A 72,089-nucleotide genomic window follows, 5' to 3' on the forward strand; every position below is an offset into this window, starting at 1 on the left:
CGAAAATCTATATTCCATCGTATATGTCTTTGAAGTAGTCTATAACAAATGCGGCCCCTTTATAGCTCGACAAAATCTTCTTGTCTATACGGTTTGTGCCATTACATTCTTATAACTTGTACTCGTGGAATTCTGTTCAGTACACTGTAAAAATAGTGCTTAGAATTTAAACGTGTTGCAAGACTTATGTGCTTAGGAAAGTGTTTAATTTCTAAGCATTAAAAACTAAACATGTTTTGGCTCTCAGCACTTCGCACTAAACATGTTTTGGCTCTCAGCACTTTGCAATAAACATGTTGTTGTGCTAAACATGTTTAGCTACATCGTCAAGTATATGAAGCTAAACGTGTTTAAATTCTAAGCACTTTCAATATTTAGACACTTTCCTAAACACGTTTAGAATAACAACACATTTAGGCCGAAGACGGCATGCATACCACGTGCTAATTTTTGAGCGGGAAGAAGAAACAAAGAGCCCGAAGTCAAAGGCCACGCTGTTTACTTCTGACCATAACTGACCGTAACTTAACTATTTCAAAAAGGTAAGGAGTTATAATTATACTGATTTTTATGTTGTACTGCCAATTTTAAATGATCATTGACAGTTATAAGTATTATTTACAAGTACACTAGTGTATAGTCAATGCAGGAGAAAAAAAAGGGGGAACCATCCCACTAAACAAGTGCTTGCAAGAGCTTTTAGTGTTCAAACTATCTTGTGTAAAGATAAGAGATGTTTAATGTTCTATTATGCAAGCTAGCACTTATTATTTAATATATATATAGATATGTTCTTGGAAAGGAGTTTGTGAGGACAATTTTCATTTGGTACTCCTCGGCAGATTATAATGGAACATGAAGGGAAGCGGAACCTGCCGAGTGCATCATTCGCAAAACCAGTGTCATATCGAGTTCATTGTTTTAGTAAGCACTTCCTAAATGCACAATCAACTGCCATTTAACATTTGCTCAAAATAAATAAAAAGATGCTTGTTTTTCTTCAATAGTTATAAGCGGTTGTGCTTTTTTATATTTTTATTGATATATATTGTTTTATTCTAGATGAGAGAAGTGCAGAGGAAATCATTTGTCTTGACATGCTAAAAGAGGTGATAATGCACAGTAGCAACTATATTGCTAGGTAAGAATCCGAAGTGTATTTGATTTTTAAAATGTCAATATATATATTTGATCAAATGAATAATATTTAGCATGAAAAGAAGTTTTATATTAAAGATATCAATTGACTCATCAGTACATATATGCTTTTATACCACCGTTCTAATGTTGTTATCTTGATCTTAAATCATGCATTTACTTTTTGGTGTTGTAGTTCGTATACTTATATTTTTAGATTAATTCTACTTAGTTGCTTATCAATATTTTTCTATCTTTCAGACCAGTGACCAGCAGTTGGGTACTAAGAAAGGAGAAGCTCTTATTGACTTGTAAAATGAAAACAGGACATTTTCAAAGTGTTTTGATTGGTCAATATTATGTATATGTACGTTGATATGAATTTATGATTTTATGAGTTTATATTTAATTGTGTTCAATGATTAACTGGAAATAAACAATTACATAAATTCCTTTGTTTCATATGTTGAAATTTTGTTTTTAATCCTAGAATTAGTATAATAATAATTTCGTTTTAAAAGTTCTAGACTGTTTAGTGAATATTTGAAATGAAGAAAAAATGCAATAGTCGAATGTCGACAATTGAATTAAAGAAAATACTCATTCAGATTGAAAAGGTATTAGTTACAATCAATTTGATTTGGAAATTCCAGTTTCTTAGTTTGATGCGTTTGGTTCCGTTTGTGATGGAATGAAAACATGTAGTATTGAGAGCTATCATACGTTTTACAGTCTAGCCTTCCGGAATATTAGTTTATTTGGGGTCTAATGAAGTAACGGCTTATCGCACTAAAACGATAAACATGTTTTTTCACGACCCTTTATGGTCTAAACATGTTTACATTCAAAACACTTCACAGCTAAACGTGTTTCCAGACAAAACACTTCAGAGCTAAACATGTTTCCAGATACAACACTTTGCAACTAAACATGTTTACAGTCTAAGCACTGTTTAGCAAAACATGTTTCTAGTCTAAACACTTTACATCTAAACATGTTTATAGCCTAAGCACGTTATAGCTTGACACGTTTAGGCTGTTAGCACATTAAATATTAAACATGTTTAGATTTAAAACATGTCAAAAATCGGTTTCACAAATGTGTTTAGGAAAGTGTTTAGGCTCTAAACACAATTTTTAGAGTGTAATCAATTGATAGATTGGCGTTAAATGCCACTTTCTGCACTATTGTGCTATTTCGTGGCGGTCTGTTTTAATTGATGTTTTTTTTTTAGCCATGGTGTTGTCGGTAATTTTTTTTCGATCTACGAGTTTGATAAAGTCGGGGGAGGGGTGACAAACAATCTTTGCTTTTTATTTACACTAATTATATTACTATTTTCTATTAAATGCAATGAAATATTTAACAGTTTTACATTAAACAATTCTTTCCTTTAGTATAGTATAGAATAGAATAGAATAGAATATTTTTATTTCCCAAATTACAGGGTCCATAAAGGGCATAAAATCAGATACAATTGATTTACATAATTGGTAACAACAACAATAATAGAGGCATATACATATATATTTGGAATATAAGCATTGGTCAGAATCAAGCTAAAAACCACATATATATTGTGAATAAAAGAATAATAAAATTACATTATACATGTTATATGTATTTATTCTCAAATTATTTACTTGACTTAGTGTCAGTGTTCATACCTGATCTCCTTAATTCAAAACAGTTACAAATACAACATCCCAGTTTTTCCATAAGAGTAACATTTTCTTGGGTCAAGAGCCATAAAAATTTTGAAGATTTATTTAAATTTATAAAATTTTAACAATTGTTGGAGATGTCTTGAAAAAAATCGTCCCTTTGATATATGTACAAAAGGGCACGTCACTTTTATTCTGTATTTTAACTGTTTTGATATTGTAGCACTTTCAATATTTCGTAATATGGTCACCGGCCTACAGAAGGGGCAATAAACCTCAAATACATGTGTTCAACTTCAAACATACACAGTGTTGAATGATCAACTATGACAGTATTAAGAGAAAATTGAAATCCAATACAAATAGATATAAGAAGATGTGGTATGAGTGCCAATGAGACAACTCTCCGTCAAAGTTACAATTTGTAAAATAAAAACCATTATAAAGGTCTTTCTGTCTTCAACACGGAGCCTTGGCTCACACAGAACAGTAAGCCTAAAAGGGTCCCAAAAATAACAAGTGTAAAACACTTCAAACGGGAAAACCAACAGTATAATTTATATTTTAAAAAAACCAAAGAAACGAGAAACAGTTATGAGCCACATCAATAACCGACAACTACTGAACATCAGGTTCCTGACTTAGGACAGGTGCAAACAAATGCAGTGGGTTTCAACGTTTTAATAAGTACCAACCTTCGCCCTTATCCGAAACAATAGTGTTACATCACAACATAAAACGACACACAATGTAATAGCAATTGAAATGGCTTAACTCAATCAAAAGACATAAAAAAGACATGGAAAAAAAGTAAAACATGATGTATTGTACAATACCGTATGACTACTCCACACTTTTAAGGGGTTCTATTTATTAATTGGAAACGGGCATATACTTTGGAAAAAGGAAAAAGTATGCAAAGGAAGATAACTCAAATCTCCATACATAATAATTTTGTTTAATACAGACGAGTTTGCATATGCACTGTATGAATTCGCCCATGTACAACACATTTGTGATCGCAAATATATACATAAAAGCCTACTTAAAGAAATGACAAATGGTAATAATCATAAGTACCAGAATCAAGACCGATATGTAGAGATGTCCTTATTCCTGAAAATATATATCCTTTATTCCAATAAGAATTAAATCCCTTATGAACTGAGTTGTCTGTTAGTTTCATGCAGAGATTGTAAAGAGTTATAAACGAGGAAATGTGTCCATAGTATACCAAGCATGTGCATGTGTTTCAAAGTTATTATTAGGCATATTATATGATAATTTTAAAATCCCCCTCCCCCGACAAATTAAATATTAGCATAGTTAGTATAATAGTTTTAGTTTTGATTTTGTAAATCCACTCAGGCTATAGTAACACATATATATATACATAGTTTACCTTTCTTAACTGCCGTTTGAAACTCAAATTGGTCCTCACTGTGGTCTTTTTATCGAAAGACTAGCTCCTGTCACTGAAAGAAGTTAGTTAAGGAATGACTGTAATATTTTTTCTGTCTATGAAGAAATAACATAAAAAATTTGGTGCACACTGAATAAAGCGCGTAGCGTGTTATTTAACAGTGTGCTTAACATGTTGTGATGTTATTTAGATTAGACAGAAAAAATATTTCAGTCATTTCTTATAATTTAATTCTTAATTCAATTTTAAACCTTAGAAAAACCATGAAAAAACGTTGATGACGTCACGGTTACATGACTAATTTATGTCTATGGGCTGATAACAAAATAACTTCTGCCAATCAGAAGCACGTTACATCCAAAATTAAATTATTTCTAAATAAAGGTTGAGTCCTAAAATACACAGCAAGTGAAGTAACTCAAGTTGTAATACTTCTGGAAATTTTCTTTTCTTTTTTATCTTTATAGTTTGATACTAATGTTCCTACAAAATCATACAAAATGATATAAGTTTTAAAATCAGTCTCTAATACGAATACGAAAGTTTTATTTTGATTCGATTCAACGTATATAACAATACACAAATAAGTTCTTAAGAGCTTTTTACCGAATATCTTCATAAATAACTCGAACATTTCAATTCAAACACGTTTGTGAATTTATATCATCAGAAAAAAAAATTGTAATACGCTTTCACAAAACAATACAGCCGATAAATGGGCACCGATATCTCCTATATCCCGTTTTTGTACGTTGTGGTGTTTTGTTATACATAATTAATTAGTGTATATAGTCGTTTTTCTGATGATTCTATGTATGAACCATCTGATCTGATATATTTCCTTTTTACGTCACTTCCTGTTAAAAGTGGTCCGACTTGGATATCGCGAGTCAGGTATTTCAGCAATTACTCTTTAAATATGCCTTTTTTGACATAAAGTGTTTATACTGAACAACTTAAACTTATCTCTGCAGATATTTAAAATTATAATTTTGTATAAATAAGTTATACATTTTAACATAAATAAAATATACAGGTGTCCAAACAACCTATATTTTGACACTCCTGATTCATCATAACAAATAGACAAATACCATGAATGACTGTGTTTACACCTCAAAAACTATTCTCAGTACATACTTACCTGTGCAGCTTGGTAAGTTCTATGGCCTGGCATCCACTAGATACATGTATACAAAAGTTGTATATCATTTATGTTTCAGAAAGATGAAATCTGTTTTTTAATTTTGATGGGCATCACATTCTGTTCCCTGCAGGGGTAAAAATAACCTAAGTTGGGTTAATCTTTGTCATGGTCCTTCTCTGGTAACAATTGAAATTCTATTGTTTTGATAATCATTGATTGGCATGGACAATAGATATCCACACAACAACCATGACAGTTTGTGATTTAAAGGGGTACAAATGTATCAGGTCCGTTTGCGCCAATTAAGGGGGTTCGCGTGTCTAAATCATTTATATAGGATTTCTCTATATTTTTCTATAAATAAACTTTATCTTATAGTTAATAGAAAAATAAAATAAAAAAATGGGGTCACCGTTCATTTGCGCTCACAATCTGCCTTCGAAAGAAGCATAAAAGTGTTTTTTTTCTGTTGAACTAATAGGAGAAATAAAGGTAATATCGAAATAAAAAAAGAAATTTATTACAGAAATCGCTCAAATTTTACAATAATTTAGTTTAGGTACAGCATATATCGAAATTATATTAAAAAATATAGGTCACCGATGAGTGAAAAGAGATATTTCATTTTTAAAGCCAAAAAATGGCATTTTTTCCAGCAAAGGGAGATAATTTGGAACTTTTTCAATGATGTTTACATTTTAAAAGTCATCGGGGGCCAACACGAATTAATTGTTTTGAATGTTTTTGTACCATATGATAAAGTAACAACTACAAAAGGTAATAAATAAAATTTGTAATGAAAAACAAATGTTTAATTTTTTTCTGAAATTTTTATACCCTCGAGCCTCCTTAACTTTCGCACCCCACATGTTCACCCCTAGTCCAAATAATTATGACGTCTGGCAAGGCTATTTTTAATTTTTTTCTTGGACGCCTTCCTACGACGTCATAACGCCGAAGCCATTTTTTTCGTCTGGAGTTTGAGAGCAAATTTTGGGGGGAACTTTGACACCTAATTTTAACAAGAAATTTGTATTGTCGGTTAGAAATTTTTACGTAGTTACAAAGTCCTACCTTTTTTTGTGCTTATTGATGTAAAATATTTCCAGAAATATCCAAAAGAAAGGATAAAACAAGATACGATTCCATTTGAAGTGGGGGAATATTTATTTTGTTTGGAAATGATTTCCCACAATTACCAACGACACATGACATCCGGTGAATATAAAATTTAAAATCAGGTAAATTTTAATGGATCCGAATTTCCGGAACGTTCGATTTACATTATCCGGAAATGCGGGTCTGTCAAATTTTACCAGATTTTAAATTTTATATTCACCGGAGGTCACGTGTCGTTGGTACTTGTGGGAAATCATTTCCAAACAAAATAAATATTCCCCCACTTCAAATGGAATCGTATCTTGTTTTATCCTTTCTTTTGGATATTTCTGGAAATATTTTACATCAATAAGCACAAAAAAGGTAGGACTTTGTAACTACGTAAAAATTTCTAACCGGCAATACAAATTTCTTGTTAAAATTAGGTGTCAAAGTTCCCCCCAAAATTTGCTCTCAAACTCCAGACGTAAAAAATGGCTTCGGCGTTATGAAGTCGTAGGAAGGCGTCCCAGAAAAAAATTAAAATAGCCTTGCCAGACGTCATAATTATTTGGACTAGTTCACCCCCAACATGCCCAATGTCCGTTGGAAACCTGCACATTTGCGCCCAATTTGTATGCGAATTTCAGTTGAATTATTAGATATTCATTATATGTTGATACCAAATAATTCTATTTTCTTGAACAATGTGAAAGGTGCGAACGGACTTTGGGTGCGTACAAGTAGGGTGCGAAAGTGAAAGGGAGCGCACGTGAATGGGCAGGAACGGACCCGGATTAATTTAAAGGGTGAAACTGAGATTGGACAGTATCAAATGTAATTTAAATTTAGGTGTTTGTTTCTTTTTACACCAACAGAAGAAATGAAAAAAAGCCCATCAAAATCCTTCTATATTTTTTTTTAACTTTCTTCAACACAAAATCCATTCAACTTTTATTTATTTAGTGGATAACAGGCTTGAAACATTTCAAACTGCACAGGTTAGTCTATACTCCAAGTGGTTTTTGAGGTGTAATATAAATACAGCCATTTTTGTCCATTTGTTACAATGAACCTTATCAAACAAAATGGTTCACTTGAGTTTATATTACACTGTTGCACATTGACGTCATTGTGTGTACAGTACATTTTTATCATTTTAGAACCTGATCAATGGAGTCTTCAGTTCCTTCCATACCAGAGTTTTACCGGGATAAAGGTGTTTTTATCACTGGTGCCACAGGGTTCATGGGTAAAGTTTTAGTGGAAAAGATATTGCGATCTTGTCCAGATGTGAAGACTTTGTACCTTCTTGTAAGACCTAAGAAAGGGAAGGAACCTGTACAGAGAATTGAAGAAATCGTCAGCAGTAAGGTATAACTAAATAACAGTTGTAACAGGTGTAACAATATGCTGCTTTAACAAAGAATACATATTTATTTGCAATATTTTGGTATTAAAATCATAATTGAATTGTAGATTATTTTTGCTTGTTGATAGTAAATGTTATTAAATTGGCACTTCAAGTGGTGGTAACTCTGAAATAGTGCATTTTCTGAAGGAATCTATATGAAATTTTCCTATTTTGAATTTCAGCCGCATAAAATATACAGTGACCCTATCTTTTCTTTTGATATTCTCATAGCATATTTAAAAGCTATCTTCTTGTATTTTATTTTAAATTCTATCATTTAGTTTAGTTTCTAATCACATGATGATGTTTTTCCTGGATAATCCATACAAAATGTGTCATTTTGTCACTACCTGTAGGCTGTACATTTAGCTTGAGAAAATGTGCGGTGACCTGTCATTTTCTAATTATATTTTTTAGACTCCCATACCACTGTCATTATAAATAAAGAGTTATAATAATATATAATGTAGTTAAATTGAAAACAGACTGTTATTTACATAGAAAATTAAAACAAAATTAATAACTGTTGGAGAGTGATATTGACACAATATGTATGGAAATTGTCTTGATTCTTCCCTGTGTTTCAAATACTCAGCTTTAACCATTCAGAATGTGAAGGTAAATCCATAAAAGCACCCCAGACACATGAAATTTACAAAGAGTTGTATCCATTTTTTATAAGTGATTGATATTATTTATAAATATATATATCCTTACAGCTGTTTAACACACTGAGAGAAGAGTATCCTGAATTCCATAAAAAGTTAATACCTGTATGTGGAGATATATTACATGACAACTTAGGGGTGTGTCAGACAGATGAACAGAAAATGATTGACAATGTACAGATTGTCTTCCACTCAGCTGCTACTGTCAGATTTGATGAAGAAATGAAGTGAGTTTACAAATTTTTATGTATTTCAATATCATCAATTTTTCTACATTTATGAGTAACCATGGTAGCATGTACTGGTTGAAGATATTTTGGCAACACAGCTGATATTTACAATACTGTGAAAGTACTTTAATTGGTTGTTATCAATTTTCATGGTTTGAGCATCATCTACATGTTCATTGGTTTTTAAATTTGTGGATTTTAGTTTTCTAAAAAAAAAAATGAAAAATTTAAGTACATTTAGAAACAAAGGTTACAAATTTTCTGGATTGTAGGAAATTGCAAAGTAAACATTGACCGGTGTAGTGTAAATTGTAGTGACCACACTAATAAACCTGGGATAGAGTGATCATTAGATTAAAGACCATCAATGGTGTTACTTAAGCCATAAACATGTCACCTAAAGAAAACAGTAGCCTAAACAAATGCTATAACGTCGGCCCATTAACATATCTTGAATTGTAAAGTAATCCTTATCAAAAGCAGGCCCAGCATGAAACTCTTAATTATTTCCCATATGTACTATGAGGATATTAAATGAACACTTTATCATGCTAGCATATCAATACTGAAAATCTGACTTTCATCCATCAAAAATATTTTTTTATGAGAATTTAAAGATTAAACATGTTAAAAGTTGTACAGTTTATGTTATTAAAGATTAAATGGATATACTCCTGTATGCAGTTGTAGTTCATGGTGCATTTGCCCTGCGATGACTATTATAGTACATACATGTGTATTCTCAGATTTGGCGACAGTTATTATATTCTCTAGATCATATCAGTAGTCAAACCTACATTGACATCTTTCCATGTCTTGATTTGAACAATGGTTGTTTCATTTCGTTGGACACTTAAATTCGTGGATAAATTCATCCATGAAAAAAAATGAAAATTGGTACCCCACAAATAAAAGTACTTTGACAGTATCTAGATTATTAAATTATTTATGTACTGCCCACAAAAGTATATGGCATTATTGTTTTTGTTGTGTCTGTCCATTTTGTACAAGATTCTTGGTGAAGGAATATTTAACCATAAACTTGAGTTCTTATCAACTTACAAAAATGTACAACTTTGTACACACGTTAATTATTATGAAATCTTTTTAAAATATCTACCAAATTATGGGTTGTGACTCGTAATTCATGGTTCAATGAAAACGGTCTTTTAGATATGTGATAGTGTGAATTGAGCATCAATTTATATATGGACACAGAAATGATTTTTTAAAAAGACGTCTGAAACTCAATATTGAACCAAACAAACACTTTTCTTGAATATTTTGGGTATATAGTTTGGAAACTTAAAACAGAAATCAAGCATCTGTAATACATTAGCTACAACACACCTTATTCTTCATTACAGATTGTCAGTTGAAATGAATGTCCATGGTACTAATAGAGTCCTACAGTTCTGTAAAAAACTAGTCCACATTGAGGTAATTACATGTACATACAAAATATAGATAAAGAGGACTATACTATAAATTATATGTATAAAATTAATTTGTACAAAGTTAAGAAACTGATACAAAATCAAGACTCATAAGGCATTGTTATATTCAGTATTTGTACATTGTAGGAAAATATAGAATCTATTTCTATGAGGTTTAAAAGTTGAGAGAAAAGCAAGGCTCTTCATGTATTCTCCTGTTTCATAGATGTTTTTCTATACTGGACATATATCATTTTTAACCTGCAAAAGATAAATTTGTATCAAAGGAACATTCAAACTAATCTGTCGAAAATAAACTGACAATGCCATGGCTAAAAAAGGAAAAGACCAACAGATAAACAATCCTACACAAAACACAACATAGAAAACTAATGACTAAGCAACATGAACCAAACCTTAAACTGAGGGTGATATCTGGTGCTCTGGAAGTATAAGCACATCCTGCTTAACATTTGGCACCTTTTGTGCTGCTCCAGTGCATGCTCACATTTTGGGAAAAGGGGACAGGAGTGTGAACCACAATGTGAAATGCAATGTGAACTGTGACCTAAACGGTAATTTGAATACTACTGTTCATTCACAACAGAGGCAGGATACCAGGAGATCCTACATTTGAATGTATACTACATGTATGTGTTTATCACTTCGTGTTATTTGTACACATATATTTGTATAGTACCAAGTGCGAGTTTTTATTATTGCAAACTTGATACAGTTGAATTTTTCTAATTAATTTAAATATTGTAATAGTTTCTGAATGTACAGTATAGATTCAGTTTATTACAAGAGTAGGACAGAGTTTGGAGCTACTGTAACTGTTACATGTAGGCTTGTATATTCAGCCATTAGTTGACAAACTTTTTCTTTTTTTTTTAGTCTTTCCTACATGTTTCCACTGCCTACGCCAACTGTAATGTAAAGAAGATAGAAGAGAAAGTGTATGAACCACCTCTTCATCCTAGTAAAATATTGGATGCTACTGGGTATGTGAAAAAGTTTCTTTTAGTATGCAGACTAAAGAACAAAGTGTTCTTTCCATTTACATTTTTGTTACTCTTTCTGTAAAAAATAAAATAACAAAAATTCCTAACTCTGAGAAAATTATAAACAGAAAGTTCCTATTAGAGCAAATAGCAAAATCAAAAGATAAAACGCATCAAACTAATGAATAACAACTGTCAAACTCATTCATGACTTGGTACAGGCATTTTTGTATGCAGAAAACGAATTCTGGTTTTATAGCTAGCTTATCCTCTCACTTGTATGACAGTCACATAAAATTCCATTATATTGACAAACATGTGCGAACAAAAATAGGGGTACATCAGTTAACATCTTAATCACTATAAAAACAGTATATAATTCATGCTCGTAACCACTGAAGGAGATTTGAAAAGCTCTTATCGGTAGATCTACCTCAAAATATAGAAGAATGAAATATGTTAATGATATTTTTGTCCCTCAGAAAAAGAAATATCCTCAATTGAAAACTATACTCAGATCTATGGATAATTGAAATAAAGATGCATAGCTATATCGACTATGTTTTCTTAAAATAACCACTTTTCATAAAGGGTAAATATTAAACATGTACAAGGCCACCCTTTCCTGTATTTTTCAAAACTTTGTATATTTATTAAAAGATGGATGGGAACTGAGATATTAAATATGCTGACACCAAAGATGATCAAGGACCGACCAAATACATACACATATACAAAGTCTATAGCAGAGTACTTAGTGCATGAAGCTAGAGGGGAATTACCTGTTGCTATATTTAGACCATCCATTGTTGGTGCATCATGGGAAGAACCAGTACCTGTATGTATCTCAAACCATGTAGAATATATGTCCTGTTTGATTGGTTTTACACTAGTTATTTTAAAGGTCCTTTACAGCTTGCTGTTTGATGTGAGCCAAGGCTCTGTGTTGAAGACTACTTTGAACTACATGTATAATAATGATAATGGTTTACTTTTATAAATTGTGACTTGGATGGATAGTTGTCTCATTGGCACTCATAATACATCTTGTTATATCTACTTATATTGTATTTTTTTTAAATATGGAATTATACATTAACTCTGGTCAAAACCCTCTTATGCAAAGTTTTCACTATTCTATTTTGGTCTTTATTGCTTTTGATAATTTGATTTTTTTTTCTCGATATTTTACTTTTTAACTTTTGAACTCCAGCATACCAAATTGAAAGTTATTTCAAGAATGTGTTGTGCTCTTTCAATTTATATAAATACAGAAATGTATATAACAATACTGTTATGAAAGTTATGAAGCTTTATTTTAAGTGAAACTAACGCACATTGTAATCTCATATAAATACACATATTTTGAAAATAACCCTTACCATCAATAATTGAATGAAACATCTAGTAAAATGGACATGGAGAAAGGTACTTATAAGCTATTCTCCCTTATTTCATACATATTTAGCTTTTCAACTATAAATCAATTAATAATGGATAATTTCTGCAATTTGGCTGTTATGGGATTAAGAGCCTAAGACTTGAACTGCAATTGGAAAAAATACTTCAAGTAAAAGAGGAAATTTTGCATTTGCAATAGGGTGAACATTGATACTGAAAATAAGGCCCTTTTCCAACATATGACATCAGATTTGTACTACAGGCATATGACCATGATTAAATATGCATAACCTCAAAAGATAATTTATTCTTTAAAGGAACTGTAATGAAACAAATACAATAGTTATTGTGGTGTTTGAAAAAAATCTTTTGAAACTTTCATTTAAAAAAAAAAAGAGTTATCTCCCTTACACCACCAAAATAAAAATAAAAACTGAAAAAAAACTCAAATAAACAATTTACTGAACAATCAAACACTAGGACAAATGTTCCTGAAAATTTAATAGCTATACATGTAAACACCTTAAACTTATATGAAATTTAAATAGTGTTTAAATGGTTGTAAATTGGAAATGTTCATTTCTTATTGCTTTCAGGGTTGGGTTGACAACTTCAATGGACCAACAGGACTCTTGGCAGCAGTAAGTTATAATTTACAAATTATCTTTGCTATAGATATACATGTATCAGATAATATCTTCATCAAAGTTATGATTAGAAATCATACACTGAATGGTGTAAAATTGGCATACCGTGGATTCATTTATTTTGCATGGGAATCAGTTTTGGTGGATTGAGGAAAACTTGCATTTTCATGGATATTCGATTTTGTGGTTTTACTAATCTTTGCATACAAAACTATGAAAAAATTGTTAATTCATTGAACATTTAAATTTGTAGTTCACTTGTACCTACAAAACACACAAAAATTGGTATCCAACGAAAACAATGAATCTACAGTACTTGAAACAGAAGCAACTGAAATATTTTGTAAATAAATAAAATGTACAAGTACCTGGGGTTGAAGTCATAAAACTTTGCTCAGTGCTTGGAGCACAAAAATCATGCTCTAAACATGAAATCCAGCATTTTGATTGGTTGATTTTCGAGTACGAGTACAAAAAACTGACTCCAAAGTTTTATGACCACAAGTACCAGATGTAACCAAAAACTTTCTGGAGAATCATTGTTTAAATGTTGTTGTGAACAGTGTACACTTACATTGTTTCTGAATTCCAAAGTTTAAGTTTTAATGAATTTAATAATGTGTATCACTGATCATTAATACTTTATTTGAGTTAAATGTTGGGAATTTGTACAATACTGTTAATTCAGAAATTATTGCGAGGTTTTTATTATTGCGAAAAATGTGAGAAACTTGTGAACGCAATAATTTAAACTCGCATTTTGAAATATTTCATATGAACTAAACAGGACTTTTCTGAAAATTGTAAAAATTAAAATCACATTCAGTCTAAATTCACAAAATTGCAATAATAAATGCACACCATAATTTCTGAATCTACAGTATGCAAAGGGTAAACATGGCCAAGATGGTGTGTTTTGACTTCAGGATTTTCACTTAAAAATAATAGTACTATTAAATCATATCTATAACACCTGCTAATTTGAAAATAAGTTACGCAAGCAGAATACCAACAAAAATTGTATTGAATATTAGTGTTTTTACTGTATCTATAATTTTCAACAGAAAAATGCATTTGACTTTGACATTTTGACCTTGAAGAAAAAAGGGAAGGTAGACACTATAATTATATTTGTATTACCATTACGTACATTATAACTATCTCAAAAGTAGGATAATATGCTAAAATAAAATACATTTATAAACAATCTTGTGTTTTATATCTTATTATAATTATTTAGATAGGAAATGGTTTGTTACGTAACATGATTGGTGACCCCAGTAAAACAGCTGACATTATACCTGTAGATACTGCCTCTAACATGATGATAGCGTGTTCATGGATCACAGCTGTAAATAGGTATGTTCATTTCTTTAAATTCTAAGATGATCCATGTTGTCCTGTTAGATTGCAAATATTGCCATTCCAAAGGTTGCCAGACATTGGTCAAAAACCAGTAAAAATTGGCTTGGTCCAGTTAAGTGATATGCATTTCTGGAGCAAATGACCAGTTACATTTTTAATTGTGTCTAAATTGAATGTGTTAAGGTCCTGTAAAGAAGAGTCTGGTCCAGTTAAGAAGAATGTTTTACTGGACCAAATGTCCAGTTGATTTCTCAAAGCCTTGAGAACCATGTGCACTGTGAAGATATTGCCATTCCCAATTTGCAGTTTAACAGCACTGAAGAGCACGAACAGATTGTGCTTCCCATTTCACTCCTGACTTCATTCTAGAATACTGATGCTATATTCTTATCAAAATGTCAAAAGTCTTACATTCTAAACATCAGTCCCACTGGACATTAGTCCCACTGGACATTAATCAACCAACAATCAATCAATTACACAAATTAAAAACTGATTTTTGTTTTTGTCTAATTTCAGATCAGCCATAGGGAATGTTTATCATTGTACTACAGGCCAGTTAAATAAATTAACCTGGGGAATGGTTGGTAAGTTATTTAAAGCAATGATGAATTTATGAACAATAACTTTATCCTGCTATTTCTTTAGACTGAATGTGAACTTTTGCCAAAAAAACATTATTCAATGTAACAAACCTTAGTATTAAACAAATTTAAACATTGTATACTGTTTATTCTGAAATTATTATGAGTTTTTTATTAATGCGACTGGGTGATGATCGCAATGATAAGAACGCTCATTCTGATATCTGATGCATATATCTGTGTGCAGCTTTTCCTGAAATCACAATAATTAATGCACACAATGATTTCTGAATTTACAGTATAAAGAATGCAACATACCAAATCACAGAACAATAAAATAAAAATCAGATTAAGTGGACTAGAGTCTTATAGATTGTGTTGTTGTTATAGACACATCTTTTGGAAAAAAAGACCCATCTACCGGTATTTAAAATAGTAGTTGATGTGAAAAATTTTCATTTATTTTAAGCAAAAATATTTTATTACGGTACATTCAGATTGCTTAGTTGCATTTGAAATTAACTGCATATTGTTCCTGAGTTTTGTTGCATAGTGTGTTTCTCAATAATATTCTGTATGAATTCCAGAATATATGCTTCTTTATGAATTATAGTGAACAGGATTCTCAGACAAAAAAACAAACTATAAAACCATTTACCTTGTATAAGTTAAAATTTTTGCTGCAATCCAGCTTTTTAAGTGTTTAATTTGAATTGATTTCTAGTTTTAATATGTTAATCAGATACTGATTCATTATCATTTATGGGATACCACTTTTCCTGGATTTCATGGTAAAAGCTGAACAAAGAATTTTTAAATGTTCAATGAAAAACACATTTTCTGCAGGCTTGTAAGCAGAGTTTTGAGAAACCATGAACATTGACATCCAGGAAAAATGAATGAATTCACAGTACATGTATTTCATTTCCTTTTCAGTACTGGTTTGAGGCATAAAAATAATTTCCTTCTACTCTATTTTTTAAGGATAGATGAAAAATTGTTAGGGGTCAATTTAAGTTTGCAGTTATGTCAAATTTGGATTGATTTTGTATAAAGAATTTATTCAACATATCTCTTCTTTTCTATAAAATGATGTTTTCTAATAGAAAATGTTTTTAGCTCACCTGGTCTCATAAGCTGTGCGAGCTTTTGTTATCATGTGCATCCAGTGTTTGGCATCAGTACATCGTTGTAAACTTTTTTTTTTTAATGTTCTCCTATGAAAATGCTGGGCCAAATGTAACCAAACTTTACCTGGATTTGCCTTAGGGTATATAGTTTTAAAACTGTATCTGGGGATTTGAACAATCAATAAACATAGCGGCTGTTGCTTAGGGACGACATCAAAAGTTCAATGAAGGATAAAAAACTTAATTCATATAGTTTCTTCACTGACCCCCAACCCCCCTCTTAACTTAATTTTGGAACATTGATTGACCAATAAGGATATATGTAAAATCGATGTCAATTTATACAAAACTTGCAGCAATTTGACCCCCCCCCCCCCCACCCCCAAACTATTTGAATTAAGTTTTTTATCCTTCATTGATTTTTTGATGTCGTCCCTTACAATAAAACATAGGTATAAAATGCAGTTTTTATACGACCGCAAAATTTGAAAAAATTTTCGTCGTATATTGCTATCACGTTGGCGTCGTCGTCCGAATACTTTTAGTTTTTGCACTCTAACTTAAGTAAAAGTGAATGGAAATCTATGAAATTTTAACACAAGGTTTATGACCACAAAAGGAAGGTTGGTATTGAATTTGGGAGTTTTGGTCCCAACATTTTAGGAATTAGGGGCCAAAAAGGGCCCAAATAAGCATTTTCTTGGTTTTCGCACTATAACTTTAGTTTAAGTTAATAGAAATCTATGAAATTTTGACACAATGTTTATGACCACAAAAGAACGGTTGGGAATGATTTTGGGAGTTTTGGTTTCAACAGTTAAGGAATAAGGGGCCAAAAAAGGGCCCAAATAAGCATTATTCTTGGTTTTCGCACAATAACTTTAGTTTAAGTAAATAGAAATCAATGAAATTTAAACACTATGTTAATGACTACAAAAGGAAGGTTGGTATTGATTTTGGGAGTTTAGGTCCCAACAGTTTAGAAATTAGGGGCCAAAAAGGGACCCAAATAAGCATTTTTCTTGGTTTTCGCACCATAACGTTAGTATAAGTAAATAGAAATCTATGAAATTTAAACACAAGGTTTATGACCATAAAAGGAAGGTTGGTATTGATTTTGGGAGTTTTGGTCCCAACATAATAAGGGGCCCAAAGGGTCCAAAATTAAACTTTGTTTGATTTCATCAAAATTGAATAATTGGGGTTCTTTGATATGCCGAATCTAACTGTCATGACTGTGTATGTAGATTCTTAACTTTTGGTCCCGTTTTCAAATTGGTCTACATTAAGGTCCAAAGGGTCCAAAATGAAACTTAGTTTGATTTTGACAAAAAATGAATCAGGTAGGTTCTTTGATATGCTGAATCTAAAAATGTACTTAGATTCTTGATTATTGGCCCAGTTTTCAAGTTGGTCCAAATCGGGGTCCAAAATTAAACTTTGTTTGATTTCATCAAAAATTGAATAAATGGGGTTCTTTGATATACCAAATCTAACTGTGTATGTAGATTCTTCATTTTTGGTCATGTTTTCAAATTGGTCTACACTAAAGTCCAAAGGGTCCAAAATTAAACTTAGTCTGATTTTAACAAAAATTGAAATCTTGGGGTTCTTTGATATGCTGAATCCAAAAATGTACTTAAATTTTTATTATGGGCCCAGTTTTCAAGTTGGTCCAAATCAGGATCTAAAATTATTATATTAAGTATTGTGCAATAGCAAGTCTTTTCAATTGCACAGTATTGCACAATGGCAAGAAATATCTAATTGCACAATATTGTGAAATAGCAATTTTTTTTTAATTAGAGTTATCTTTCTTTGTCCAGAATAGTAAGCAAGAAATATCTAATTGCAAAATATTGTGCAATAGCAAGATTTTTTTTTAATTGGAGTTATCTTTCTTTGTCCAGAATCAACTTAAATCTTTGTTATATACAATATACAATGTATATTCACTTTTTACTACCAACTGATAAATTAAAATAATCTTTACCATTCAGTGATAACAAGCAGTTTTTTTACATCTTAATATTTTATGATGTATTTAAATGAGTAGTTATTGTTGCAAACTCCATTAGAAATTTTAATTGAGATTAGTTTTGGAATAAGGGAAAGGGGGATGTGATTAAAAAAATTGGGTTCAAGTTTTCTCATTTGAAATTTCATAAATAAAAAAGAAAATTTCTTCAAAAATTTTTTTGAGAGGATTAATATTCAACAGCATAGTGAATTGCTCTAAGAGAAAACAAAAATTTTAAGTTCATTAGAACACATTCATTCTGTGTCAGAAACCTATGCTGTGTCAACTATTTAATCACAATCCAAATTTAGAGCTGAATCCAGCTTGAATGTTGTGTCCATACTTGCCCCAACCGTTCAGGGTTCAACCTCTGCAGTCGTATAAAGCTACGCCCTGCGGAGCATCTGGTTTGGCTTATATCTCAAAAACTTAAGGAGTTAGAGGATATCTGACGGATCATCAGGTTAAGGTTGATTTTATGAATAATTTCAGAAATATTAGACAACCTAGTTTCTTGGCTTATACATCTCAAAAATTAAAGCAGAAAGAGCAAATCTGACATCGTAGAATTGATCAGCAGGTCAAGTTGTATCTCCTTCAGAATTTTCAGAAAAATAGTACAACAGTATTAGGAGTAATTGCCCCTGAGATGTAAAATTTTTGGCAAATTTCTCAGTTTTTGGTTATTATCTTGAAAGCTATAACAGATAGAGAGAAATTTTAAACAGTGAAAAGGTCCAGATTATTAAAATCTACAATAAGTCAACTTGGAAGAAATCGTCAAATGACCTGTTATAGGAGTTACTGCCTTTAAATAATGATCTTACCCTTTTTGTATTTTTTTTTAAAGAAACTATACCGGTAGTTTATATTGAGAATCTTTTGATAGTAAAAATTTCAACAAAATATGATCTACGTAAGTCATCATGGATAGATTGTCAATTGACACCTCATATATAGGAGTTATTGCCCTTGAAAGAAATATTTTACTAATTGTTTCCTTTTTTTGCAGAAATTATACTCGATAAAGAGAAATTCTACAAGCCAAAGTGTTCAGCAAAATAAGTTCTACAAATAAGTCAACTTAGTCGAAATTGTCAATTGACCCGCTTATAGGAGTTATTGCCCCTGAATGACCACTTTTACCAATTTTATTATATTTTTTGCAGAAACAAAAATTAATAGAGAGCATTTTTATTTTATATAGATTAATTGCCATTACAGGATGTTTACTACTTCATAATTACTAAAAACTTTGCTTTTGTATTTTACAGAGAAAGATAGTTATAAGTATTTCATGAAAAACCCAGTAAACACAGTCACCAGGATACCCAATCCCAGATTTACCAAAAATTTGTAAGTTTACAGTAACATTTAAATATTTTTCTGATGTCACACTAACTATTCATAAAATTCCATGGATATTTGACAAAGTTATTGATGACTGAAAAACTCTTAGTCTGTATCTTAATGTTAAATGTGAAAAAAACTTTGTCTATTTATAAGATAAATACAGAAAAATGAAATAAATATTTTCAAATTGCTATGGATATGGTCTTTGGTCATCAAAAAGCTTCTGTCCAAATTTCAGAAAATGAAATAAAATTGACAAATTTTTTGATGTCTAAAAAAAACAACTGTAACCATAATGTTGACCCTGCTGCAAACAATAATATGTGTTTACAAAACCTATCCAATCGCAACAACCAAAAGATTCCAAATATTTCTGAATTTACAGTACTGTATGTACAGTTATAATATGTGCTGTAAAGGAATCTCAATTAATAATTTTTGGAGAAGAAAATTACACCTGTTATTTATATTATAAGCTCTTACATACTTCATTTCAGATGATGATAGTACTAACTTCAGGGTTATAAATATCCAGGATTTGATGTATATCTATTTTGTAGGATTCACTATAAGATATTAATGATTTGATGTATATCTATTTTGTAGGATTCACCATGAAATATTAATGTTGTTTGATCACATGATACCTGCTTATATCATGGACTTTTTCTTATGGATACAGGGGAAACGAACTATGTAAGTAAATTGGCAGTATTTATAATTTTAGCTAATGTTGACATTACATCCAGGGTTTCAGTTCCAAATGATCATGTCAAACACAAATACTCAAATAATAGATTAGCTTTAAAAATGTTTAAGTGAATCAAAGTAAAATGGAATGGACACAAGTAAATCATACTTGTGTTGTCCTCTCCAGAAAAATAAATGATATAAATACCTATTATAAGATGTTTGTAATAAAGAATTTTTGTGTGTAGATGCAGAGCTATACAATACACTGAATTGTTGTGATGGTTTTAACGCATGATAAGAATAGAATGAACTCAAAATTTGGATTCATTGCCTTTCTGCAGTAGAAGAGATGTATACTTTCACAATTTAAGCCTGTCTAAACAGTGCCCTTTGCAACGAAATGTTGCTTTTGGATTATATATGGATTTCAATTATTATTTACAAAAGACTTATTTTTTACTCTCTGATACATTTTGATGTTTGGTTAACATTGGGTTTAGTTTTATGTGGTTTCATTGATATATATATTTATGTGGTGGTTTGGACTATGGATCCATCAATGATTTGTGCAATAAATAATGGTGTCACATTTGTTAAAAAATGACTAATTCGTTTTATTACAGATTTGTTAAAATACAAGATAGACTACGTAGATCAGTTGGTAGTTTAGATTTTTTTACCTCAAATGAATGGGAATTTGCAAATGGCAATTTGTACATGTTGCTGAACAAAATGACAACTGAAGACCAAAAGGTAAATTGCTTCTTTTCAAAAAAAAATCTTTGTTTTTTTATGGAGAGGGGGTTTGGTTTTGAAATTTTTATAAATGATACATTTTAAGATCTGTTACTTCTATCCTTTGGATGATCAAATTTTAATGCTATAAAATAATAGGAAATATATAGTCGGGTCAGTTTAGTGTAGGAATGTCATTTATAATAATACTCAGACTTCATCAAAATGTCAAAATTGACAGACTTGACATAAATTATTTTTATATATATTTTCTGTCAAATTAATAGGAGTAACAAAATCCCCTAAAAAAAGTTTCATTTGTTATTTTTATGCCCCTGCCATAGCAGAGGGGGCATTACGTTTTACATTTGCCTGTACGTACTTCCCAAAGTTGAATCTGTTCTCTAACTTAAGTTTGCCTCAACCAAATGTTATGAAACTTTTTCACAATGCTTATTACCACAAAACACTGATCAGGTTTGAATTTTGGTGGTGTCACTTTAACCGTTCTAGAGTTATGCCCCTTTACAATTTCTTTCTGTTCTCTAACTTAAGTTAGCCTCAAACAAATGTTATGAAACTTATACACAATGCTTATAACCACAAAATACAGATCAATTTTAAATTTTAGTGGTGTCACTTTTACTGTTCTAGAGTTATGCCTTTGTACAAATGGAAAATGGATGAATTTTTTTTTTTTAGTTCTCTAACTTAAGTTTGCCTCCACCAAATGTCATGAAACTTATACACAATACTTATTACTACAAAACTCAGACCAAGTACAAATTTGGGTAGCGTCACTTTTACCGTTTTTCAGTTATGTCCTTTTATAACTTTATATGATATGCAAGCAGGGGCATCATCTGTGTCCCATGGGCACATTCCCCATTTATTTAATCTAAAGGATACCAAAAAAAAAGACCCTGTAAAACAATTTGATATAACACAAATTTGACGAAATGCACAATAATTACCTTAATTAATCTCTTATAACATGTATAATGGTTATTTGTTCTTTTGTTTTATTTTTATAGACGTTCAACTTTGACCCTAAATTAATAGATTGGTCTAAGTATATGGAGCGCTACTGTTTAGGAACTAAACAATTTGTACTGAAAGAAGAATTGTCAGAGTTACCAAGAGCAAGAAAAAACCTTCAAAGGTTTGTAATATACAAGTATTTCATAGATTCTACATTATTAAACAGTATAATAATGCCTCAACAATCCCAAAACTCTAATGTTAATTGTTACTCTTTTCTTATTGGAATAAGAGGACTTTAAATGTTTAAAATGTTAAGCACAATCAATGAAGTAATCATTTATATCTTGTTTTAAAATTGACTTGGACAATACACCATTCTTTTGAAAACCAACCACCTTTATGACCTATATGGTCTTGAGGTAACTTGGTGGTCTGTTCTATGGATAGCCAGGTCAAACCAATAGGGGTAAAGACTTGAAAATTGGTGTTGGCTATTAATCTGCTTATAATGCCCAATTTTAGTGTATGAGGAAAGACGGGTAGGCTGGAAGTTAGAATAATGTGGCTTCATAGAGTGAATGTCTGTCTGTTAATTGTTACCTTATGAACAATCCCATTAAAAAAAAGTTTGACGCTGGAATAGGACATATGACGTCATACTGGTATGGGCAAAAGACTAGATCAAGGATTCACAGAATTTTTTATTTATCACAATGAGAGGGTTGACCATAAGAGAAATAGGCTTATGAACTCGGGAGAATTTGATATCTCTTGATATCACACTCATTATTTTATTATACCCCACGCAACGAAGTTGCGCAGGGTATAATGTTTTTGACCCGTCCGTCCGTCCGTCAGTCCTGTTTCTTGTCATCGCAACTCCTCTCAAACCACACAACAGAATTTCACAAAACCTTTTCAGATAATAAGGACATACTATGTAGTTGTGCATATCGACCGGAAATTGCGATTCAATTTTTTTTCTAGGAGTTACACCCCTTTGAACTTATTTACTTTAATGTACTACTGCAATAGTTTGTCATCGCAACTCCTCTCAAACCACACAACAGAATTTCACGAAACCTTTTCAGATAATAAGGACATACTATGTAGTTGTGCATATCGACGGGAAATTGCGATTCAATTTTTTTTCCAGGAGTTACGCCCCTTTGAACTTATTTACTTCAATGTACTACTGCAATAGTTTGTCATCGGAACTCCTCTCAAACCACACAACAGAATTTCACGAAACCTTTTCAAATAATAAGGACATACTATGTAGTTGTGCATATCGACGGGAAATTGCGATTCAATTTTTTTTCTAGGAGTTACGCCCCTTTGAACTTATTTACTTCAATGTACTACTGCAACAGTTTGTCATCGCAACTCCTCTGAAACTACACAACAGAATTTCATGAAACCTTTTCAGATAATAAGGACATCCTATGTAGTTGTGCATATCGACGGGAAATTACAATTCAATTTTATTTCTAGGAGTTACGCCCCTTTGAACTTATTTGCTTCAATGTACTTCTGCAACAGTTTGTCATCTCAACTCCTCTGAAAACACACAACAGAATTTCATGGAATTTTGTAGATAATAATGACCTACTATGTAGATGTGTATATTGACAGGAAATTATTATTCAATATTTTTTCTTATACAATTTTTTTTTCTTATACTTATTTAATTTCTCCAATGACAATGTGGGGACGTGGGGTATGTGAGCGTGCTCACTAAGGTTCTTTAATTAGTAATAATGAACTCGCTGCAGGCTTGTTTAAAACTAATTTGAAATTAAATAACTCAAGTTGATATGAAGCAAAACTCAATTCTCACTTGTTATGAAACCTATATTAATAGACATGGGTCTTTATAATATGTTAAGCTCTAAATTGTCTCGGGCCTATAACAGACAAAGAGAATAAATTTAAATGCTTTTCTTTTTCAGACTCCAGAGAATCAACCTATGTATCAATGTGTTTGGTTTAATTATTCTTTGGAGATTGTTGATGAACAGATTCACTATGGCCAAGTCACTGTGGAACTTCTTAATGGGATGGGCAGTGAAGATATTCAAAAGTCTGCCAACACTTATGAAATCTACATAATAATCATGATACGTTTTAGACAGGACAAATAACATAATTCTGTGATATTGTTGTGAGCTATAACATCCTATGTTTCACTTCTCAGATCGTTTGAAAATTGACATCTGTGGAAAAAGAACTAGATTTGAAAAAAAAGATATCATTTGTATTTAAAGTTTAAGTTCAAATAATGTTTGTTATAATAGTATTCATATAAATAAATAGTAAGACATTTTTGCAACTTTGTATGTGTTAAGCTAATGAGAAGGTTGATTTTCGCAGTTTCTTAACAATAGTACATTATAATTCATGGATAAACTTATGCTTAGATAATAGCAAGAATTTTGTGGGTACCAATTTTCGTAGATTCAAGAAAACTTACATGTTCGTGGATCTTTAATTTCATGGTTTTGAAGAAGTTTACTTACAAGCCTATAGAAAAATTGTCATTTGTTGAACATTTGATTTTGTGGTTTACCTGCACCCACGAAATCCACGAAAATTGGTATCCAACGAATAATAATGAATCCACAGTAATTATAAATCAGATTTGTTCAAGAATTAGTATCACAACTTTAATATTTGTTAAATAATGACAAAGTACCAGTTAAATGTTACTCTTATATCTATTGTGGTTGTTATGCTGTAATTGTATCTTTAATCATGTGTGGTACAGTATAATGTCTTAGTACTTTTTGTTTGTTGATGTCTAGATCAAAGTCATTAGTTATTATTTTGTATTTGAATGTTAATTTAAGAATACCTATTTTTTTCATTGATATTTATTTTCCTTTTTTTATACTTTTATATTTATGTTGCTAGTATAAGTCATGGCTGGCAATTGTGGTTATTTTTTGTCTTAAATCCATGCTTTTCATTGACATGATATCAATTGAATACATGACCAGAATTTGACTGTATAAAATTGGTTTACATGTACCATATTATCTGAAAACTGAAGGGCATAAGATATTGGCATTACTTGTTGTTAGGTTTCTATTATCAAACTTCTAAAAACCTGTTTCTTGGTTGGTCACATGACTTAGTTGCTTGATAGTCCTGGTCATCTGAAGAAACATTCATATTACAAATTGGTGGCAACATATACAATACATGACATTAATGCTATTAATGTCTGTACTTTTAACTTGTTTTGTTTTTCAATTCAAATTTTCATAACCTACCAGCTGCCAGACAGATAGACAGAAAATAAATTCAACCGTTACTGAACTAACCATTCAAACAGGTAGGCTCCAATGATTACCATAAAAGTATTCTGTTTCAAAAAAATCAATCTAGATAAGTACTTATTTGTATACATTTGATATATAGATATAAGAAGATGTGGTATGAGTGCGAATGAGACAACTCTCATGTCCAAGACAAAATTTATAAAAGTAAACCATTATTGGTGAAAGTACGGCCTGCACATATATGTGACTTCAGTTATAAACTCAAATGGATGTGTATGTCTATAATCATTGTGAAATTATCTTTTGGATTCATACATCAATAATTGATTCTTTAGATTTGCTATAAAAGCCTCTAGATTATAAATGTATTCAGATTTCAATAAAAACATAAAAAGTGCATAAAATAGCTCTGAAAAAAATCTTCGATTGGTTGACACTTTTTTTCTGATGAAAATCTTATCACTTGTTAGTCAAATTTTCTCCAAACATAAAGAAAAAAATGATGGTTGTGCTGTTCGATGCTTTTATTTTGTGTCAAAGATCAGGAATAAGATTCTGTTGGGCTTTATAATTATGAGAATGTTTGAATAGAAATTATGAAAAAACATTGTCTTTTTCAAGGGAAATATATAGTACAAAGAACATGATAGAATAATAAAGATAGAAATATTTACTTGTTTTTGTGATTCTTAAATTTTATTAATTTGACGTTGATATCCATTTATATTTTGAAAGAGATTTTCTGTGCCAGTAAAGATCACATCTCCATTATATACAATTACAAAAATAAGATGATGTAGTATAATTACCAGCTATTTGACAGATTCCAACTGAAGTTGATTAAGGACTAGTGTCGTCTTACAGCCTTTAACAAGGAACAAAATCCATACCGTATACCAACTTTGAAAGACTATAAATTACATATTTGTTTGGTTAATGTTTCTAATTTTAGTTTTAGTGGCAGTCCATTTTCAATATTGGCTACATGTTAGTCCATTTTCAGTCATTACACAACAAGTGACCCCAACAGATTATGAAGGCCTAGTTTTATTTTTATTGTCAATAAGATTCATAGTAGATGACTTTGGTTGGGTTGCTCACAAACATGTTTAACACCATCATTCCCTTTTTTGTTTCTGTCTTGTTATCTTTGTTTTGCCATAAATCAGGCTATTATTTTTTTTAAATTTTAAAACGTTTGAATACTAAATAATAAAATAAGAATAATTTGGGATTAAACTAACAATAAATTCATTTGAAATCAACAAGAGGACCTATTGATATCAAAACTTTGAGATAATTATACATTTGCCTTTTTTTTTAAATGTTGGTTATAGATCCTCACCAAATTTAAATGAACTGCTGCTAAAACTAAATAAAAAAGCATTTACCAGAAAAATATGTAAAAAGTAATGTAGAACTAGTTAGTGCCAAAACACTCCACTAAAGACAATTACAAAAATTTCAACAATTATATTATTTTAATTGACAGTTTTTCAAATAAGAACATTTGACGCTAAATTTTTTCACTCATCATATTTATATTCAAGAGTAACTTGAGTTTCATGCAGACAACAGTGGCGGATCCAGAAATTTTCATAAGTGGGGACCCACTGACTGCCTAAGAGGGTCAAAACTCATTATAGATACCAGGAATAAATATTGTATTTACGCCAGACGCGCATTTCGTCTTCAAAAGACTCATCAGTGACGCTTTAATCCAAAAAGTTAAAAAGGCCATATAATGTAGAAAGTTGAAGAGCATTGAGGACCAAAATTCCTAAAAGTTTTGCCAAATACAGCTAAGGTAATCTATTCCTCAGGTATAAAAGCCTTGGTATTTCAAAAATTCAACAGTTTTGTAATCATAAATATGCTGATTGATTGATTGGTGTTAAACGCCGCTTCCAATTGATTTTTAGGGGGGGCTAGAATGAAAAATGTTGCCCTGCATTTTTTTTAGTTGTAATCTCTGTCCTGCCTTGTTATTTTTCACCCTTTTCGGACCTGCTTTTTTTTTTATAGTTTATCCTGATTTTATTTTTTTACATAAATTGTCATCCTGTCTTTTTTTTTTTGCCAAGTTGCACATCCTGCCTTTTTTTAACTCAAAACTCCTGTCCTGCCTTTTTTCAAATTTCATTCTAGATGGAACATCGCAACATAAGGTTTCCAATCACAGCTTTAAGTTGTATACGGATATTATGCCTTTTGAAATACAAAGCGTTGTACAAATAGTTTACACCTCCGAATTAGCATAACACCAATACAGGAAAGACTTTATACTAAAAAATACGGTCTAATACTACATGTTGTAGTGCATGATAAAATTGTAAACAAGTTCAGTACCTTCTTTGTTGATATAATAAAGCATGCTGGAAACAGTTTTTTAAAGTAAAGAAATTAAAATAATAGATGTAATGAGTGATGTTATGTCTATACTGATGTTGAGTTTTTCTCCAACTTTTTTAAAACAACTGAATTTCCATTTATTCCATTCAAACTAGATTTGAAAGGGATTTTCTGCTTTAAAAGGATATCGGACACTATAGACACAAGTTTGGGAGAACATTATTTACCCGTTTGTTGAAGTTGGCTTTAAACCAGCTCTAATATTAACTGTCACTAGTATTGGACAGAGCTTTGTGGCTTTTGTTTTTATGTTAGTTCGTTTTATTTTTAGCTCACCTGGCCCGAAGGGCCAAGTGAGCTTTTCCCATCACTTTGCGTCCGTCGTCCGTCGTCGTCCTGCGTCCGTCGTCGTTAACTTTTACAAAAATCTTCTCCTCTGAAACTACTAGGCCAAATTTAATCAAACTTGGCCACAATCATCATTGGGGTATCTAGTTTAAAAAATGTGTCCGGTAACCCTGCCAACCAACCAAGATGGCCGCCATGGCTAAAAATAGAACATAGGGGTCAAATGCAGTTTTTGGCTTATAACTCAAAAACCAAAGCATTTAGAGCAAATCTGACATGGGGTAATATTGTTTATCAGGTCAAGATCTATCTGTTCTGAAATTTTCAGATGAATCGGACAACCCGTTGATGGGTTGCTGCCCCTGAATTGGTAATTTTAAGGAAATTTTGCTGTTTTTGTTTATTATCTTGAATATTATTATAGATAGAGATAAACTGTAAACAGGAATAATGTTCAGCAAAGTAAGATTTACAAATAAGTCAACATGACGGAAATGGTCAGTTGACCCCTTTAGGAGTTATTGCCCTTTATAGTCAATTTTTAACCATTTTTCGTAAATCTTAGTAATCTTTTACAAAAATCTTCTCCTCTGAAACTACTGGGCCAAATACTTCCAAACTTTAATTGAATGTTCCTTAGGGTATATAGTTTGTAAATTGTATCCGAAGTTATGATCTATCAACAAACATGGTCGCCATTACTAAAAATAGAACATAGGGGTCAAATGCAGTTTTTGGCTTATAACTCAAAAACCAAAGCATTTAGGGCAAATCTGACATGGGGTAATATTGTTTATCAGGTCAAGATCTATCTGCCCTGAAATTTTCAGATGAATCAGACAACCTGTTGTTGGGTTGCTGCCCTTGAATTGGTAATTTTAAGGAAATTTTGCTGTTTTTGGTTATTATCTTGAATATTATTATAGATAGAGATAAACTGTAAACAGGAATAATGTTCAGCAAAGTAAGATTTACAAATAAGTCAACATGACGGAAATGGTCAGTTGACCCCTTTAGGAGTTATTGCCCTTTATAGTCAATTTTTAACCATTTTTCGTAAATCTTAGTAATCTTTTACAAAAATCTTCTCCTCTGAAACTACTGGGCCAAATACTTCCAAACTTTAACTGAATGTTCCTTAGGGTATCTTGTTTGTAAATTGTATCCGAAGTTATGATCTATCAACAAACATGGTCGCCATTGCTAAAAATAGAACATAGGGGTCAAATGCAGTTTTTGGCTTATAACTCAAAAACCAAAGCATTTAGAGCAAATCTGACGTGGGTAATATTGTTTATCAGGTCAATTTCTATCTGCCCTGAAATTTTCAGATGAATCAGACAACCTGTTGTTGGGTTGCTGCCCCTGAATTGATAATTTTAAGGAAATTTTGCTGTTTTTGTTTATTATCTTGAATATAATTATAAATAGAAAGAAACTGTAAACAGCAATAATGTTCAGCAAAGTAAGATCTTCAATTAAGTCAATTTGACCAAAATTGTCAATTGACCCCTTAAGGAGTTATTGCCCTTTAAAGACTTTTTTCACAATTTGTTCATCATGTTGACTTACTTTAAAAAATCTTCTCCTTTGAAACTGCTGTATCAATTTCAGCCAAACTTAGGCTAAATGAGTTTCAGAGTATCTAGTATAAATTTTATATTTTATTTCCTTGTATGTCAAGAAACATAGCTCCTATGGCTAAAATAGAACATAGGAGAAAATGATTATTTTTTTTGGCTTTTGAAGAAAATAGGACGATCCAAAAAACATTTAAATAAATTGAAAAGCCAAAATAATCATTGATGAGAGATTTAACCAAAAGAATTAAGGTGAGCGATTCAGGCTCTTGAGAGCCTCTTGTTCTATGACACTTCCGCCCAAGGTTAGAGGAAGGATGTGCTCTAACAAACATTTTGAAAGCCTTTAAAAAAAATAAGAAAATATGCTTATTCTATAGCAATTGAAGTGTGTCGGCTGGAAAATAAAAAAAATCAGTTCAATATTATAAAAAAGAAATGTTCTAGTTAATATAGACATAAATATAATGCATGACCAAGGTTAATCAGTAGAGCACTCATCATAGCAAATGCCTGGTATAAAAAAAAATGAAAGTGTTATAATTGCTCATGAGACAATTTACTCTTCACCGAAGACAAATGGACAAATGAACTATAACCTTTAGAAAATAAATAAACTGTATATATTCAGATATAAAACAATTCAATATATCTTTAAATTTTCTTTTTTTTTTCTTTTCCATTGTTTATATTTTCTTACTATCAAGAAACACTGACTTTAACATTACTGTCATCATAGTTCCCACATTATTTAAGATTAAACACGAACGCAGTTCCCTCTCTACTTGCAACTAACATCTTATTATTTGATCTGTCGACGTGTATCGCTGCTGGCCTTTCCAGTCCGTTCTTACTCGTAAGAAGTTCTCTATATGTGTGTCCGTCGGGAGAGATAACAACGACATTGTTCGTATTACATCCTACTACGTACACATTTCCATTTCCATCTACAGATATACCCAAAGGGCTTTTTATAACTTTCACATTTTTAAACACCCATTGTATGTTTCCTTGAAAGTCAATACAGGTTACACTATCATTCTCACAGTATGTATAGATAATCTTATCTCTGAATTTTGTGACATATGAATGGTTTGATAAATAAATCTTAGTAACATTTACAATGGATTCATCATTAAGGCTAATCATTTGTATTCCATCCTTTACAGCACAATAAATCAATTTATCTTCACTGTATGCTACTCCAGCGTTTACTGAGTTCACTTTCAATGTTTTCCTCACTTTCTTTGTTTTTAGGTCAATTAAATTAATTTGAAGGGAGTCCTTGTCATAACCAGAAGTCACAGCAACTGAGTTATCTCCTATGTATGTCACATCGAATACAGGACCGACGTTTCCAATCTCAAAATCAAGAGAACCATCTGGCTTATAGACTTGAATTGTTCTTCTTAATAAACTTGCGAGTACCATTCTACAATCAGCCAGAAGCGTACAACCCCTAATACCACCCAACTGTGTGTCAATTTTCTGCAGCAATGCAGGTGTTAAGCTGTCGATATTTAAAGGTGTTACGGCTACCATCATCTGAGCTTGTTTACCCTTATGTTTCAGGATTGGTATTTTACATGGATCTGCTGTCAACACGACATCTCCAAATGTCTGAATGGCAGATATCAAACCTTGCAATGACGGGTTAATCTTGCATGACAAGTAAACTTGGTTCGCACCATCACTTTTAACCATTGATTGAGTGTACTTTTCTTCTGCTACGACATTTTTTTCTATGTGTTTCAAAGCGAGGAAAGTCTGCAGCTCTGATGCATACTGCTTTATGTTGCCAATATTTTTTTGGTGTTCTGTGATCTCGTTTTCTTTATCTATCAATGACTTTATTAATCGTCGTATTTTGTTACTTTCTTCTTCTTCCCTCGTTTTGAGATCTTTCAATATGGCATCCTGAAGTTTATCTAGATGAAGATTGATACTAGCTCGATTTTCTAAAACCTCTTTTTTAATTTCTCTACTCTTTTTCCGGATTGACGCCAAATTGTCTTCCCGGTCGATTCGAAGTCTTCTAATGTTCTCTGCAATTTCTGACAAGGTCTGTTCGATTTCAGCAAAAGCATGCGAAGATTTGATATTTCGTGTTATATCATCGATATCTATCAATTCTTTACATTCCATGTGTGTATCAACTACACATTTCTTGCAGCACGGACAATCATGCTTCCTACAGAACAGCACGTATTTCTCATTGTGTCTATCACAAGAACGTGCCAATTGTAATACATCGTTAGGAAGTTTCTGGTACTCGGTAATAGATACAACGTCGTGATTTCTAGATCCTTTTGAAATACTATGATGCTCTTTACATTCTTCACACAGCCCTTCATCACACTCAGAACACCACACATTTGATGGTTTGGTAATGTGGCGATAATCACAGATCCCGCAAACACTCCAGTTACTTGCCATAATTCTGCAATAGAAAAATTAAAACCTATTTTGAATATATGATTTAACAGATTTGTCAGGTTTGTTTTATTTAAACATTCTCGACTAAGGAAGATAAGAAGGATTTTATTTCACCCTAGTATTAAGGTAAAGCGGTAAACTTTGAAAAAAAAAAAGAAAAAAACAACCCAAAATAAACCCCCAGAAATTTGGCGAAAATTGGAAAATGTTTCAACCACATGTAGGACTTTGATACATGGATAACACAAGTCAACATACTGATCCTTGTTTTATCTTTGAAACACTGTGATAATGACTAAAGCATCCTAATTGTACATTCAACAAGAAATAGGACCCGTCTTTTGGCCTTACTGATCAGATTCTTTAATGACTTTCTGCAAAGTATCTTATACTAATCACTAGTTGAATGTGCAAATGATCAATCCTATTGATACCAGATGGAAATAAAAACTCATAAGTCGAACAGAAACCGATACAAATCATGGCAAAATTCGAAAAAGAAAGACAAAACAACGTTCTACACATAGAAAAATAAAGACTGAGCAATACCAACCCACCAAAAATAGTTTCATAACTTTTCGCGTTTTAGCTTCATCGAAGTAATTCATTAAGGCCAATCAAAATCTAAAACTGCTTCCAGTAGCAAGGTTTTCCAATCAATTTAGACCAAATGACGATATTGGTGGAGTACCTTCCTAACACCATTATGATAAAATTTGTAATAAACTAGCCAAATCCTGTTAGATAGAAGAAATATGTAAATGTGATTATTCACCGGGTTTCTATCGGAATTACATTATGTGCCACTAAAGCTACAATGTATACCACTAAATCAACATTAGATTAAAATAATTTGTGATGGGGGCTATCAAACATAAATTTCGTAAAGTTTTCCATTCGCTTGATGTGTTTGAGCTTTGGATTATGCCATTTGATTACGGACTTTACGTTTTGAATTTTCGGTATTTTTGTTATTTTGTTTTTAACATGGTCTGGTAATTTAATATGCTTGGAAGCTAATTCAAACAGTTTTAATTCTTCAAAAAAGGAAAAATATATATATCGATATCATTGTGCTTACAATTCATTAACGCGTAGTTTAAAAGACTTATCTGTTAATGACTATAAACAACATGGTAGAGACGGTATAGAAAATTGAACCTTCAATTATAAGAGAAACTCTGTGTGAACAACACTTAAAGAGTAAATAAGACATATACGTATATACTGACCATTATAAATACATGATAATGCTCTCAAAAGAATTGATTTACAAAAACGAAAATCATTGGGTAAAAATTTATAGTACAGTAACACTACAACAAAAAAGAAACATTAGAGGTCAATATGTCTTAATGAAATCAGGCTTCAAAGTTACGTGTCAAGCTTTATCTGGTGCGGAATTAAGGTAAGTAATGCTTAAAATTGATATTAAATTGTCAACGAAATGCGAAAAATACCAAAGCGACATTCAAATTCGAAAATCTACTGGATTTGTCATGTCTAAAAAGGAAAATGATAAACATAAAAACAAAAGTACAGCATGTGACGTGCCTGAAAACAAAACTCTGATTTTTTTGAAAAACTAAGGATTTTCTTATCCCAGGCATAGATTACCTTAGCCGTATTTGGCACAACTTTTTTGAATTTTGGATCCTCAATGCTCTTCAACTTTGTACTTGTTTGGCTTTATAAATATTTTGAGTTGAGCGTCACTGATGAGTCTTATGTAGACGAAACGCGCGTCTGGCGTACTAAATTATAATCCTGGTACATTTGATAACTATTTACACCACTGGGTCGATGCCACTGCTGGTGGACGTTTCGTCCCCGAGGGTATCACCAGCCCAGTAGTCAACACTTAGGTGTTGACATGAATATCAATAATGTGGTCATTTTTATAAATTTCCTGAAAACAAAACTCTGAATTTTTTGAAAAACTAAGGATTTTCTTATCCCAGGCATAGATTACTTTAGCCATATTTGGCACAACTTTTTGGAATTTTGGATCCTCAATGCTCTTCAACTTTGTACTTGTTTGGCTTTATAAATATTTTGATTTGAGCGTCACTGATGAGTCTTATGTAGACGAAACGCGCGTCTGGCGTACTAAATTATAATCCTGGTACATTTGATAACTATTTACACCACTGGGTCGATGCCACTGCTGGTGGACGTTTCGTCCCCGAGGGTATCACCAGCCCAGTAGTCAACACTTAGGTGTTGAAATGAATATCAATAATGTGGTCATTTTTATAAATTTCCTGAAAACAAAACTCTGAATTTTTTGAAAAACTAAGGATTTTTCTTATCCCAGGTATAGATTACCTTAGCCGTATTTGACACAACTTTTTGGAATTTTGGATCCTCAATGCTCTTCAACTTTGTACTTGTTTGGCTTTATAAATGTTTTGATTTGAGCGTCACTGATGAGTCTTATGTAGACAAAACGCGCGTCTGGCGTACTCAATTATAATCCTGGTACCTTTGATAACTATTGTACAGTCTCTAACTATTACACTGTCCTGATATCCAATATTTCCCAGGACACTTACAGATAAATTATGTATGGTTGTCCGAATAAATTTCAGTAATGAGTGAATAAGATTAATTAAGGCATCCGTGTGATGATATGAAAGATGTATTCAGATTATAAAGCAATTTCATTGGCAGAATTTATGTCGCGATTGGTCTTTGCAATTTGCTCAAACATCCGGTTTGCATAAATTGAGCATTGCAATAGGATTATGACTTTTTATTTATTAAACACAACAAAAACATAATACAAGCCCTGAAATTTAATATCAAAGTCGAGAAAAAACTGGCAACTACATTCCTCAAAAAGAAAATAATAAAGAGACAAAAAAAAAGTACATCAAGTGACTTTTACAGACTCTAACTCTAACACTGTTCTAATATCCAATGTTTACACAGCCTTACATTTACAAAAAAAAATATGTATGGTTGTCACAGACAGCTTCAATAATGAGTGAATGGGAATAACCAAGGCATCGCAAAACAATATGACGATGTGAAAGATAAAATAAATGTATCTATAGTATAAAGCAATTTGAGTGACGGAATTTATATTACAATTGGTCTGCAGAGTTTGCTCTAGATACCGGTTTAAGTTCACGTCTTGCTGGTTTTTTTTTTTTGTTTTTTTTTTTAATTGAAAAGATTGAACATTGTCTCACCATGAACCATGAATTTTACCTACCGTTGAATGTGTGATCTGTTATTGTAAGTCCTTGCTTTACATTTAGTTCATTCTTGATGAAAAATGACTAACGTCATCTAGATCTGAAACGAAAGTGAAAACAGAATGAAATTATAAATTAAGGTGGCACGTAAACAAGTAAAGTCATTAATGTTGTCAATTAATAGTTTTAATCATTTGGTTGATAATCTTTAATAAATAATACCTTATAATCGTCTTAAATCCGTTCAAGAATGCTTCGAATTTATACACCCTACTTATCAACCAGGTAGGTGGCATATCACATGTATCATGTGACCAATTTAAGTATTTTATCAATTGAACATGGCGGTTTATTTTGAATTTGGTTGTTAATCATTCATAAATTTTGTATTCAAGTCTTTCGAAATTCAATTATTTTACCATACATACATAACTATGGTTACTCAGATCCTGCGATTTTTGTGTTTGTCATATAACACAAAACTTTTGTATTTTTAGGTTATTTGATCTGTTTATTTTATCCATGATTAAGGTCTAGCAAATATATAGCTGTACAATCTTTAGCCGATATGCATTAAAAGACTTGAGAGTTTAATTACGTTCCTAGGTGCAGTTGGTTGAATGATACTTCTGAAAATAAACAGTATTAGGTTTATCTAGGAAAACATTCTTTGTTGAAAAAATGCCAGAATTGGTATTGTGATCATGGTATTATCAAGATAAATAGCAAGCACATTTTGCTATTGTTATTTTAAGTGTTGGAAATTTATTTTATTTTTACAAAACCTATACTATCGCATCTTTCTGCCCCAAAGGAAGCTATTAAACCAAACGATCAAAATGGTGAAGTTGAAATCATCCCTTTGCAAATTTGACGGACGCCAATACGAGTTGGTTGACCGTTCTGGAATATCCGTTTCACAGATGATATCGGATATGTTCCTTACTTCGTAACTACAATCCCCTTCCCTTTTCATGAATGTGACCTACCTAACTAGACTATTTACCGGGTTTGTAATAACATGAGCAAAACGATGGTGCCACATGTGAAGCAGGATCTGCTTATCCTTCTGTAGCACCTGACATCACCCCCAAATTTTGGTGGGGTTTGTGTTGCTTAGTCTTTAGTTTTCTATTGAGTGTCATGCGTACTATTATTTGTCTGTTTGTCTTTTTTACTTTTAACCCATTGCGTTGTCATGGTTGTCAGTTTATTTTCGATCTATGAATTTGACTGTCCCTCTGGTATCTTTCGCCCCACTGCACAAAGACAAACATTTCTGATTTTACATTATCAAATATCTTTCAATTGACAATTCTTAAAGAAGAAAATAAAAATACTGTTACACCTATTATTTATATGATCTATTATTTACTTCACTTCAACCGGGTATATATACATTCACAGTTTGATGTGTATCTGATTTGTAGGATTTACCATGAGATGTAAATGTTCTTTGATCACATGTTACCTGCTTATATCATGGTAATAAATATCAATGATTTGATGTATATGTATTTTGTATTACATCCCATCTCCTTTGTTCTAACAGGGGTGATCTAAGCCGGATCACCCCTACCAGATCACCCCAGTTTGAGATTCTTTGTTATACATGCTTTTCTTTGTTCTGTAACATTATGGCGGGAATGTCAAATCCACTATAAAACTTATGATTTAATATACAATTAACCTATAGCTGTACAATGTAACCTATGGGCATGCAACAAGAGTATAAATCTCAATAACCTAAAATTATACCATAGCTGTCTATGGTATAAGTTTCATAATTATACCATGGTTTTGTTGTGTATGATTTTCGAAAAGAAAAACAAAGATGGCAAGACCTGAACGAGGCCGCCTGAATTTTTTAATTGACATATGAACAGCAGAGTCAATGTGGGCCATTAAGCTAAACTGCCCGCTTTGCACCAGCCGATATAAATGAATGCCTAGGGTGTGAATCGAACCCATGTACACCAACTCCGTTGTCCCTATATTTTTAGATGAACAAAAAATTAACAAACGATGTTACTTGAGTAAGGGAGCTACCATTTGATTTTTATGGGGGGGGGGGGGGGGGGGGGGGGGCTAGGATGAAATTTGAAAAAAATAGGCAGGACAGGAGTTTTGAGTAAAAAAAAAGGCAGGATGAGACACTTGCAAAAAAAAAAAGTCAGGACGACAATTTAGGTAAAAAAAAGTCAGGATAAACTAAAAAAAAAAAAAGGCAGGACCGAAGGACCGAACAGAGTGAAAAATATAAAAGCAGGACAGAGATTACCCCCCCCCCCCCCCATACAAATCAAATGGTAGCTCCCAAATAACAATAATGTTTGCGAATTAAAAATAGATAGGTTCCTTTAAATGAAGCTGAACATAGGTTTCTTTAAATGAAGCTGAACATATGTTTCTTTAAATGAAGTTGAACATAGGTTTCTTTAAATGAAGCTGACCATTTTGTTTAAATTATCTAGACATATACATCACATGCGATTTTAATCATGGACATTTTGAAATCCCTGTTAATTAATGCGTGACTTAAATTTGTCTTCTGGTACAAATTAAAACGTGGAATTATTCATCCAAACTCACTAAAAGATTCTTAAGATTCAAATTTCCACAGAATTATAAAATTAATTAAAAATAAACATTTAAACATTTCGAACATTTAACATTTTGATAAAATAAAAAAATACACTAACCCATTGCAGTTCAACTTTTAATCTGGGGTTCCGGAAAACTTTTAAAATATCTCTTGCAGCCATATGCAGAACATCCAATTTCTTTTGTCTGAAACGTTACCCGTCACCAATGTAGATGTGCATCCATCGCTGTCGAAAAATATTGTCTAACTGATGTTCCCGCTGTTTCAGAAGCCCGTGCTTATTTCAGAAAAAAGGCGGAGCTTAATATGCAAGGTCCAAAAAGGGTAATTTGACTGATTCTTATAAAAATATCTTCAAAGTAAACTAACAAAAATATATGAAATACACATTTTTAAACAGCAAGATATGCGATAGGTTAAAACAGATATTTTATATCTTTTGGACAGTTTTGTGGTGTTTCGTAAATTATACCATAGCTTTTGTTGAAACCCCTCGGCAACCTCACGAGACGAAAAAATCTGTATAAAAGATATGAAATATCTATAACTTATACGGAAAAGACTATCTATCAAAATTTAGGTAGAAAAAATCCAATGTTTATGCTGGGATTCGAACTCAAGACCTTTAGCATATCAAGCCACGACACATACCACTACACAAGGACAACTAGATATGAACTATCAGTAATTTAACATACTTAAAGGAAGCAAGATGTATTTATAAGTGGTGCGAGTTGTCAGACCTTTATTCAGTGGTGTTTAAACCCTTTTCGTTAATAAGTGAGTCGGACTGATTGTTCAATTTGATTTTACACTTTTTCAAAAGTGGGGCGATATAGTACGGGCCGATTAGGCAGTGGGACGAGTTAACATTGTTTTAGCAAATTAACCTGACGATATCGAGATATGGGTATTTAGTCGGATCTTAACACGTACTTGTGATTTGTTTAAAACCGGTTTTAACGAAGAAATGTCGAAATGTTCAGAACTTAATTAAATCTGTTTTTGGGTAAGATGGTGCATGCATACGATTTTTATTGTGTCTTACACTTTGAGAAGCGAATAATCTTTAGCTACTTGATTTAAATATTGTGTAAAAACGTTAATTATGAGCTATGAAAGTCAAGTGGCTCAAGCATTTTACTGAGGAAGTTTTAAAAAAATGCAAAGAAATATTTTAACAGTGGGTTAGATTTCATTAGTCTTTACTATCTATAGATTAACAACTTTTGGTTATATTTATAATTCAGAATCATCATTGAAGGTGGAGCGCGATTGCACAGTTAATTAATTATATTGATGTGCCATTTGTATGCAAGAGTGACATTCCGTTGTATTATGTGCCAATTCGAAAAAGTTATGCGAGTATTGTCTCCCTTTAACAGGTTCATTATTTTATATTAAGTTTAGGTTTCTGATATAAATTTGAATAGTTACAAAATGTATCAATTCAATATATTTCAGTTTTTGTTATTGGTGTATCAAAAACATTGATGTACGAAAATAAGTTCATAAATTTGAAACGTTTAAAATGATTACATACCAATATAAAGAACCGTTCATCATTTTTGAAAAAGACTATCATTGAACATTGTATTAATTATCTTCCCTTTATGATAGATTGATTGGGAAATGAACTTTTGAAAAATTATAGACCAATATCTTTGTTACAAGTTGACTATAAAATATTGGCCAGAATAATGGCAAATAGATTTAAAAAGGTATTACCAACTATTATATCAGAAAACCAAACTTGCTGTATTATTGGTAGAGATATTAGTAATAATATTGCTAATGTAAGAGATATAATTACTTTAGTTGAAAATGATGAACTTGAAGGCTATATTGTTAAAATTGACCAAGAGAAAGCTTTTGACAGAGAAAGTCATGAGTTTATTTTTAAAACCTTAAAGAAATTTGGGTTTGGTGATGTATTTATCAAGTGGATAGAGATTTTCTATACAAGAATTAATAGCTGTGTAAAATGCAATGGATTTTTGACACCCTATTTTTGTGTTGATAATGGGATAAGACAAGGGTGTCCAATAAGTGCCCTTCTCTATGTTTTAGCAGCTGAAACTTTACAATGTAATATAAGGAAAAATGTGAATATATCTGGTATTAAAATTCCAAATACCACTGATGAAGCTCTTATTTTTCAGCACGCAGACGACACTACTTTAACTGTGTCTGACAAAAGTTCTATTGATGAAATTTTTAAAGTTTTTGAAATGTATGAAGCCAGTTCAGGCGCCAAAATAAATAGACAAAAATCAGAGATATTGCCAATTGGCAAAGGTAGAATAGCTGATAATGAAAAAAACAAATATAATTTACAAGTTTGCGAAAACTATATTTTATTGTTAGGAGTGTATGTTGGCAAAGACAAAACTGTTTGTGATCATTTAAATTGGAGTGGCAAAGTTAGTAAAATTAAGTCCTTATTGAATATGTGGATGCAGAGGCAATTGACAATACAGGGTAGAGTGAATGTTATTTCCTCATTATTCATGTCAAGATTATGGTATTCTTTGTTTGTAACATCGATGTCAGATCAAGTTTTACGAGATATTAAAACTGCATGTGTTACTTTTGTGTGGAATAATGGTGCACACTTAGTAAAATATAACACCATCATTGATCAAAAGTGTAATGGAGGTTTACAGTTACCTGATATTGAATCAAAGATGTATGCATTTAGATTAAAATTTTTAGCCAGGTTTTTAGACAAGAATTATAAAGTGCTATGGAAGTCTACATTTAAATATTTTATTTCAAAAATTTTAAATATGAACTTATCAGAAGAAATATTATTCATTTCTTTACCAGAAAACTTGAAGTGTATTCCTAATGTTTACAAAGAAATGTTTAAAGGTTTTGATCTCTTAAGAGATGATATTGAATTTGATCTTAGCACTGAAAATGTATATGATCAACCCTTATTTTGTAATCCAAATGTGTTGTTCGATGGAAAAACTGTTATATGGTATGATTTTATAAATGCTGGAATTGTTCAAGTAAAAGATATATGTTATGAAGTTATAGAGGGGTTTTTACCAGAAATGGCTATAGTTGAGATGATACAAAATGTAACTAATCATTGTGATATTAACAGTATTGTAAAAAGATATAATACTTTAAAAGTTGTATTGCCTAAAGAATGGACAGAAATTATTCATAAAAATATTCATAGGAGAAATGTTTCTCGCTCTATAAATATTAATGTCATTTTCAAAGATAAATTGTCAGAGTTTTCTATGTGTTCGACAAAAGAACTGTATTTGTTACTTACTAGTAAACTATGTCAGCATCCTATTTGCTATAAAAAGTGGACAGAAGTTTTTGAGATTGAAGAGAATGATCTTTGTAAAGTATGGAAAAACGTTAATTTCCATTGGAAACCATCTATTTTAATGGATCTAGATTTCAAAATAGCACATTATTGTATTTTCACAAATTCTAAACTTATGACTATGAAACTTATAAATTACAATGTATGTGATGTATGTGAAAAGGAAGTAGAAAATATCACTCATTTATTTCTATTATGTTCTGAATTAGTAGAATTTCATCTGTTTATGCAACAGAAGTTGTCAGTTTTATTTGATAATGTTGATTCTGACAAAATTGATAATTTAGTGTATGAAGAGGTATTTATGTTTGGTTTATTTGGATCTATCAAAGGCGTAAATGTAAGTTTTGTCAATTTCATGTTATCTGTAGCGAGATATTGTATCTTCAGAAGAAGGAATTTACTTAAAAATTTAAACAGTAATGTTGATCTTATTAGACTATTTAAATACACTGTAAAACATTATATAACTTACCTGTATGAATATTTGTGTGATGCAAAATGTATGAGAAATGTTTTTGAGAAACACTTTTTAAAAAATAATATTCTGGTACAAGAAACCGAAGGTGTCATAACATTTAATTTCTAATTATTGTGCTGATTATATATATGTGATTATACTTAAAACATTGCTTTGTGATAATTTTGTGTAATATGTAATATATCTGTTGTATATATATGTTGAAGAATTGAATAAAGATAAAAAAAGATTGGGAAATGAACTTAATGATAAAAAAAGATTGGGAAATGAACCAAAGTTCTCTACAGGTAATCACAGAAAGGGACTAGAAAGCAATTTTTAATTGTAGCTTATTTAACGTTAAAACAACTTTCCACTATAAACAAATGTTATTTTATACAAATATAAGGACCTTTTTAGCTAAATCTACAAATTTTATGAGATATTATGAATTTTTATTACAATAGATTAATATGCTAATTGTTTGATATCTACTTATCGTGTTCGGGGGTCATAAAGGGTATAAATCATATAGTAATATATAAAGTATATTATAATGTTTGTGTGGCGTTCTAAACGAGATTTTATGACTTGTATATGGTTTTTCGTCTAATCTAAAACAGCTGGGATGTAAAATAGTTATCCCACTCGGACTTGGTGTGTCAGTGTTAGATCACCCTCCGGCCTCCGGCCATCTGGGTGATTTTACACTGACACACCGCGTCCTCGTGGGATAACTATTAAGGATTTACCATCAGATAGTATTTAATGTTGTTTGACCACATTTTACCTGTTTATATCCTGGATATAAATATCAATGATTTCATTCATATACATTTTGTAGGATTTACCATGAGAAATTATCGTTTAGGAGCCCGGCTAAGCCTCTCTCTAGATGTATAATTTTCTCACTGCATTGTCCTTGAGCTGTTTTATGTTTGCCTGTTGTTTCTTTGCACATTTCCCATTTTCATTTTCAGTTCTATTCAAATACATGATTAGTTCAAAATAATGTATTTACTGAAACATGTGAAACTCTATAAAATTGTCAATATGTCTAATTCATAATCATTGTTTATAATTATAATATTACATATTAATATAGTCATTATTTGCAATACTTATTATGTTTGACCAACTATATGTAATTCATATACCATGAGCCTTAACCATTTATTGTTGATGAGTTTGTGCTAATAAAATATTTGTATTTGTATTTGTATTTGTGAAAGACAAATGGAATAGACACTAGTTAATCATTTGTAGTCATCTCCAGAAAAAAATGATGTAAATACCTTTTTAGGTGACTCAATACTGGATTTGAACTAACATAACCAACTGAACATCTACCACATATAGAGCAGATTATGCTTACTCTTCTGTCTAAAATTACCCTAAGGTTTTGATGGGGTTAGTGTTGCTCAGTCATTAGTTTGCTATGTTGTGTTTTATCTTGTGTTTTTTTTATGTCTGTTCGTCATTTTCCTGTATTTTGCCATGACTTTGTCAGTTTATTTTCGACCTACGGGTTTGAATATCCCTTTTTTATCTTTATTCTCTCTTTTAAAGAGAAAGTGTTTTGATGGTTTTAATGCATGATAACAACAACATGAACTAATGAAATTGAAATCATTGCCTTTTTGCAGTAGCAGAGATGTAAGCATTCACAATTTAAACCTGCCTGTGCAGCAAAATGATTTTTTTGTATTATACATGGATTCAATATATTTTGGGATTATACCTGTAATTTTAAAGAGAGAGTGTGTATTTCAACATGACACATGATTTCCATTTTGGCAGGTTTTTGGTCAAAACAATGTTCAGCTTTAATTTTCAATGGTTCATTTATGTATGGAGGTTTGGTCTATAGATCTCTCTTTGATTTGTTCCATATATAATGGTGTTACAAATTGTAAAAAAGTCTTTGCATAATTTCTTAAATTACAGATTTGTGAAGATACAAGACAGACTACGTAGATCAGTCGCGGTTTAGATTTGTTTACCTCTAATGAAGGGTAATTTGTATATGTTGCTGAACAAAATGACAACTGAAGACCAAAAGGTACATTCTTCTTTCCAAAAATGTTTCCTTTTTTTATGAAGAGGGGTTTGACTTTGGAAATTTTTATGGATGACAAATTTTAAGATCTGTTACTTTTATTGTTTGGAAGGTGAACGAATTTTAATGTATAAAAATAATATATAGGATAATATAGTCTGGTCAGTTTGGTGCAGGATTGTCATTTTTATACAACTCATATGTATTTTATTGTAAATACTTATCTTTAAAAATTGAAATGAGCAGCAACATTACTTAAACATTGTATGGGGGGTTATTTTTAAATTTAAGGGGTAATACAAAATATTGTACAACTTCACTTTATTAACCTGTAATATATTTTCGCTGAACACAATTTTGACAATAAAGCAAGAGTTATAATCCCATCTATTTGTCTTGGTTATTTGTACTTTTGTATTACTTTTAGACATTCTTAATCCTAAATTGATAGACTGGTCTAAGTATATAGGGCGCTACTGTTTAGGAACAAACCAATTTGTACTGAAAGAAGAATCGTCAGAGTTCCTTATCCAAGGAATAGATTACCTTAGTTGTATTTGGCGAAACTTTTGGGGAATTTTGGATCCTCAATGCTCTTCAACTGTTTACTTGTTTGGCTTTATAATTATTTTGATATGACCGTCACTGATTAGTCTTGTGTAGCCAAAGCGCGTGTCTGGCGAACTAAATTATAATCCTGGTACCTTTGATAACTATTTACCTAGAGCAAGGAAAACCCTCCAACAGTTTTTAATACTAGTTTTTCATTGACTTTTATAGTTTAAACAGTACATCAGTTAGTTGTCAAAACTATTCAAAACCCTTTTAGTTGTATTCTTATTTAAATTAGGGGACTTTTTGGATAAAAAATTGAAAATTTGTATTTGCTACTTACCAAAAGGAAAATCCCATTTAAGAGTAAGGGCAAATACATGATTTGCTGGAGTCAGAAGAATATCTTCAAAAAGTACATGTACATGTATGTCTCTCATTTTTAACTATATGGACTATCCCATTGACAATCTGATTCAATCTGTCTGTCTAGTACAAAGTAGTGTTCATAACCAAAAGATATATAAAGGGCAACACACAAACCTTAAAAATGGACAATATGTTAAGCTCTAAATTTTCAAAGGCCTGTAAAAGAAAAAGTGACTCTATTTAAAAATAATAATTAGGGAACTATTCCTTTTCTTTTTCAGACTCCAGATAATCAACCTATGTATCAATGTGTTTGGTATAATTATTCTTTGGAGACTGTTGTTAAACAGATTCACTATGGCCAGGTCACTTTGGAACTTTTTAATGGGATGGGCAGTGAAGATATTCAAAAGTCTGCCAAGACTTATGAAAGCTACATAATAATCATGATATGTTTTAGACAGGACAAATTATACTTCTGTGATATTGTTGTGAGCTATAACATTGTAGATTTAACTTCTCAGAATGTTTGAAAATTGACATCTGTGGAAAAAGAACTGGATTTCAAAAAAACGATACCATTTGTGTTCAAATAAGCTTTTGAGAAAGTTATAATAGTGTTTATATAAATATATAATAAGAAATATTTGCAACTTTGCATGTGTTAAATGGATGAGAAGATTGATGTTGCAGTTTCTTAACAGTACATTATATTCTCATGGATAAACATATGCTTAGAAAAAAGCACTGCCAGAAACAGCATGCCTTTTCCTTTAAGTAAGGGGACAGTAATTACAAATAAGATTTGTTCAAGAATTAGTATCACAACTTTAATATTTGTAAAATATTGACAAAGAAACAGTTAAAGATTCTCTTACGTCTTGTGTGGTTGTTACGCTCTAATTGTATCTTTAATAATGTGTGGTTCAGAGTAAAGTCTTAGTACTTTTGGTTTGTTGATGTGTAGATTCGTTAATATTTATTTTCTTGGGTTATGTGTTTGTTCTAAGTTTATGCTTTTCATTGGCATTACATTAATTGAATACATAATTACGAATATTTTAATGTAAATAAATTCGTTTACATGTATTTCTGAGATATTGGCATTACTTGCTGTTGTCGTAAGGTTCCTATTATCAGACTTATAAAATCGTGTTTCTTGTTTGGGCACATAACAAAACTGCTTGATAGTACTGATCATCAAAAGAAACATTCATATTACAAATTGGTGGCATCTAAAACCATGTACGACTTTAATGATATGCTCATGTCTGTAATTTAACTTGTTTTACTTTTCGACTAAAAGGAGTAGGTCCGGTAAGGACCGATTTTGGCCTCAAATTTCAGGTTCATCTAACGAAAGTTTTTGGACACTTTTTAAACACTTAAGTGTCTATTTCAATTGATTCGATTAGTTTATGTGAAAGATTTTAACTGATTTAGTCATAAAAAAAACCCGCTCTGATTCAAGCTTAATTATAAAAAGCTATCAAATATGTAAAAAAAACTCACTTTTCAGATGGTTTTTGTCAAAAATGAAAGTGGCCGGATCAGTGTTCATCCTCAACCTTTATATATGTTTTGTATTATCATCAAATACAACTAACATTTCAATATTATGAATGAACACGAATGCGGCCACTTTCATTTTAGACGGAAACCGTCTAAAAATTAACCAAAATGCTAAATTTTTGAAGATTTCAGTAATTAAGCATGACTTAATGATGCTAAAACGCGATATCTGTGCATTGTATTGTCAAAAACAGCTCATATTTATGTAGCAGAAGCGTTTTACTTTCCAAAATGTAGCTTAAAGATTATATTTTCACAATTTTCTAAAACTGCTATATTTAGGGGCCAAAAAGGGGTCTTACTGAACCTACTCCTTTTCATTACCTACCAGCAGTCAGACAGACAACAAAACATCCACCGATTTTTTATCAACTATACTGAACTTAACATGCAAACAGTTAGACGCCAATAATTATCCAAAAATGTATTCTTCTTCAAAACATTTATCTTAAAAAGTACTCATCATCATTCATTGGATGTTTTCATTTTACAACTTTAGGATATATTCACATATATATGACTTCAGTTATAAATTCAAATGATATACATGCTTAATTGACAGGTGAATGTCTATAATTATTGAGTAGTTAACTTAAGATTTATACATCAATAATTGCTTCTCAAGATTTGTGATAAAGGCTTACAGATTTTAGATGTCTTAAAGAATTAAAATTAGCACATAAATTTATATATTTAACGGTGCATAAAAATCTGCTTTTTTTTATAAAGAAATCATATCACTCGTTAGTTAATTTATATCTAAACGTGAAGAGAGAAAAAATGTATAACATGGTTGTACTGTTTGATGCTTTTATTTTATGTGTTCAAAAGTGATTTCAAGATCAAGAATAAGATTCAATTGTGGTTTATAAATATGATAATTTTGGCACTAGAATTAAGAAAAACACTGTCTTCTTCAATAGATAATATATACATGTAGTACAAAGAACATGATAGAATAATAAAGATAAAGATATGTACTTGTTTTTGTGATTCTTAAATTGTCATTATTGACTAAGGAAATGAATTGGTAGAAATGAATGAAAATTAACAATATATATTTATAGGAAAAGTCATTATTTTTATCAAACTGTGTATGTAAAATATATGGTCTTGAATAAAAGAATAATAAACAATACATTTGTAGAAACCTTGATTTTAGAAAAAAAGATAAAAAAATCATGCAGGCTTATATTCAAAGAGTTGGGTTGGAGAGAAATGTATTTAGAATTTTAGCTAGAGGGGCCCATATTTGAGACCTTATCAAGCTTACTCCTTTTGCTCTCTTCAGAATTGGTTTGACAGAAGTCTTGAATAATTCCTGTAATACAAAACTATGGTTACTTTTGTAACTTGATATTTATATCTGTATATATTTTAAGGGATCTTCTGTGCCAGCAAATTGCACATCTTCATTATAGACAATTGCAGAAATAAGGTGATGTAGAAGAATTGCCAATATGACAACTATTTGACTGAGTCCAAGTGGTGTCGATTTTAGACTAGCGCTATCATACATCCTTCAACAGGGAACACAACCCATACTGTATAGCAACTTTGAAAGGCCCTATAAATTACATATTTTTCTGGTAAATGTTTCTATTTTTAGTTTAAGTTGTGTTCATTTAAAGATGGTTACAGTCATCAAACAACATTTGTAAAGAGAATGTCAAATGTATAACTTTCCAAAAGCAATTTTAAATACCTGAAAAATATTTAAAAAGTCATGTAAAACTAGTTAGTACCGAACTACCCAAGAAAAACAATTGTAAAATTTTTTTTTATATTAAAGTTTTTATACCGGTAATTAGAATATATTTTACTAAGTACATTTTAATTCAAATGCCACTGTTGAGTTGCATGCGGACAAAACATGTGTCTGTCATACTTTATTATAATCCTGATATCTTTGATGAGTTTGTATAACTATTTTTGTTGAGATTTCAATCCTCACACGTAATCTTGATCATTAGATTAATAACCCATGCATTACTATGTATGAAGTACTGGTGAAGTAAATCTGATGAGTCAACTCATTCCAAACGGATTTTTACAGATTGTCCTTTTTTCCATTACACCACCGTCATGTAAAGGAAATGATGAGCGCTCACAAACATTTATAACTAAACCAAATTCTTTATGTACCTGCACGGGTCGGGACTGAAATTCAGGGTTGTCGATGGTTACTAACTTTCATAATTGTTTTTAATTGTTCGTTCTAACTGTTTCAAAATCGTTCATGTAGTCTTTTATAACTGAATATAGAGTAAACAGAGATAAACAGTCAATACTGACTGTAATTCGAATATTTTTATTGTTGTCAAATTAATATCGATATATTCCTTGGTCATTCAGTTTTCTATAGCCAAGTTTGTCGGCTGGAAAATAAATATCTCAGTTCAATATTATAAAAAGACAAAAGTTCAAGTTAAATATAGACATTGCATGATCAAGTTTGATCAGCAGGGTACTATTAGCAAATGCCTCGTATAAAAATAATGGAAAGTGGTATAATTGCTAATTATATAACATGTATAATGAGACAAATTAATATCCACCAAAGACAAATGGACTATAGATCACCGGACCGCTTTCACAATTTGCAAAACTGTATATTATACCATATTCAAATTATTTAGAATTTATATAAAATGTATCTATATATACAGAATTGAAACATTACAATATATGTTAAGATAGTCATAAGAAATGAATTCTCTTTTTCTATTTTGATATGTTTACTAACTACCAAGAAACACTGATTTTAAAGTCATATGAAACTTCAAATTAAAAAAAAATAATTATGCATAACTAATTGGCAAGTTTTTTATTATAAAAAATTTGTACATATACTTTTTTCTCAAGAAAATTCTATAATATGTCCAAATTTTGACGTAAATTTACTTTTTTTGATTGTTTGCTTCCAGTGAACAATTCGCCGATATGTTTTCCTTATGCGAAGTGAACTCAGCGTGACCTTTCTCGTAAAAATCCAGTGATCGCAATACGCAGAGATTTGTCATTGCAATAAACTTTTATCTTATTGTACATGTCATAATCGTGCTCAATATCCATGCTTCTTTGTTGAGTGTATTATAAGGTGATAATCGGTAAACTACGGCTCCAAAACACGACAATTAATTAGCTGCCATATTTTCTCATCATAACAGAGAGAGAGAAAATTACGATTGTACGATATGGATGCGAAAAAATTATAAAATCGTGCACAGAAGACTAAGTTTAGAATATACATACATGCATTGGTTCAAGTATTGGGTAAACATTATTTGTCACTCGTTTCATATTACTTTAACATTACTGTCACAATAGTTCTTAAATTATTGAAGATTAAACACGAACGCTTTTGTCTCTCTATTTGCAACTAACATCTTACTTGCTGGTCTCTTTAGTCCATTACCAATATTTAAAAGCTGTCTATAATGTTGGCCATTAGGGGAGATAACAACTACATTGTTCGTATTACATCCTACCACATACACATTCCCATCTCCATCTACAGATATTCCCAAAGGGTTTCTGATAACACCTTTATTTCTGAATGTCCATCGTTTGGTCCCTTTAAAGTCAATGCACGTAACACTATTGGTATCCCAGTTTGTATAAAAAAAAAGTTGTCTCTGAATGTTGCAATGTACGAAAAGCTACTTACTTCGATTTTAGTAACATTAACAATGGATTCATCATTGAGGTTGATCATTTGTATACCATCCTTTCCAGAACAATAAACCAATTTATCTTCACTGTATGCTATTCCAGAGTTTACTGAATTCACGTTTAATGTTTTCTCTATTTTCCTTGTTTTTAAGTCAAATAAATTAACTTGAAGAGAGGCCTTATAATAACCAGATGTCACCGCAACTGAATTTTCGCCTATGCATGTAACATCGAATACTTGACCGAAGTCTCCGATTTCAAAATCTGGTGACCCATCTGGCTTAAAGACTATAATCATTTTCTTTGTATGACATGAAAGAATCACCCTACAATCAGGGAGAAGCGTACATCCAGTTACAAATGACAGCTGTGTATTCAGTGTCTTTTGTAATGTAGGCGTTAGGCTATCGATAGTCATAGGTGTTACAGCTATCATCATCTGTGCTTGTTTATCCTTCTGTCTCAGGATTGGTATTTCACATGGAGCTGCTGTCACCACGATATCTCCAAATTTCTGGATGGCAGATAGCAAACCTTGCAAGAGGGACCAATCTTGCACGAAAAGCGAATTTGACTTCCACCATCACTTTTGACCATAGATTTAATGTACTTTTCTGCTGCTACGACATCTTTTTCCATGTGTTTCAAAGCGAGGAAAGTTTGCAGCTCTGATGCATACTGCTTTATATTGCCAATATTTGTTTTGTTTGGTGTTCTGTTCTTTTTCCTTGTCTATTAATGACTTCAGTAGTCGTCTAATTTTGTTACTTTCTTCTTTTTCTCTCGTTTTCAGTTAGTTCTTTCAATACAGTATCCTGAAGTTTATCTAGATAAAGATTAATCCTAGCACGAGTTTCTAGAACCTCTCCTTCAATTTTTTTACTCTTTTTTCCGATTGACGCCAAATTATCATCCCGGTGGATTCGAAGTCTTATAATATTCTCTGCAATTTCTGACAAGGTCTGTTCGATATCTGCAAAAGCATTTGAAGATTTGATGTTTCGCGTTACATCATCGATATCGGTCAATTCTTTACATTCCATGTGTGATTCAACTACACATTTCTTGCAGCAAGGACAATCATGCTTTTTACAGAATAGCACATATTTCTCATTGTACTTATCACAAGAACGTGCCAATTGTAAAAGTTCGTTTGGAAGTTTCTGGTGCTCGGTTATAGTTACAGTGTCATGACTTCTAGATCCTTTTGAAATACTATGATGGTCTTTACATTCTTCACAAAGCCCTTCGTCACACTCTGAACACCAAACAACTGATGGTTTGGTAATGTGTCGATATTCACAGACCCCACACACACTCCAGTTACTTGCCATTATTCTGCAAAGAAAACATCGAAAACTGATTTAAATATAAATAAATTCACAGACTCGTCAGACCTGTTTTATTTTGAACTTTCATTCACGATTCTTGAAACACGTTGATTCTAAAGTTCTATGGACAATACCAAGAAAAATGCTGTTATGCAAAAATCTGTAATGTTAAAGACATAGAGATTAACAAATTTAACATTATTAAGTAATAAAATATATTTTGCATATTTTCAACAAATATTAACTTTTTATATAGAGAAGTATATGATATAACCATTTTTCATCAGCTGTATAAAGAACACCTTTAAATGTTTCGTCTTTTATAAAAGAAACAAATACGTAACTAGAGGTAAAATAATGTCTATCGTTCAACATGTTCAAATTGCATCTTTACATAACATACAGTTATGAACACTTATGGTACTACATTATATCGATACGTTTATTTTGAAATTGCACATTGCCAATCTTTTCTCACACTCTTTATGAAATCCATACACTAAATCCGATGGATGTGAACTGGTTTTATATTTAATATGCTTATAAGATCTTAAAAAAAACAACATTATACTGTTTTGCAAATTGTGACTACTCTAAACAAGAGTGAACACGATAAAATGTCTCGACTTCTTTACTAATCATTGATATTATGTAGATAATCCTAAATATAAAGCTTTATTACAACTGTCACATAAACTTAACATTGACCAATGAACCATATGAAAATGAGGTCAAGGTCAGATCGACAATGCCAGGCAGACATGTACAGCTGACAATTCTTCCATACAACAAATATAGTTGACCTATTGCTTATAGATTAAGAAAAACAGACCAAAACACAAAAACTTAACACTGAGCAATGAACCGTGAAAAGGAGGTCATGGTCAAATAAAACTTGCGCAACTGACAATAAGATCATAAAATATTTCCATACACCAAATATAGTTGATCTATTGCATATACAATTAGAAAAAAAACACCAAAGCTCAAAAACTTAACTTTGAACAATGAACCATTAAAATGAGGTCAAGGTCAGATGACACCTGGCAGCTAGACATGTACACCTTACAATTATTCCATACACCAAATATGTTAGACCTATTGCATACAGTATAAGAAAAACAGACCAAAACACAAAAACTTAACTATAACCACTGAACCATGAAAATAAGGTCAAGGACATTGGACATGTGACTGACGGAAACTTCGTAACATGAGGCATCTATATACAAAGTATGAGGTCGAGGTCAAGTGAAAGCTGTCTGATGGGCATGAAGACCTTGCAAGGTACGCACATACCAAATATAGTTATCCTATTACTTATAATAAGAGAGAATTTCACATTACAAAAAATCTTAACTTTTTTTCAAGTAGTCACTGAACCATGAAAATGAGGTCAAGGACATTGGACATGTGACTGACGGAAACTTCGTAACATGAGGCATCTATATACAAAGTATGAAGCATCCAGGTCTTCCACCTTCTAAAATATAAAGCTTTTAAGAAGTGAGCTAACACCGCCGCCGCCGCCGCCGCCGCCGGATCACTATCCCTATGTCGAGCTTTCTGCAACTAAAGTCGCAGACTCGACAAAAAAAATCAGGATATTTCATTCGCAACTTCATTCTAAAGTAGTTTCCCATATGCAACTTAATCTGGTTTATTTGTGTATGAATGAAAAAGGAGTGGTTTATACGTCAATGATACAGTAACGAGGGAATTAAAGAAAAGACACCTAAAGCCTTAATAAGATCTCAACAATAGATATGCAAAAAATTAAAACAACGCTTTATAAATTTCATTCGTCCAAAGCACTTTTTAGATTAACCTTCACTAAAAACGTTCAAAGTCGAATATTTGAAAGCCAAGGGTGTATAAGAACCGAAACCGTCGAAGAGCTATTTGACCCAAAAAAAAACTATAAAATAGCTAAGCCACCTAAGAATGCCTGAGGGATTTGGAACCTTGGATTCTTTAAAATTTCCTTTATAAGCGTACAATTTTAGAAAGGTTTGTTATAAGTCAGGTAAAGCTTTTAATAGCTCAGAGTCGTCAAAAGTTTAGAATAAATCAACAGTGACTATCAAACATATTCTATCAACACTAAATTGACTTAAAACAGAAAACATGAACATATGACAAAACGCAACTACTAAAAGCACTGAGCTGTACCAAGTCAGAAGAACCTTTCAAAGGTGCATGACTTGGTACAGCTCAAAAATTGAAACAATACAAAAGTTATAATGTGTCTTTAGAGGCAGGATCGTATGTAAGTATTAAGTATGTGAAAACCGAATATATTCGCTGAAAAATAAATATTGATTCCCAAAGCACAGCCTGTATTTAGTTTCAATTGTAAATTGGTGAATGTAAATAACTTTGAGAAGACTTGCTGTGTTGCCCCTGTGTTTCGCAGGACCATACACATCCAATATGAATTCGGTTCCTTACTTGGAAGCAGAAGAAGAAGACGTTGATTTGAAATCTTATTCATATTGACTCAATTAATTGTAGATCTTGTTTTGCTGATCATTTTTGCCGTTCAGTGTTTTAGTCAACTTAAAGTTTTAAATAATTAATTGAAAACACAAAGATATGTCATGATTTGGCTTATATAAAGTCATCAGACGATTTCGGAAATTTTATCTATTTGTAGATTTTATTTTGCTTATCAGTTTTTTTATCATTTAAAGTTCATCTCTATAGATCTACAATAGTTTCAGGTAAAAAACAAAGAGTAAAATCGTCTATCAAGGGCAACAACTCTTATATAGAGTCAACTGACAATTGTATTGGCATAAGATATAGATCGTATTTGCTGATAATTTTGCTGTAAATAGTTTTTCGCTATCTACTATCGTTTCTGCATAAACATAACTAGGGGCTCTGAAGATCCTGTGTCGAACACCTTAGTTTGTGTGCATCTTCTACAAAGGACACTCTCCAATGTTGTACAAATGTTGTAGACGAGAATGAAATTCATGACAAAACTCTCTGTTGATTCTCGTATTGCTGATCATTTAGTATGTTTAGCTTCTCTATATCTTCTTTAGATTTTGCTCAAAACACAATAATTTAATTTTGGATGTAACGCATCTTCTGATTGACTGACAGTGTTTTGTCTATCAGCTCAAAGACATAATTTTTTCATGTAACGGTAAAGTCATCATTTTCATGATTTACTCTGGCTTAAAATGGAATTTAGAATTAAATTATAAGAAATGACTGTAATATGTTTTCTGTTTATGTAGAAATAACATCCAAAATGTGGTGCACATTGAATAACCCTTGTAGCGTGTTATTTTAAAGTGTGCACCACATTTTTGATGTTATTTCGAATAGAAAAAAATATTACAGTCATTCCTTAAATAGAAGGTAAAGACAAACCTTATTTAAGGGAAATCACTCCTATAAAGAGTTACTACTAGTCTTTTTACTATATCGGGAAAATTTAACTTGTAAGCATATCTTGCCTTGCTGATTATTTTTGTGAATACAAGTCACGGTCTATCTATTTACTATTTTTGTATCATATATAGCAAAATGCAAACAATGTGGTAAAACTCTTCATTAAAGGGCAATAAATCCAATAAGGAGTCGTCGGACGATTTCCACGTTCGTCTAAATTGTAGATCTTGTCAGTTTTGCCTATTTAAGATTCTATCTATCTGTTATAATTTTTAAGATAAAAAGCAAGAACGCAAAATATTAGTTAAAATCGTCTTCAGTGGGCCATTACACTAATAAGGAGTCGACTGACGATTTTGACCATGTAACACTTGTTTGTAGAACTTGTCTTGCTGATATTTTTTGCAGTTTAAAGTTTTTCTCTCTATCTTTCATAGTTTCAAGATAATAGGCAAAATGCGAAAATTATAATATAATGGGCAATAACTTATATCAGAAGTCGTCTGACAGTTTCCATATTTAAATACAATTGGTAGAGCTAAACATTCTGAATATTTCTGCTAAGTCAGATTTTCTCTATTAAAAACGTTTTTCAAAATAATAGACAAAACTTGCATTTAACCCCTCTGTTCTATTTTTTTTTTTTTTGTCGTTGGCCATCTTGATTAAAAGGCAGGGTCATTGGACACATTTTTTAAATTAGATAACCCAATAATGATGGTGGCCAAGTTTGATAAAATTTGGCCCGGTAGTTTCAGAAGAGAGAATTTATGTAAAAGTAAGCATATGACTCTGCTCTAGCAACTGCTCTAGTTCATTACTTTAGGAATATTTAATTGAAGTCTGGAGCTGGCATGTCAGTTAACTGCTAGTAGTCTGTTATTATTTATGTCTTATTGTCATTTTGTTTATTTTCTTTGGTTACATCTTCTGACATCAGACTCGGACTTCTCTTGAACTGAATTTTAATGTGCGTATTGTTATGCGTTTACTCTTCTACATTGGCTAGAGGTATAGGGGGAGGGTTGAGATCTCATAAACATGTTTAACCCCGCCGCATTTTTGCGCCTGTCCCAAATCAGGAGCCTCTGGCCTTTGTTAGTCTTGTATTATTTTAATTTTAGTTTCTTGTGTACAATTTGGAAATTAGTATGGCGTTCATTATCACTGAACTAGTATATATTTGTTTAGGGGCCAGCTGAAGGACGGGAATTTCTCGCTACATTGAAAACCTGTTGGTGACCTTCTGTTGTTGTTTTTTTCTATGGTCGGGTTGTTGTCTCTTTGGCACATTCCCCATTTCCATTCTCAATTTTATATGACGACGGACGACGACGAAGGACGACGACGCGACGACGACGAAGGACAACGACGCGACGACGGACGACGACGGTCGACGAACGACAAGTGGATCAAGATAGTATTTCGAGGGCAATACATCCTATACAAATCGACTGACAATTTTGCTCATTTTGCGCTATGTGTAGATCTTATTTGGCTGAGCATTTTTGCCAATAACAATTTTTCTCTATTCTGTCCACAGGCACTTGTTTCTGTCAATGGGGTTTTTTACTATCCACACTCGTAATTACAGACAATTGAAAATAAAAGAGAGACGAACGATACCAAAGGGATATCAAAACTCATAAGTCGAAAACAAACTAAAAAAAAGTGATAAGAATAGTTAAAACTGACACTTCTGGCTAGGTTAGCTAAACATGTTTGTTAACCTTATAGAATTCAAATTCTATATGGAGTGTCATTCACCTCATGCTATAAGAAAAGAAGAAATGGTTGCAGGAAATAACAAGATGTATTTTTTAGACTTTTTACAGGGAATTGTGTTATGGGAGGCGACACATAAAATGAAAGGTTCGAGCTTCATTCTACTTGATTTGACAACTCCGGAGAATGGGGTTCCAACCCTCACATACGCTGTTCCTTCTCGAGGTGCACACATTTATAATAGGTGAAATGGGAAAGCTGTCCCTTCTCCATCTTTCAAGATCTATCATTTTAACTTAATCAAGCGAGGGCTGTTCTTCAATTGTATATGCATACAATTAATTTAAATTACCTTTTCTCTCCATGAGACTCTAAAAAAATTAATCACCCTTAAATTTGAATAATAAACTGTTTACCAAATCATTATTTTACACTCAGTTCTGATTCTTGTCAGATCAAATCGACGGACATTCTCTGAAAACGAAAGTGAAAAACAAATTGTAATTAAAATTCAGCTGGAACACAGTTGTGATAAAATGTTTTATAATTCAAATTGTCAATCTTTAATATAATTGTTTTGGCTAATATTATTAAAACACCCTACTTTAAAAGTTGTCATGATTCTTTTGTATTTTTATATATAGATATATACCCTACTAAACAGGAAGGTGAACTGTCATGTGACTGAATTGGTCGTCAAAGAATTGTAAAGTAATACTATACATATCCTTGATAGTTTGAATGAGGCTATTTAATTGATAAAAAGTCCATGTTCCATGATTGCAATCCCATTTTTACTATAAATGTGTCATACACTTACGAAATTGTCAAATCCGTCAAATCTCGTCCACTATAACATGCTAGCACCTTTTTAGGCTTTGAATAGGCAGATATACTGTTAGTCATGTTAAAAGTGAAAATGTGGCCTACGGAAAGAAATATCTATCCGAATATTAAGACTTTTCCGTGTGATTTTTATCAATCCTATAGTTTAATTATTCTTCAGGGCAATATGTGATTAGCTCTATTGGGTTCGCTGCATATTCTTACACCACAACAGTATGACACCTCATTAGTCTGACATCCAAATAGTCCGACTTCCAAAAAGTCCGTCACAAGTCGTAATTGAAAATCTAATTCGTAGAATCAATAGACTTGAATATAAAGGATGGAAAAAAATGTCAGCACTTCTAATCAGGTATGTAGGAAATACCATGATAATATAAATAAAAGGCAATCGACATATTTGCCACATTTTATGTACTAAAATGTGTGACCTTGCTATTTAACGAAATAGCTCGCTGCTAAAAAGAAAATTTCATTGATTGATTGACGTTTGACTACGTCCAGTGGAAAACATTTCATGCATGTTCAAGAAGAGAATAAATTATCAATTGATATAATAGGTAGGACCTTTATAAGGGAATCAACCGGAATAAGGCGCGACATTTGGACTGACACTGGAAAATGAGGGTATATCAGAGAGAGACAAATATCAAGCCTTGCAACAGTCTACCAACGGACTACTCAAAAGTTGGTACTGAACTCTCTCTTCTTGGGGCATCATATTTGTTGTTTCAATTATGACCGGACGTGGCTGCATACTTGCCGGTCGGGAAAAGGGCCAAAAGTGAAGTTTTGTGTAAACCATTGTCGCCCTTGGGGTGAATGTAACAGTCTCGCGTCGTAATAAGGAAAATCTCAATATACTCTCCAAAAAGATCAAAACTGAAAAGATGTAATTTATTATGAAAAGAAACATAACCTTCGCTAAACTTGATCGAAATCTTTATGAAAAAAAGGATCGTCAAAATATCCACGATTATATTTTATTCTTTCTGGAATAATGTTTATCAGTTGGGAAACTCGTAAAAAACGGATGTCATTTGCTGTCAACATGGGATAACAGCGAATATTTATTATACATTCGCAACTGGACGTTATGCAAAACAAAATACTTAGTACCAGGCGTGTTAGAATGGCTACGAGCGTACTTTAAAAGCAGTGATCTACGTTTTTATATTCTTAAAAATAAAAATTCTTAAACACAAAATAAAACTGTAACGGTATTCTATTCTTTCCAGATAAACAAATAATCGATTATCGGTCGACATGTTGATCTGTTGAGCAGCATAGGCAAATAATTATGTTACAAGACATTGGATCAATGACACGGAAATAACGTTTTTAAGCGTAAAGAAATGTTACATACAGAATATATCTGTATAGCGTGCTGATAATAACGTGCGTATTGTTCCCACGCCGAGTGTATCAGGTTGTTTGTTTTTGCTTCTTAATTTCGTTTGTATGGCATAGTTGTAGGAATCCTGATGTCTTAAACAGACCTAAAATCATTTTTGTAACAACCTTATATCCTCCTGTACTACACGAGAAGAACCCGAAACCACTGATGCGGTTGTATATGGTAATAATCTGGACAATGTAACCAGAGAAAACAAATCATGTACATGTATGCCTCCTATTTCGGAATTGGAAACGACTGTGTTTAATCCTAAAATATGCTTGTTCTTTCCAATATTTCAGAATTATTTTATCTTTTGACGTAGACTTAGTTTTTGGCATGTTGGTATGTCACCATAAGTCATGTGCGGCTTTTCATTATAACTAATGCATAGCATCGAACTTTTACAATGTGTAAAATCATTAATATCTTCTCAAGAATTCTGTCCTAGCCTGTAATCTAATGACTTATTCGCATTGTGCATGTTAACGTTCATCTGAATTAACCTTGGTAATATCAATTTGAGTGAACGGACACGGGTGCCAAAACATTGGAATATAAGGAAGGATAGCGGGAGTACGGGTTGAGGGAATCGGGAGTTAATGGAAGAACCGGGGGAAGACAGGGAGTATATTTCAAGAGTGAGCATAAAAAACATTCTATAAACATATATACATTGGTTTTCTGAATTTAACAGAAAAAAATCAATGATATTCTATCAGCACCAGTTTCTCCAAACAAAGAAACACGTTAAGATATGACATAAAACAACTTCTGAGTGACAGGGTAATTGACTTGTGGCAGGCACAATGGAAATGAGTTTTTTTGTACTCATTGTCCTTCAATGTCAAAATGTTTAAGCCTTCTAATTATTTCGACTTCACCGCCACTAATGGGTTTCATTCAACCGACACTAACGTCTGGTGTACTTTGATATAAGCATGATATCAATAATCAGTTTTTACGGGTGCGGGAGTTTCTCGCTGCATTGAAGACCCATTGGAGGACTTCGGCTGTTGTCTGCTCTTTGGTCGGGTTATGATCTCTTTGACACATCTCCCATTTCCATTCTCAATTTTACCCAAATGACAAATATAAAACAATTCGAACGAGAATACTAACGGCCAAATTAATGTACCAAAAAACATGATGAACGAAAAACCAATATGTAACACAGCAACAAAAGACAACCATTGAATTACAGTTTCCTTGCTTGGAATAGGCACATACATACGGAATGTGACGGGTTAAAAACACGCGAGCGTGATCACAACACTCCCACTAAATGTGAAAGTGGTATAACAGTACAACATAAGAAAGAACTATACAAATTAGTTGAAAAAGTCTTAACTCTTCAAATGGATACAAATAAAAATTCATCTTAGAAAAACTCAGAGTAGATGTGGCCAGGTACTCGTACATCCCAACAACAAAAAGACACTAGGTACATATCTGAGAGTTCTTGCAGTTACTGGCAGCTATTTCAAAGCCAATATCAACAAATAAAAAATGCATGCATAAATTATCAATCAGTCTTTTATGCTTTGTCTTTATGCCCTTTTGTGTGTCTTTGTTACATATTTGTGTGGTTTTTTTTATAGTGATTAAGAAACAATGTTGACTGTTGTGGCTCTTTTTTTTTTACATTTTACCTATTATGTCTATTTGTTTTGTTCACACATCGTGGTCAATATCATGGAGTTTTATGCGAATGACATGCAAGTGAAAGGTTTAGCTAGCTATTAAACCATGTTTAATCCACCATTTTCTTATGTACCAAGTCAGGAATATAAGTTGTTATCCATTAGTTTGATGTGTTTGAGCTTTTGATTTTGCCATTTGATAAACGACTTTCCGTTTTGAATTTTCCTCAGAGTTAGATATTTGTGTGCTTTACTTTTCAGTACACATCCAACATCCAATGTATAAAGACATCATAAACAGTCAGAGAAAAACATGACCTTGTGCAATGCCAAAATACAGATATCGACAGATTGTACATACATGAAAGTGCATATGAACATAACAATAATATTTAGTTTGTTTTTAATTTACCGTTAACAAAATCAATGTGCATATCAATAAAAAAAAATTATTCAGAGATGTAGTTACAGATTTTAGTAAGTAACCTTTTAGAATAAGTTTACTTGAAGGTTCGGTAAGTTGAACAGGATTGTTTCGAAATATCTGGGCACGGTAAACAATATTTTCGTAAAAATGAGAATGAGCTATCCCTTTTGAAATGTGTTTGTGCTTTTTGCCGTTATGTACGTTTTTTATGAGTTTTAGGCTTATCTGAACAGTTAAACCATTTACAAGTCGGAAGTTGCAACTGATTTTCCCTGTTTAAAATTATGTTGTGCTGTTATACCACAGTATCGGGTAAGGCGTTGATTACTAAAAAACATGTTTAACCATATCTTACTTTGGCACGAATCAGGCGACAGGATATCTGTGGTTGTCGTTGTTTACTATATTTCATATTTGTTCTTTTAAGTCAGATATTTTGTCATGAATCAGGACTTAATTTCTCGATTAATTTTTTTCAGATTAATTTAGCTTACTATTGTTGATTCATTTAAATGGGTACCAATTTTTGGGAGTGAGAAAACATCGCATTTTTGTGGTTATAATAGTCTATAGAAACTTTATAAGAGGGGGCGAAAGGTATCAGAGGGACAGTCAAACTCATAGATCAAAAGTAAACTGACAACGTCATGGCTAAAAATGAAAAAGACAAACAGACAAATAGTAGTATACATGCCACAACATAGAAAACTGAAGACTAAGCAACACTAACCCCAACAAAAACTGGGGGGATCTCAGGTGCTTCGGAAGGATAAGCAGATCCTCTTCGTTGAAGATTTAAATTTGTGGTTTGTTAATATCCACGATATACACTAAAATTATAATACCACGAATAATAAGGAATACAGTAAACTGCAATGAATCGTCAATAAGGACTAAAAATTAATTATTTTGTACTTAAGGATGTACACCTCTGAGGAGCCAAAAATTTCTAGAATTGTGATGATTTTGTATCTGTGGTTAAATTGTTTACATTGGTTACAGTTCGGCAGAAGCCTTATTTTATGCATTGTGTATATACTTTAATAAAACATAGAAAAGAGTAAGATGTTTCGCGGGTAAACTTTGGGTCAGGTCAAATATGAAGGGGTGTTCCAAAGGAAACTGTCAATACGAGTAATGAGACACTTTGGAAGAACACCCCTCCTATAATAATGGTACGGCTCCCATCGGGGTATATAAGCAGGAGAGAGTCCTAGCTCGGGGTCGATTGTTAGAAGTCTTCGTAGACTCAAGACCACGGTACGTTGATATTCGAGATCGCTCGCTCGTATATATTATATATTATTACTGAGTGTAATAAAGAACAGGTCGGTGCCTGTTATAAATACGGACTTGTACATTTACAAGCGGAACCGTATAGGACAAGTGTGAGTCTGTGTGACCACCTTGTAAAGTACATAATTGTACCAGAGGAACAAAGACGAAGTGTGTAAACTGGTAGGGTACATTATTGTACCAGGAGGACAAGTTTGTTCCTGACCCAGGACAAATTTGTAATAGTACAAATTTGTACCAGTTGTATATATATATATTAAAGTAGAATTGTTTATAGCTAGTTTATTAAAGATTGCAAAGAGCAGTTGTACATATTTTGGTTCATTGACGTTAATATTTGAATAACGATTATTTGTTATATGTTTTGTAAATAGAGCAATTTTGGATCCAGTATCAAACTGGTAACGGACTCATTCTAAAATAGAAACAGACACGCTTACCCTGTGTACACGTTACATAATTTGGTGGCTAGCGCTGGGATCCAAATAGTTCATTTTTAAATCCACAGTGAAAGATTATATCCAAATTCGATCATCTAATAAACTTATATCCAAACTGTCTTGTGAGAATTTACTGTTCACTTTTGCACAGATCATTTTTGTTCAAACTGTTCACTTTTGCACATATCAAAATTGTCCTGTTAACGTTTTAAATTTCCCACGGTTAAGTTACGATTATTATTTACATTAGGGATTAACGATCGATAGTGGTACAGGCATATTTTTTGATTGACATTTATTACATTGTACATTTATGACATTGTGTTGACATTATTATATTGTATGCATGGTTAAATCGCAAATTAAAGTACAAACATGTCTTTTGATGATACAATCGATGAGTACACAAAACAAATTTATGATATGGAAGAAGGAACAACTTATAGAAACAGTTTTGTTTCGTCAACACCAAAAGATCAGGGTGTTCGTCCAAAATATAATATTGTATCAAGAAATGATTCGGGTTTGGGACCAAGAGGGTCATCATTGTCAAGAAAGGAAGATGATGAAAAGGTTGATTTACCAACATTCAACAACTCGAATACGTACAAAACTGTAAAATTTCCCCAAATTGATTTGAGGGAAGGGGATACTTTGCCTTTACCCATAGACAATAGTTACATTAGGGAAATAGACGAAACTGACAAATCAAAGTACCGACATACTGGTAACACAGATAATTCTGGTGTGAAAATTAAACCATGTCACTATAACGGTAGCACATCATGGACGGACTATTTGTCCCATTTTGAAATGTGTGCACTTGTAAATAATTGGTCGGAAAATCGAAAAGGGTTATATTTGGCGGTATCGTTAATGGGACAAGCACAAGCTGTACTTGGAGATTTACCAAGTGAGAAAAGACAAAACTTTTCTGATTTAGTCAGCGCACTTGAAGAGCGATTCGCGCCTTCTAGTCAAACTGAGTTATATAGAGTTCAGTTTAAGGAGAGACGTCAAAAAGCCAGCGAATCACTTCCCGAATTAGGCCAGTCAATTCGGAGATTGTCCAACTTGGCATATCCTACTGCCCCATTAGACGTACGCGAAACTCTCGGGAAAGAGCAGTTTATTGACGCGCTCGTTGATTCGGAAATGCGACTCAGAATAAAACAATCGCGACCGAAAGGTTTAAATGATGCCGTAAGACTTGCTGTTGAACTAGAGGTGTACAATAAAGCCGAAAATAAAGTAAGAGAGGGACGAGGTTATTTACGGCAAACTTTGAACGATGACGAGTTAGGTAGGGAAGAAAAGATTACAAAAAGTGACTCACCAACGAAAGACATTGCATCATGGATGCAAACAATGGAGAAAAGTCTAAGTACTCTTACGACTGAAATGGCAAAATTAAAACTTAGTGGTACAAATAATAAAAAGAGATATACCCAAAGTAAGAGGACAAATAAGGGCTGTTACAATTGTGGCAAGTTTGGTCATTTAGCAAGAAACTGTCGCCTACCCCGAAGAAATCAGAACAATTATAATGGAAATAAGGGGGATGGGTCGGTCAAAACATTAATGAAAACTAGGAAACAAAATAACCGTAAGACAAATGAAGGTGCGGTTACAACAGCATCTGAAGATGCTGGTATGTATGTCAAACTAAATGTAGGAAACATTGAAGCCAAGTTTGTGGTTGATACAGGAGCAACTTTGACATTGGTATCTTCTAAGTTATACGATATGTTGACTCCATTAGATAAATCATATCTAAGCGAAGTTAAGACAACTGTTAGGTCAGTGTGTGGCAATAAGCTAGAGCTTCGTGGAAAAGGCAGGTTCAATCTGCATTTCGGTCCAAATATGTTGCAATCTGAAGCTGTTGTGACTGATCTGCAAGTTGATGGTATACTTGGTTTGGACTTCATGAAACGACATAATTGTTTAATTGATGTTAAGAATGGGCACTTTTGTATTGGGGATTTTAAGGTAGATTTGTGTTTTCAGGGATCAATAGGCTGTTACCGAGTGGTTGCTTCAGAAGCGGTTGTCATACCGCCAAGGTCAGAAATTGTCATTAATGGCACGGTTTGCTTAGCAGAAGGTCAGAAATTACCTGCTGACAATGCTTTGTTAGAAGCAAATGAGCATGCAGGGAAAGACTACATTTTAACTGCTAGAACGTTGGTAAGGTCAGGCGAAAAAGTCCCTGTTAGATTAATGAACACAGAACTAGATCCTAAGACAATCTATCCTGGTGCAACTATAGCCCAAATGTCTGGTGTTGAACAAGTACTAGATGGTAATATTAGTTCAAATGAACAGAAACATGACGGACTTAGAGCAGATTTACAAGATCTGTTAGACAGGACATCAGATGAATTGACTTCGAAAGACAAACAAAAAGTAAAATCTTTGTTGATAGAAAATCAGAACTTGTTTGCTTCTTCTGATGTTGACTTGGGAAGGACCAATCTTGTAAAACACGAAATCAATACGGGAAACGCAAGGCCATTTAAAGAACCACCTCGTCGTACACCATATCATTTGAACAAGGTAGTAAATGACAACCTTGACAAAATGTTACAAAAAGAGATTATTAAAGATATACCTGCACACAAGTGGGCTTGGGAGCTTAAAGAGAAGTTAGATCACTCCCACAGTTTTGTCAGAGGTAAAATAAAAGGGCAATTGGGAAGACAGAAACACTATCACGACCTCCAATTGTCATACCAAGATTTCAGAAAAGATGATGAGGTATACATCTATTTCCCAGTAAAGAAATCTGGGATGTCTTCAAAACTTACTAGTTTCTGGAAAGGTCCTTTCAAAATTCTCGACAAATATGGTGACCTTACATATAAAGTTGACTGTGGATACAGAGGGAAACCACAAGTCATACATGTCGATAGACTTAAGAAAAAGAACAAACAGACATTAAGGACAGAATCAGATAATAACACTTTTGTTCCATTAGACACTGAAAATGATACAGCTGAAAACGACTCTTATTCACAAGACATTGCTGTTCATGAGTCAACGTTGCCTGAGGAAGAAATGCAAGAAAGTAGTCACGAAGGGCGCAGCACAAGGCGAAAACCAGCTTGGATGGCAGATTACATTGTTAAATAGTTTTAGTATATTTAAATGAACAAAAATGTGTATATAGTACTTCTATGCTTTATCTGTTTAAAGGTTAGTTTTGGACATGCGGGACGCATGTGATTTTGAGGCGTGGGTTATGTGATGATTTTGTATCTGTGGTTAAATTGTTTACATTGGTTACAGTTCGGCAGAAGCCTTATTTTATGCATTGTATACTTTAATAAAACATAGAAAAGAGTAAGATGTTTCGCGGGTAAACTTTGGGTCAGGTCAAATATGAAGGGGTGTTCCAAAGGAAACTGTCAATACGAGTAATGAGACACTTTGGAAGAACACCCCTCCTATAATAATGGTACGGCTCCTATCGGGGTATATAAGCAGGAGAGAGTCCTAGCTCGGGGTCGATTGTTAGAAGTCTTCGTAGACTCAAGACCACGGTACGTTGATATTCGAGATCGCTCGCTCGTATATATTATATATTATTACTGAGTGTAATAAAGAACAGGTCGGTGCCTGTTATAAATACGGACTTGTACATTTACAAGCGGAACCGTATTGTACCGTATAGGACAAGTGTGAGTCTGTGTGACCACCTTGTAAAGTACATAATTGTACCAGAGGAACAAAGACGAAGTGTGTAAACTGGTAGGGTACATTATTGTACCAGGAGGACAAGTTTGTTCCTGACCCAGGACAAATTTGTAATAGTACAAATTTGTACCAGTTGTATATATATATATTAAAGTAGAATTGTTTATAGCTAGTTTATTAAAGATTGCAAAGAGCAGTTGTACATATTTTGGTTCATTGACGTTAATATTTGAATAACGATTATTTGTTATATGTTTTGTAAATAGAGCAATTTTGGATCCAGTATCAAACTGGTAACGGACTCATTCTAAAATAGAAACAGACACGCTTACCCTGTGTACACGTTACAGAATTAAACTTTTTTTCTAAACCTGATTTTTGGGTTTATATGACTGTAAATGCTTTTTCGTGTCAAATTTACCATGTTGTCAATTTTGTAAATTTGTGATTTTTCTCTGCATATTATTTCAACTTCATTGTTATAAATGATTGAAAAAAATACATATCTAAGAAATTTGAAAAGAAAAAGTTATATGCGATGTTTATGTTTCTGGTAAAATCAATTTCAGCTAAAAAGACCGACTTCATTAGTAATAAAATTTGGAAATTTCATTACTCCAAAACTACTTATTGGAAATACACAATACATTTACAGAGTTAAGTTTGATTATGATGATTATCAAATTCATTGCTATTTTCCACTTGTATCACATGTTTTGAAAATAATTCCAGAACAAGATTTCAATGAGACTGAATGAGACTGAAACGTCAGAAGAATACATCCTTAAATTATCACTCAGTTATTTAAGCAAACAAAAATACAATCTGAAAATGATAACAATGTGATAACATCAGTTCAATAAAGGAAAAATGGAGTTCAAATAAAATATAGACATTCCGTGATAAAGTTTGATCAGCAGAGCACTCTCAGTAGACATTTCATATAAAATAAGGAGACTTGGTACACTTTCTAATGAGATAGTTTACTACACAACTAAGACAAATGGACAGGGATTTGTACTATAGATCACCATGCTCAATCCAGCAATTTGAAAAACTCATGACTTTATATTATGTACAAACCAGTATATATTTATACTTTATTTTTAATATATACAAATATAAAAATTTACAATTTAACATGCTTCTAAGAATTGACATTGTAAATATTAATACACTTTCTACAATCACTGACTCTAACAGTACTAAAATCGATAGTTGTCAAATTATTTCAGATTGAACACGAACGCTTTTGCCACTCTATTTGCAACTAACATCTTACAACTTGATCTATTAACTTGTATCACTACTGGCTCTTCCAGTCCGTTCTCACTACTAAGAAGCTCTCTACAGTGCTTGCCATTGGGAGAGATAACAACTACATTGTTCGAGACTCCTCCTACTACGTACACATTTCCATCTCTGTCTACAGATATATCATAAGGAGCTTTGAGAACACTTCCATTTTTGAACACCCATCTTGTTTTCCCTTTAAAGTCAATGCAGGTTACACTATCTTCGTGACAGTCTGTATAGAAAATGTTGTCTCTAAATGTTGCAACATATGAGAAATTAGTTACTTCAGTTTTAGTAACATTGACAATGGATTCATCACCAAGCCTGATCATTTGTATTCCTTTCTTTCCAGCGCAATAAATCAACTTGTCTTCACTGTATCCTAATCCAGTGTTTTCTGAATTCACTTTCAATGTTTTCTTTTTTTTCCTTGCTTCTAAGTCGATTAAATCAATGTTAAGGGAGTCACTTTCATAACCTGATGTCACAGCAACTGAGTTATCCCCTATGTGAGTCACGTCGAATACATTTCTGAAATCTTTAATATCAAAATTCAGAGAACCATCTGACTTAAAAACTCTAATTAATTGTTTTGCAAAGCATGAGAGTACCATTCTACAATCAGACAGAAAAGAACACCCAGTGACAAAAGACAGTTTTGTATCTATTGTCTGCAGCAATTTAGGTTTCAGGCTATCGATAGTCATCGATGTTATAGCTAACATCGTCTGAGCTTGTCTATCCTTCTGTTTCAGGATTGGTATTTTGCATGGATTTGCTATCACCGCGACATCTCCAAATATTTGAATGTCAGATATCAAACCTTGCAATGACGGATTAATCTTGCACGAAAAGTCAACTTGTTTTGCACCATCACTTTTGACCATTGATTGGATGTACTTTTCTTCTGCTACGACATCTTTTTCTATATGTTTCAAAGCAAGGAAGGTTTGCAGCTCTGATGCATACTGCTTTATACTGCCAATATTTCTTTGGAGTTCTGCGATCTCTTTTTCCTTGTCTGTCATTGACTTCATTAATCGTCGTATTTTGTTACTTTTTTCTTTTTCTCTCGTTTTGAGATCTTTCAATATGGCATCCTGAAGTTTATCTAGATGAAGATTGATCCTAGCACGAGTTTCTAGAACCTCTTTTTCAATTTCTTTACACTTTTCCCCGATTGACGCCAAATTGTCCTCTCGGCTGATTCGAAGTCTTCTAAAGTTCTCTGCAATTTCTGACAAGGTCTGTTCGATTTCAGCAAAAGCATGCGAAGATTTGATGTTTCGTGTTATATCATCGATATCAGTCAATTCTTTACATTCAATGTGTGTATCCACTACACATTTTTTGCAGCACGGACAATCATGCTTTTTACAGAATATTACGTACTTTTCATTGTGCTTATCACAAGAACGTGTCAATTTTAACACTTCGTTTGGAAGTTTCCGGTACTCGGTAATAGATACAGTGTCATGATTTCTAGATCCTTTTGAAATACTATGATGGTCGTTACATCCTTCACACAGCCCTTCATCACATTCTGAACACCAGACAACAGATGGTTCTGTAATGTGGCGATAATCACAGACCCCACAAACACTCCAGTTACTTGCCATTATTCTGCAAAGAAAACATCGAAAACTAGTTTAAAGATATATGAATTCACAGACTCGTCAGACCTGCTTTATTTTGAACTTTCATCATCGATTCTTGAAACACACGTTGTTTCTACGGACAATGCCAAAAAAATGCTATTCGGCAAAAATTTGTAATAAATTAAAGACAAATTTATAGGGATTAACAAATTGAACATTATTTTAAAGTGCCAATCTGCCTAAGAATCAGGCAGTGGTGAAAACATGACAAACAAAAACCCACTCAAGTTGACATTTATTTATGTTCAAAATGTATAATAGTGCACAAATATAACATTCGTTTCCTTTTCCTGTTCTGGTAATTCAAGATATGATTTGGTTGAAATGCACTAGAAATTAACAATTAAGGGGAGCTAACTCTGTAAATTGCTATCATTCTAACCAAAATTTATTTAGAGATTTCTTGCATTACCAGACACGCAGAAATGATAGACCTACCAATTCTAACTCAGGATGAGGGTAACTTCATAATGGGATGGTTAGGTCGGTGGGTTTTTTTCGGCCATGATTGTTTTGATTTTTTGCCTGATTCTTACAAAGATTGGCACTTAAGTAATCAATATAATTTGCATTTATTCAACAAATATTAACCTTTTATATAGACAAGAATATGACTTAAACAATCTTCCTCAGCTTTATAACAAACATCGTCTGTTATAAAAGAAAACGATACGCAACTAGAGGCAAATAAGGAGTTTGTATACATTACATACAATAATGATCCAACACTTATGTCTACATCATATCGATACGTGTATTTTGCAATTGCACATTGTCATACTTTTTTCACACACTTTATGAAGTCTTTACACTTAATCCGTTGGATGTGAACTGAGTGATATTTCTTATTTTCATATTTTAATCTCCTTCTGATTCTGTTAGATGGCTGCTTGACAAATTTAGAATATTTCCTTTGTAAAATTTGTTTATCATACGCATCTTAATCTCATTCGTTTGCGTATGAATGAAAGGAATGTGGTTTATACGTCAATGAGACAGCAACCTGACGAAGGAATTACAAGCCGAATATTTGAAAGCCAAGGCTGTATTAAAACAGAAACCGTTGAAGAGCTATCTGACCAACAAATAAACAAGATACAAAAATAGCTAAGCCATCTAAGATCGCCTGATGGATTTGAAACCTTAGTTTGTCTATAATTTCTTTTATTAGCATACAGTTTTAAAAGGATATTTTATAAATCAGGTAAAGCTTTACATAGCTAAGAACCGAACAAAGTTGTGAACATGACGTTAACTGTCAATATAAAACGGACGGAAGGTACGGTAATGAAACATAACATTTGATATGTTATTGCTAGGAGATAATACCGTGTTCCTTTAACAAAAGATTGAAAACGTTTGACATCGAAATTCCGCTTGTTGAATGTATTTCCATCCGACACATGATCTTAATTTTTGTTTTTCAGTGTTCTTGCTCTTATCCATTTGGTTTTACTATAGCAGTATTTACTTGCATACGTGTTGCCCCTCTATTCTTATTTTTCACTTGGAATTAATTTCACATTGGGAGGACGTATTACATTCTGTTGCTGTAAGATCGTATAGATAGTAGCAAGATCATGTTAAATATCAAGGGGAAAAAAGTAAAAAATATTGCAGGCAATCAAATGGAAATCGTAAGCAGCGGAAAAGAAAAACTAGAGGCTCCAAAGAGATTGTGTCGCTCACCGTGGTATATGAACATATCAAACAAAGGACACCCTCCAACATTGTAGACGAGAAAACAGAGCTTCATGACAAAAAACCCTATTAAGGTAATATTTGTTTTTGTGATTTAAAGTGTTTATATATCTATTATATAATAAATCATATAAGGCATACCTTAAAATAAATATTTCGCTCTGAATAGCATGATAGTTTTCATGATAATAAGCAACAACAAAAAAAGTAAAATTTGTCCCTGAAGTATATGGACAATGGGTAAAGCTCATTATTCTGAACATGTTTGCTCCGTTCAGATTTTCTCTATTTATAATGGAACATAACGGTTCAAAAAAGTCGGACTGTTTTTCAAACAAAATATCCTAAGGATGATTGTGGTCAAGTTTAGTTAAATTTGTCCCTGTTTTTTCAGAGGAGAAGATTTTGTAAAAGATTAATAAATTGTTAATGAACAGCTGCACAATGAGCGGATGATACGCCCGTCGCCTTTTCAAAGAATAAAGTTCAATAACTTCTCAAAGTCATGTTAGAAATTCATGAAAAAATAATGGAAATTTATGTTAAAAGATATAAACCAGTCATCAAAGTTTCATGATAACTGCTCAAGCATTGACCGAAAACTGAAAAATACCCTCTTTTTATGAATACAATCACATAATTCTGAAACTTAAAATCCAAAAATTTATAAAAATCTAAAGGGAGCTTAACCCACGTCAAGAGATATAAACAATTCACCAAAGTTTCATGAAAACTGCTGAAAGCATTTTTGAGTTATTGTCCGAAAACTGGAAAATCCCCCTTTTTTAATGAAAAAACTAAAAACTCGGAAACTTAAAATCTTTATTTTTATAAAAAAAAATTGTAAGGGTTCCACGGAACCCGGTGTCTCGCCTACTTTTGCTGAAATCGCAGGCTCAACAAAAGTGAGGAAAAAAATCAATAAAAATATTCCTCTTTTGATTGTAATAAGCTTCTGTCCAAGTTTGGTAAAAATCCAGGATAGTTTTTGATTCTAATAAATGTTTTTAAAACTTTAACTGCAGACTGTATGTAATGTTAACTGGAAGAAAATGTAAGTCCATTTAAAAGTAAAATACGGAAAAAATGGATTTATTTTTTTACAAAATTTACTTCTGGATACTATCTTATGATCGTAAACAAGCTTCTGTCTAAGTTTGGTACAAACCCAGGATAGTTTAAGAAAGTTATTAAAATTTTAAAAACTTTAACCACAGAGTGAATGTAATGTTTCCCCACAGAA

The 72,089-nt window shown here is 32.2% G+C and overlaps 5 protein-coding genes across 8 annotated transcripts; 2 read left to right on the top strand and 3 right to left on the bottom strand.

Annotated features, from left to right (window-relative positions):
- The first annotated feature begins 5,059 nt into the window (after positions 1-5,059).
- On the top strand, positions 5,060-45,580 carry LOC139481585 (fatty acyl-CoA reductase 1-like). Of its 4 annotated transcripts, none has more exons than XR_011654639.1 (15): positions 5,060-5,118; positions 7,633-7,843; positions 8,603-8,778; positions 10,149-10,221; positions 11,115-11,221; positions 11,882-12,059; positions 13,219-13,263; positions 14,510-14,628; positions 15,154-15,221; positions 19,643-19,724; positions 20,328-20,417; positions 21,038-21,167; positions 22,184-22,311; positions 24,086-25,361; positions 25,423-26,087. XR_011654639.1 is itself a non-coding variant. In XM_071265006.1 (14 exons), exons 2-14 carry the CDS (start codon positions 7,643-7,645, stop codon positions 45,172-45,174), a joined length of 1,557 nt encoding a protein of 518 aa, XP_071121107.1. In that variant the 5' UTR covers positions 5,060-5,118; positions 7,633-7,642; the 3' UTR covers positions 45,175-45,580. The 4 variants fall into 4 exon arrangements, 2 of the variants coding, with proteins under 2 accessions (XP_071121107.1, XP_071121106.1); XR_011654640.1 differs by having other exon boundaries at positions 24,086-25,348; positions 25,911-26,087; XM_071265006.1 differs by lacking the exons at positions 24,086-25,361; positions 25,423-26,087 and adding an exon at positions 45,015-45,580.
- LOC139481568 (uncharacterized) lies at positions 30,166-35,639 on the bottom strand. The gene is made up of 3 exons (XM_071264987.1): positions 35,559-35,639; positions 35,354-35,436; positions 30,166-32,137 (listed from the first exon to the last, which is right to left on the bottom strand). The coding sequence occupies exon 3, from the start codon at positions 32,131-32,133 to the stop codon at positions 30,445-30,447; it is 1,689 nt and encodes a 562-aa protein (XP_071121088.1). The 5' UTR covers positions 32,134-32,137; positions 35,354-35,436; positions 35,559-35,639; the 3' UTR covers positions 30,166-30,444.
- Positions 45,581-50,744: 5,164 nt separating the features above from the next.
- On the bottom strand, positions 50,745-51,314 carry LOC139483148 (uncharacterized). The gene has a single exon (XM_071267183.1). It carries the CDS (start codon positions 51,312-51,314, stop codon positions 50,745-50,747), a length of 570 nt encoding a protein of 189 aa, XP_071123284.1.
- Positions 51,315-62,867: 11,553 nt separating this feature from the next.
- On the top strand, positions 62,868-65,627 carry LOC139483149 (uncharacterized). Its single transcript, XM_071267184.1, has one exon. The coding sequence runs from the start codon at positions 62,868-62,870 to the stop codon at positions 65,625-65,627; it is 2,760 nt and encodes a 919-aa protein (XP_071123285.1).
- Positions 65,628-67,355: 1,728 nt separating this feature from the next.
- Positions 67,356-69,151, bottom strand: LOC139482891 (uncharacterized). The gene has a single exon (XM_071266920.1). The coding sequence runs from the start codon at positions 69,104-69,106 to the stop codon at positions 67,418-67,420; it is 1,689 nt and encodes a 562-aa protein (XP_071123021.1). The 5' UTR covers positions 69,107-69,151; the 3' UTR covers positions 67,356-67,417.
- Between the last annotated feature and the right edge of the window lie 2,938 nt (positions 69,152-72,089).

The sequence above is a fragment of the Mytilus edulis genome, chromosome 7 (genome assembly GCF_963676685.1).
Source record: "Mytilus edulis chromosome 7, xbMytEdul2.2, whole genome shotgun sequence".
NCBI lineage: Eukaryota > Metazoa > Mollusca > Bivalvia > Mytilida > Mytilidae > Mytilus > Mytilus edulis.

Coding starts and splice junctions, on each gene's coding strand:
- LOC139481585 (XM_071265006.1), top strand. CDS start 7,643: ATGGAGTCTTCAGTTCCTTCCATACCAGAGTTTTACCGGGATAAAGGT. Junction 7,844..8,602: donor AAGAAATCGTCAGCAGTAAG/GTATAACTAAAT, acceptor ATATCCTTACAG/CTGTTTAACACACTGAGAGA. Junction 20,418..21,037: donor ATACAGGGGAAACGAACTAT/GTAAGTAAATTG, acceptor GTTTTATTACAG/ATTTGTTAAAATACAAGATA.
- LOC139481568 (XM_071264987.1), bottom strand. CDS start 32,133: ATGGCAAGTAACTGGAGTGTTTGCGGGATCTGTGATTATCGCCACATT.
- LOC139483148 (XM_071267183.1), bottom strand. CDS start 51,314: ATGGCAAGTAACTGGAGTGTGTGTGGGGTCTGTGAATATCGACACATT.
- LOC139483149 (XM_071267184.1), top strand. CDS start 62,868: ATGTCTTTTGATGATACAATCGATGAGTACACAAAACAAATTTATGAT.
- LOC139482891 (XM_071266920.1), bottom strand. CDS start 69,106: ATGGCAAGTAACTGGAGTGTTTGTGGGGTCTGTGATTATCGCCACATT.